Genomic DNA, 60,948 nt, shown 5'->3' on the forward strand with positions numbered 1-60,948 from the left:
AGTATGCTAGCATAGCACTATAAATCGGCATCAGCCCAGACTAGCACAAGCAGCCACACACACATGTACATGCCCGTCGCTATTTAAGTGCAATATTCTTGGACGCGACGTTAAACCCCATTTCACCTCACTTCACCTCTACAACTGCCTTTTTTAAAATATGTATGAGTATTAAGTCAAACCGTTCAGCACGACAGGTGACGACACAGTACAGCAACTCTATAGCGTGACCTTACTTTGCAATTGTGACGTCATAAAGAAACGTCGCCTCTCCTACACGCTGGCTATGCCACTCTTGATAAATATAATTTTTCATTTCGCACGAAACGTGACATTTCGTTCGATAAAGTGATTTAATCTGTAACCACAGGAAATTGCAATTTGTAAAGATTTCATTCTGATTTAGTACATGTCAATAGAGTGTCGCCAAAGTTTCAGCTGAATTACATATATGGGTGTTGATAAATTCTTACGCCATAATATTATTTTTTTATTAATATTAATATAATTAAAATTACTTGTACCGCGCGTAACTCCATGCAACGTATGTTCAAAACACAACAAATAAAACACACGAAGAGGTAAGTATCCAGGAGACGCTTGAACCGGAGTGGGGGGCACGGGTGGCCTAGTCGTCTAAGGCACCGCGATTCGCTGTGCAGAGTTGCGTCCCTTGGGCACGCCAGAAACCTATGATTGTGGGTTCGAATCCCGGTTCGCCCCAATTATGTTTCTAGGTTTGTCAGCACCAAAACCCGTGCTCGTGGTTTTCACCAAACTGGTAAACGTCTGAGACCTGCATCACTTCGGGCTTTCCTCCCCCATTAAGCTGACACGCCGTGATATAACTGGAATACTGTTAAAAGCGGCGTTAAACCCAACTCACTCACTTGAACCGGAGTAATGACTCCTGACAGGGAATTTCAAAGATCGGCAGAAATATGGGCAAATGTACGAGATGAGAATGTCATAAGTTTGGAGAAAGGAATACAGCTTAAATTGAGAGCTTGATCGGAGAGGACGAGCAGCTGGGGCAATACACGTTGCCGAGGTCACACAAGCTGGGAACGGCTCCTCCGTGAATACACTGGTAGGTCAGTGATAATAATTCGGAAGTTATCTGCCTGATGGGTAGCTAGTAACGTGATTTAAGAGGGGTGTAACATGACAATCTTTGGATGACCTGCTTACAATCTTTGTAGCTTTATTCTAGAGGGTTCGTATCTCATAATGAGAACGGCAAATCTGCGTTACCCATTTTCAAACGATTTATGTGGATCTTTTGACGCCGTAATGAGGGTCCAATCATCATAGCTTGTGTTTGGTCAGCATCTAACACGAGCAAATTCTCTACCATCTATTATCTGACCCGTGAAGATCAGGGGTAGAATAGGTCTTCAGCAACCAATGCTTGCCATAAAAGGCGACCATGCTTGTCTTAAGAGCCGACTAACGGGATCGGGTGGTCAGGCTCGCTGACTTGGTTGATGCATGTCATCGAATCCATATTGGGTAGATCGATACTCATGACGTCCATCACTGGATTATCTGGTCCAGACTCGATTTGTTACAGACCGCCGTCATACAGGGGAAATATTGCCGAGTATTAAACAGCAAACAAACATCCATGATCTGACAGTACGAGTGTATTCCTCCATGTTTGTGATGCAGTCTGTTTGGGACTCAGTGTCAAGACCAAAGCTGTCAGCCATTTTGGTGCCATCAACAAAAAGATGATATCCTATGTTTGAGGAGGCAACAATTAATGTTCCCCACTGGTTTGGTAAGAAGGGTAACAATATTGCGGGACACCACAATCCAACAGCTTCAGTTCCGATTCGAGTTTCTCGTGCATATATATTTACAGCGACCAAAAAGATACGAATAGATCCGTTTGATAAAGATACGATCGACTTCTTAGTCTGCAAACGGAGTATTGAATGATCAGTTGTGTCGAACGTCGTGGACAAGTCAAGGAGCTCCACTAAGGAAATATTTCTTTGTCAACATCTGTTCCTAAATCGTTCACAACACGATTAAAAACTATGTTGGGGCGCCACTGTAATTTACCCCACAACTTATATAATTTATGTAGGTGGTCGAAACGTCTATATCAAGCGTCCTTTTAATTCTGATTGCGCAAAACACGATGCTGATGTTTTGCGTTATAATTCCTGCTTCAGAATACTATTAAATATACGAGTGCACTTTTTATATACTCATCGACGAAAGAAACGTGAATACCATACATGTTTGTTAATATAATTATGCAGAACTACTCATATTCAAGAGACCTCAGATTGGTTCGACGCACAAAAGAACATACTGGTATGTTGTGTGTATCGACGCTCATGAACGCATCACATGTGACGTCATAGATCCATGACGCGAGATGCACCGTTTGTCTCGTGTGGGATTAGCGTGTTACGTTTGAAAATCGTGCAGCATATCGTGATAAGAATAAAGACTCTGTGGTAACACTTGACTGATTGCTAGTTTTGATAATACGTGGTACACATTTTAAACATCTCTTCTTAACGTACATACTTCTCTATATGTTTCTATGGTTCGCGTTTCTTTTGGAGGTGAGTATATAAAAAAAAAAACACTTGTCGATAAAACCCTCGACTTGGAACTGCTTAAATCGATTGATATTACAAACACTCTACATATCACATTGAAACACGTTTGAATGCCATGCGCCTTGCATATATATGCTTTCTGAATATAAAACGGCTGAATGTACGACGTCTCTTTATCCTCAAGGCACACAATCGTCTCCATGCACATAAACATTAGCCTTGCACAATTTCACCGACCAGTACTGGATACAATCAGTGGAATACTCCTATCCAAGCGATCTATAATACTGATTTGACCGCGATAACACTGCCTCTTTACAGTGATTGTCAACCTCGTATATCTAGGTATGTAGTTTCTTCCAATCTAACATACATAATGGAACATTTAGCCGCCCCGTGTAAGGCACGGCTCCAAATCGGGCACGGTAGGCCCATGTAACGAACAATGTGCGTGTCAGGCTTCATGACCGTGGTTATGCGCCAATACACAGATATACATTAGTATGTACATTTGGAATTATAATACAACCACCGCTCAGACAAAAGCTATTTAGTGACATAAAGTGAGATTACTTTCACAAACAGTTATGAATCGGAGGAATATACTACATTCATTGTGAAAGGCAGGTTAAAGAAACAGCATTTCTAATGTCGGTTATAGTCACAAATAATGTCCAATAAAACGATCAGCATGTGTTTACTCCTTCAGTTATGGTCACGTCTAGATACAGACCACACGGTGATATCCTCTGCTCTATCGGCCAGGTATAAATCAGGGAGATCAGGGTGTACAATTGTCAGTAATTGATTCCCGATCGGTATCACCAGCACTGTACGTATCAAGTCGTGTGTAGCAGATTTAAGACAAAGGGAGAGTTACCTCCCTTGTCCACTGGGTCACGAGAGAGTGACTCCCCCTTTGTTGCTGGACGTGATTCCCGGGAGATTAGCTATCGCTTAGTCTGCCACAGTATCGATCTTCATGAACGACCGATTGAAACAAATCAAAGGAGTATTAGTTGCAGTTTTGTCACAATGGACATCGATCAGGACTAAGAACGGTTGGCGTGCGGTGCCAGGAAGGGCAGCTAGTCAGGTGTGAGGGAATACCTATAGATTTCTTATTACTCCTGTCTAGGGATAATAGGGGTTGCATACACCGTGTGCTGGAGCTACCGTCACTGACCAGGCGCCATAGTCTACTCGTCCAACACCACAGACCAGGTACGCTTCAGTGAATAGTTAACATTATTTTCATTGTCAACATTGTATTGAAAAAAAAAATTTTATTTTAATTTGTTCGATGTGAAGCTGTACCTTTCGGTTAGAATTTCTCTCATTAAAAACTTTGAGTGTTTTGTTTTTACGTCAACGAATAACATCAAATTACAAATGTTCGGTAATGCTCATGAGGCAATGTACTTGGTTTACGAATGAGTATGGTTTTACGTCGCTTTTAGCAACATTCCAGCAATATCCCCGGCGGGGGACACCAGAAATGGGCTTTACACATTGTACCCATGTCGGGAATCGCACCGGGTCTTCGGCGTGACTAGCGAACGCGTTAACCACTAGGCTACCCGACCACCCCACTATGTTTACGAATGTCAAAATGTGTATTTCTTGTAAATCCATAGCAACGCCATGTCGTCAAGACCCCTGCCAGTTCCAGTGTCAAGGACATCCACGGATGACAAGCTCCTTACACTGCCAAGAGGGACACAAACAGTGCTGGTGAGTCCAACCGAATTATTGAAACGTCTATTTACAAATTGGTATGTACACGATGGAAGGGGGTATGGAATAGGGCTGGGACGGGTAACTCGGGTACTCGGATCGGGTAGGTCCTGTGTAGGACCCGGGTACCCACAGGACTACCCGGACCCGTGGTTAGTCACGTGATATATTGTTTGATGACAAAAACTCACTATAGCTCACTGGTTACACAAGTCGCTAATGTTCGCGTTTCTTTCTGACGATGCACACATTCCTTTTGGCTGGTATATGTTTCAGTAAAGATAAAACTTCAGTCAACTTCAGTGTATTGATCGTTTGATACAAGAATCTAAATAGTTTTGGCCAGGGCTGCAATAAATTCCCAATCAGACATTGTGTTCCCAACTCTTGAGACCTGCAGTGGGTACTCCGGTAGGGCCGGGTAATAGGGGATCGGGTACCCGGGTAGTAAATTTGGACTCGTCCCAGCCCTGGTATGGAAACGTTTTGAGCCTCGCATACTTGTCTATCAAACAACCCTCCACCGCAGCAACGCAGGCGTTTGAAGGTTTTGTTCTCGGGATCATTATGATGGATCCAGGTCGCCTCACCTGTCACTAACTTTAAATGAATATTATTCTGGGTTTCGATTACATCTGGTTAACAGGACATTAGACCACTGTTGACTTTATTTCATCCGATTGCATTCTTTTAACCCATGTAACAGGATATTAGACCTCTGTAGCTTTTATTTCATCCGACTGCATTCTAAGAACCCATGTGACAGGACATTAGACCTCTGTTGCCTTTATTTCATCCGACTGCATTCTAAGAACCCATGTGACAGGACATTAGACCTCTGTAGCCTTTATTTCATCCGACTGCATTCTAAGAACCCATGTGACAGGACATTAGACCTCTGTACTTTTGTTTCATCCGATTGCATTCTAAGAACCCACGTTACAGGACATTAGACCTCTGTAGCTTTTGTTTCATCCGATTGCATTCTAAGAACCCATGTGACAGGACATTAGACCTCTGTAGCTTTTGTTTCATCCGACTGCATTCTAAGAACCCATGTGACAGGACATTAGACCTCTGTAGCTTTTGTTTCATATGATTGCATTCTAAAAACCCATGTGACAGGACATTAGACCTCTGTAGCTTTTGTTTCATCCGATTGCATTCTAAGAACCCATGTGACAGGACATTAGACCTCTGTAGCTTTTGTTTCATATGATTGCATTTTAAGAACCCATGTGACAGGACATTAGACCTCTGTAGCTTTTGTTTCATCCGTTTGCATTCTAAGAACCCACGTGACAGGACATTAGACCTCTGTAGCTTTTGTTTCATCCGATTGCATTCTAAGAACCCACGTGAAAGGACATTAGACCTCTGTAGCTTTTGTTTCATCCGATTGCATTCTAAGAACCCATGTGACAGGACATTAGACCTCTGTAGCTTTTGTTTCATATGATTGCATTCTAAGAACCCATGTGACAGGACATTAGACCTCTGTAGCTTTTGTTTCATCCGACTGCATTCTAAGAACCCACGTGACAGGACATTAGACCTCTGTAGCTTTTATTTCATCCGACTTCATTCTAAGAACCCACGTGACAGGACATTAGACCTCTGTAGCTTTTGTTTCATCCGATTGCATTCTAAGAACCCACGTGACAGGACATTAGACCTCTGTAGCTTTTGTTTCATCCGACTGCATTCTAAGAACCCATGTGACAGGACATTAGACCTCTGTAGCTTTTGTTTCATATGATTGCATTCTAAGAACCCATGTGACAGGACATTAGACCTCTGTAGCTTTTGTTTCATCCGATTGCATTCTAAGAACCCATGTGACAGGACATTAGACCTCTGTAGCTTTTGTTTCATATGATTGCATTCTAAGAACCCATGTGACAGGACATTAGACCTCTGTAGCTTTTGTTTCATCCGTTTGCATTCTAAGAACCCACGTGACAGGACATTAGACCTCTGTAGCTTTTGTTTCATCCGATTGCATTCTAAGAACCCACGTGAAAGGACATTAGACCTCTGTAGCTTTTGTTTCATCCGATTGCATTCTAAGAACCCATGTGACAGGACATTAGACCTCTGTAGCTTTTGTTTCATATGATTGCATTCTAAGAACCCATGTGACAGGACATTAGACCTCTGTAGCTTTTGTTTCATCCGACTGCATTCTAAGAACCCACGTGACAGGACATTAGACCTCTGTAGCTTTTATTTCATCCGACTTCATTCTAAGAACCCATGTGACAAGAACATTTATGTGTTAATGGAGGAGTGTTCTACTGGCCCATAGGTGAAACCTGTGGTCTTTTCTAACTCGTGGTATTACTGAGTCATTCAGAACGGGGGTCATCTTCCACACTCTTTACCCTATCTCTTCTTCAGGGATATGATTGGTCAGTCTCACCTTTAACATGCAGCATGCAGCCGTTTAACAATATTTACTCGTGATTGATCCTCTATGGTTAAAACAATTCTACGCTGCGCGATTGATCCTCTATGGTTAAAACAATTCTATGCTGCGTCTAGATAAGATAAGATAAGACATTATTATCCAAAGGGAAATTCATAATGAAGAGTGCCTGGATCTCACTGGTCCACGCACCTCTGCCAACGATGCTGGAGCGCCTGGATCTCACTGGTCCACACACCTCTGACAACGATGCTGGAGTGCCTGGATCTCACTGGTCCACACACCTCTGCCAACAATGCTGGAGCGCCTGGATCTCACTGGTCCACACACCCCTGCCATCGATGCTAGAGTGTCTGGATCCTACTGGTCCACACACCTCTGCCACCAATGGTAGAGTGCCTGGGTCTCACTTGTCCACACACCCCTGCCAACGATGCTAGAGTCCCTTGATCTCACTGGTGTAGAAGGCTTCATCCTTGTGGTGTAAGAGGTCCTCCACAACAGAATCTACGTAGGAAGAGACGTTAGATGTTTCCACTATTTAGACCGTTAATCTGACAGTGGTGAATCCAAGACGCCTTCAAGTTTACAAATCGCTCCGCAAAGTCAGCTGGGTCTGCTGAAAATTCACACAAGAAATGGTGAACCTGGGGCGTAACTGATCGGGAGTCTGACGATTTGGAACCCATTTGTCATGCCTAGTTATTTCCTCAGAATGGTCTCAACTCTCTCAAGAGAGATGCCCACTGTATTGTATGTAACGTGTGGAGAGTCGTCGATCCTCCATAATCAAAGTAGTTTGTCATTTCCCTTAGTAGTGGTCGTTGAATGTCTTCCTGATCTTCGATCAACTTCGATCATCTTCGATCAGTTCCGAGGTTCTTACCCTCCTACCCTTAAACCACTAAACACTGTCACCTATCAACAGTGGCAAACGAAGGAACACCATCCCTTAAAATAGACCCCCATGTCCTCATGGATGTCTGTTGGCGTTCTCCCTTTCAGTTGGGGGCACGGGCGGCCCAGTCGTCTAAGGCGCCACGACTCGCTGTGCAGAGTTGCGTCCCTTGGGCACGCCAGAAACCTATGATTTTGGGTTCGAATCCCGGTTCGCCCCAATTATGTTTCTAGGTTCGTCAGCACCATACCCGTGCTCGTGGGTTTCACCGAAGTGGTAAACGTCCGAGACCTGCATCACTTCGGGCTTTCCTCTAGCATTAAGCTGACACGCCTTGATATAAGTGGAATACTGTTAAAAGAGGCGTTAAAACCAACTCACTCACTCACTCCTTTTCAGTTGGAGATAAGCAGTGGCCAATATTGTCCATTGTGTCAAGAGAGGACACTTAATAGCTTTGTTACCTGCAGAAATATACAGGTTGTGTATTTAGTTCCATTGTAGTCTGTAAGCATGAGAAGTATTGTACTTTATACATAAAAAAAACTATTAAAGGCGTACTATACACGCTTCGTTGTTGGGCTTAGAACTTTTCAGCCTCACCTCGTATGTCACACGAAAGCATACCAACAACCTAGATATGCAAGGCTCACAGCTTTCTGATATGCCGTCGTAAATCTAAGTGAGTGAGTGAGTGAATATGGTTTTACGCCGCTTTTAGCAATATTCCAGCAATATCACGGCGGGGGACACCAGAAATGGGCTTCACACATTGTACCCGTCCCATGTCTGGAATCGAACCCAGGTCTTCGGCGTGACGCTTTAACCACTAGGCTACCCACCCGCCACCGTACATCTAAGTACATGTCGCATATGGACAAAAACAGATGCAATATTTGGATCATGAAACTACTTGTAGAGCAGGATTGATACATTACCACGTTATAGAATTATACGAATGAATGCGCGAAGGTAATACATTAAACATGTTTATGTAATCCGCCAGTTAATAGCTACAGATATCATCCAGAAGGACAAAGCTACATACATACATGGATATACATACACGCATACACACCCAGAAACCTAAAAACACGGTACTTTTTTAAAAAAGATTTTTCTTTTTTTTTTTTTGGGGGGGGGGGGCTACTGTCCCAAGGTTTTGTTTGTTTGTTTGTTTTTAACGCAGTACTCAGCAATATTCCAGCTATATGACGGCGGTCTGTAAATAATCGAGTCTGGACCAGTCAATCCAGTGATTGATATCATGGACATCGATCCATGCAATTGGGATACGTTGACATGAATCAACCAAGTCAGCGAGCCTGACCACCCGATCCTGTTAGTCGCCTCTTACAAGTATAGTCGCCTTTTACGGCAAGCATGGGTTGCTGAAGACCTATTCTACCCCTGATCTTCACGGGTCCAGTCCTAATTGGAATCCAGACTGCAACGCTGTATTAATAGTCAATCTCAGATTCACCCAGATTAGGTTTTTTTTATCATTTTGTATGTATTTTGGTATTAGGTAATGAGGTATATAGAATACATCATGTTTATTATATACATAATATAATAATACATGATAATCGTGATAATAATGATGATGATAATAATAATAATGGTAATGGTGATAATACTGATAATGATGATAATTATCATGATAATTATGATAATGATGATATATGGTAATGATAAGATCGATAATAATCATAATGATCATACTGATAATGATAATTATGATAATGATGATATATGGTAATGATAATATCTATAATACTGATAATGATGATGATAATTATGACAATGATGATATATGGTAATGATAATAATGATAATGATCATAATGATAATGATAATGACAGCACCGTGCACGTCTTCGTGGGTTTCGCCAAAGTTGTAAATGTCTTCGACGTGCACCGCTTTAAGCTTTCTCCCCATCGCCACGTTGGTCTGGCACGCCATGACATAGCTGAAATACTGTTCAAAGGATAAAACATGACTTGAATTCGCACAGTGTAAAAAGGCTTTCATCACAGCGGTTGAGGTCACCATTGGAGAAGCATTTGTTTACATGTTTATGTAGTTACCAACATAACATCATCAGTACGCCGAACATTAGGTGTCGTAGCATGCCCCTGGTGTTTCAAAGGGAAGTTCACTGTCGTTATGTCCCGTCGCTCTCCGAAATATGCACGGCGAGAAACACCATAACCTGAATGACGACACACAGGTCACGGAGGCCTAGAGAAGCATGTCGACCTGTGTTTGAACACATATCAATAGGATCAAACAGGCTATATACAGTGTCCCTGTCAGTGTTTAATCCAATCGATGAAAAGCTAATTCAGCTATACACACAAAGGATTTGAAAACTAGCAAACAAACAACCCTGTTTTGGTCCCATGTACTCCCCAGACGTGTATGATACCTATACGTCCCCTCCCCTCCCTCCTCCCCAGACGTGTATGTCACCTGTACGTCCCCTCCCCTCCCTCCTCCCCCAGACATGTATGTCACCTGTACGTCCCCTCCCCTCCCTCCTCCCCCAGACATGTATGTCACCTGTACGTCCCCTCCCCTCCCTCCTCCCCCAGACGTGTATGCTACCTGTACGTCCCCTCCCGTCCCTCCTCCCCCAGACATGTATGTCACCTGTACGTCCCCTCACCTCCCTCCTCCCCCAGACATGTATGTCACCTGTACGTCCCCTCCCCTCCCTCCTCCCCCAGACGTGTATGCTACCTGTACGTCCCCTCCCCTCCCTCCTCCCCCAGACATGTATGTCACCTGTACGTCCCCTCACCTCCCTCCTCCCCCAGACATGTATGCTACCTGTTCGTCCCCTCCTCTCCCTCCTCCCCCAGACGTGTTTGTCACCTGTACGTCCTCTCTCCCGTCCCTCCTCCCCCAGACGTGTTTGTCACCTGTACGTCCCCTCCCCTCCCTCCTCCCCCAGACGTGTATGTCACCTGTACGTCCTCTCTCCCGTCCCTCCTCCCCCAGACGTGTTTGTCACCTGTACGTCCCCTCCCCTCCCTCCTCCCCCAGACGTGTATGTCACCTGTACGTCCCCTCCCCTCCCTCCTCCCCAGACGTGTCTGCTACCTGTATGTCCCCTCCCCTCCCTCCTCCCTAGACGTGTATGCTACCTGTACGTCCCCTCCCCTCCCCAGACGTGTCTGCTACCTGTATGTCCCCTCCCCTCCCTCCTCCCCAGACGTGTCTGCTACCTGTATGTCTCCTCCCCTCCCTCATCCCTAGACGTGTATGCTACCTGTACGTCCCCTCCCCTCCCCAGACGTGTATGCTACCTGTACGTTCCCCCCCCCCTCCCCCAGACATGTATGTCACCTGTACGTCCCCTCCCCTCCCTCCTCCCCCAGACATGTATGTCACCTGTACGTCCCCTCACCTCCCTCCTCCCCCAGACATGTATGTCACCTGTACGTCCCCTCCCCTCCCTCCTCCCCCAGACATGTATGTCACCTGTACGTCCCCTCCCCTCCCTCCTCCCCCAGACGTGTATGTCACCTGTACGTCCCCTCCCGTCCCTCCTCCCCCAGACGTGTTTGTCACCTGTACGTCCCCTCCCCTCCCTCCTCCCCCAGACGTGTATGCTACCTGTACGTCCCCTCCTCTCCCTCCTCCCCCAGACGTGTTTGTCACCTATACGTCCTCTCTCCCGTCCCTCCTCCCCCAGACGTGTTTGTCACCTGTACGTCCCCTCCCCTCCCTCCTCCCCCAGACGTGTATGTCACCTGTACGTCCCCTCCCCTCCCTCCTCCCCAGACGTGTCTGCTACCTGTATGTCCCCTCCCCTCCCTCCTCCCTAGACGTGTATGCTACCTGTACGTCCCCTCCCCTCCCCAGACGTGTATGCTACCTGTACGTTCCCCCCCCCCCCCCCTCCCCAGACGTGTTTGTCACCTGTGCGTCCCCTCCTCTCCCTCCTCCCAAGACGTGTATGTCACCTGTGCGTCCCCTCCCCTCCCTCCTCCCAAGACGGGTATGTCACCTGTGCGTCACCCCCCTCACTATTCTCACTCGTCTCGACACCACTAATCCCACCCGCATAGAAGTGTTGACGGATTGATGTCCCCGCTGGAATCAGCGTTACGCTGTGTCGTAATATACACGTTGTCACACCATTATTGCCGTCGTTGTATAACCAGAACGCAGTTAAAAACATTCAAAACTGATTCAACAATTGACGGTCGATTACTCCTGAGTATTGGATGTCGTGACTGCGACGAGTGGAGTAGGGCCATTATTTATTAATGTCAGTACAAGCGGGTAGTCCCTGGCACGCATGCAGCCTACCACAGGAAAAATCCTACCGTCCGCATCACACACTCGATAGATTTGTCCTTTCTACAGATAAGTTAACGTGAATTCATGTCATGGTTAGCCATACTCCAACGATTTTGTCAATGAGACACATTGACATCGGTGTCAGACCTTTGAGTACGATGACATATCCATACAAACAGGTTACGAATGCGACTCGGATATGACTCTGTTATGACTCGGTTATGACTCGGTTGAAACTCAGTTGAATCTCGGTTGAACTCGTTTGAAACTTTGCTGAAGCTCGGTTGAGACTGAATCATTGCTGTCAACCGATACGGTTGATTGTCCTTTTAATAACGTAACGTAGAACAGAGAAGAGTAGCATAGCCCAATGCTTTAGTGGGTCGCGCACGACAATCGGTTGCATATCTTCTCGATTTCTTATATTGATCTTGACAGTAACGTAACGAAGTTGACATTCCCATGCTGACTACGCCAGTCTGTGTAAAGCAATCAGTATTATCAGGTATTCGGTTATTAAGCGCAGCTTTAGCTGCGTGTCTCTCTCCGACGTGAATAGGCCAGCTTAGCTGTTATAATGAGTCAAATGACAGCCGGGGCGCGATTCAACAGGAGGGCCACGGGGACTAACAACGAGTAAATACCTGTGATTTATAATCCTTCGTGGAGGTAGTGTGTTGAATATGCCGGTTGTATCACCCGCAGCTATTACAGTCGTCAATCTTGGCAACAAGCGGACGCACTGTTCCATCGACCTACCAACCTGTGCCGTACCATTCCCTAGTGTCCCCCGTGCCGGTAGCTTGGCATAGGGACGCGTTAACGGGCGTTATAATGCACGTGTAACGCGATCGTCTTCAAGTAGGGTGTCTCGGGGCCACCATGACAGCAGGCTAGTGCGAGCAGGTTACGTGTGTACTCACGCTGTCTCTGAGGGTCTTCCTGTCATTGAGATAGATAGTTAGCGAAGCTTACAATGACATTAGTTAAATGTTCCGCGGGCACGTCGGTCGCTAATCACGTGTGTCTTGAATCCTTGCAGCGACTTCGCACCCCGGATCACTTACCAATGGATCACAACGCAGACCAAGCCCGGCATCAGGCACAGCAGCAACGACATCGGCTTCACGCCACCGTCTACGATGTTCGCAAGGCTTCCATGGACAGTGAGAATCTTCGGCAGTACAGCAGACGGAGGTTTGAGTTCTCAATCAAGAACCTTTCCAACTCCGACACATCTGTCAACATTTTCAGAATCAATGACGTGCCACGCCCAAACACCACCCCACACATTCCCACCCAGACCAACTCCAGTTCTCTGAGGACAGGTCCTACCCAATATGGTAGCGTGTTGTATAACAGGAAGCCCATGATGCTCAGTTCCATCCGGGTTCGACCCCAGTCAGAAGCCGGGAAGTACTCTCACACAAGAGGAAGGACCAACCCTGGCATTGAGCGGGCCCTGCACCAAAGTAACAGTGACTTCTTCGTGAGAACCACGCCAGTTTCTCGCGGTCAGACGCCACGACCTCAGTGCAAGATTTCCCGACAGCCCGGCTCGGATTTCTTTCTGATACCCAATGGCGGCATCACTGAGCCACGTGTTAGAGATTTTCTTCCAGACTATGGTAATGAGATGCTTCATCACGAACACACCCTGGATGGTAGCACGTGCACACGGGTCTCTTCTCGACCGGAGATGTGTTTCATGAGGACTGGGTCAGCGCGGAGAGATGGCTACATGACAGACAACGCTTCCGACACATCCAGCGGATCACGACATCGTCAACACAGATCGGCTTCACTGACAAGCGCCCGTCCAACACCATGGTAAGTCAATTCATCATATTAAAGTTTAGGATCAGAAAACTTTAAAATAAGTTTGCATGTCATATTTCTTAATATTAAGGCGACCCAATGGAAATTGACAGAGGTTGCAGAGTTGCGTCCAATTACTGGAGGTTCTGCAGATCATGAGTTCGAATCCTCGATTACGAACCTTGGATTTCCCCGTGTACTGTCTGTGTTACTGAGGTCCCTTTTCTCATTGTAAGCTGACTCACCGTGATATTACCGAAATATTGTTCATATCGGCGTTTAGTCTCTAACCCCATAATTGTCAGAATTTATGAAAACTCGATACGTGTATTAGTTATAAACAAACTTTGGTGTACGTGTGTGATGAATGTCTGAAATATGGACAAAATCAGTTAAAACCGTTCTTTGGTATTAATCTTACCAAAGAAACGACAGCAAGATGATTATTTTGAAACCCATGCCAAATTATATAAAAATGATATTATCACTATTGATACTACATATATGTACTATCTAGCCATGTCAGCTTCTCAGTTTGCCCTTATGCCACCTTAGAGACGCCCTTACACTCCGTTTTGTCAGTTGTAGAGGAACCTCTATGTCCCTTGATACAGTAGAGACCTTCCCAACAGTTAACGTCCGGACCATGTGCTTACTTGTCTTATATGTGTCTATTGTGGTGGGGAAGTCTTCATAGATATGACAATGATACTCCAGGGTTAAGATTGGTAAATCTGGACATGTATTTCACTGTGCTGCCCCTTCCAGCTCGACGGAGTTTGACAATATGCTGTATCTACTCAATAGGGACTTTGTGTAGAGTGGACACAGAACAGCCCCCACAATCACCTCTCAGGGGAACATCAAACTCTATGTAGGCAAGGCATTGTCCCGCCTAAGACACTCTAGGTACCCACTTATACACCATTGTACACAATAACCCACGCAGCTTGAACAGAATAAGCAATTGGATCTATTATCATGCATCTGTTAACTGATAAAAGGCAGAATAAATGATTTCGGCACAGAACAAAAGATTTGAACATTTGCCAAGACGATACGATAAGCTCTTTATTCAAATCGGAATATGATATCCTAATAGTAGTTATAAATACCCTACTACCCTTAACGTGTATGCCTGTACATTCGACATAGGAACAGCTCTTTCGTACAAATAAGTACCGTGGTCTTAGCAACATCGGTGAAACCTATTTCAAAACTGTAAAATTCCGAATAAATGGAGTAGCTCTGCACCCCCCCCCCCCCCCCCCCCCCCCACACACACACACACACACACACAAAAAGAATAAATAAATAATATGAAAATCAATCAATCAATCAATCAATCAATCAATCAATCAATCAATCAATCAATCAATCAATCAAAAAAAAACAAAAGCAAAGAAAACAAAAACAACAGAAAAAAACAACAACCCCCTCCCCCCCAAAAAAAACCCAACAAAAACAAACAACAAACAAACAAAAACCAAAACAAAAGAAAAAAAGAAAGAAAAAAAAAGGCACCCAACCCTTTGGCCCCGCCCATGACCCCTTTCCCCACCCCCTCCCTGACCTCAGGCTTGTTCATTCAGAAAGTTCGTATTCACAAATAGCTATTTGTACAAATAACTTTTTGACGGTTGTGATATCCCCTACAGCAAAGTGTTGATACAAACACGTTCATGCAATTTGGTTGCATTCTTCCCACTGGAACCGCCTGTACGTGGATGTCTGGATTGGATAAACGATGATTATTGCTCAACCTAATTCTATTTAAGATCATATTACCGTGGGGCTTAAGCACAGCGGGATAATTAGCAGTAATGCAACTTTTGGATGTGTAGCAGGTAACTGCTATATACTTAAAGCTGGGATTACTCTGAACCGATTAGTGTGGGGTAATCTGTTAGTGCGCTCTAATCTGATTATTGTATGCCAGGCTGGCGAGCGGACAATGTTCAACTTAGAGGGGATTACAACTGCGTGTCAAAGCGCGTCGGTAACGTCAGATCTTGTTTTGTTGCAAGTGGTTTCGAATTAAAATCATATTTTTTAAGTTGCATTGTGTTTTTCACACAGGTAGCTATTTTCAGTAGGTTTCCACACAGGTAGCTGATGTCGGGAGGTTTCCACACAGGTAGCTGTTGTCAGTAGGTTTCCGGACAGGTTGCTGTTGTCAGTAGGTTTCCACACAGGTAGCTGTTGTCAGTAGCTTTCCGCACAGGTAGCTGTTGTCAGTAGGTTTCCACACAGGTAGCTGTTGTCAGTAGGTTTCCGGAGAGGTAGCTGTTGTCGGGAGGTTTCCCCACAGGTAGCTGTTTGTCAGTAGGTTTCCACACAGGTAGCTGTTGTCAGTAGGTTTCCGGAGAGGTAGCTGTTTGTCAGTAGGTTTCCGCAGAGGTAGCTGTTGTCAGTAGGTTTCCACACAGGTAGCTGTTGTCAGTAGGTTTCGAAACAGGTAGCTGTTGTCAGTAGGTTTCTGCACAGGTAGCTGTTGTCAGTAGGTTTCCGCACAGGTAGATTTTGTCAGTCGGTTTCCGCACAGGTAGCTCTTGTCAGTAGGTTTCCACACAGGGAGCTGTTGTCAGTAGGTTTCCGCACAGGTAGCTGTTGTCAGTAGGTTTCCACACAGGTAGCTGTTGTCAGTAGGTTTCCACGCATGTAGCTGTTATCAGTAGGTTTCCCAAAAGGTAGCTGTTGTCAGTAGGTTTCCACACAGGTAGCTGTTGTCAGTAGATCTCCGCACAGGGAGCTGTTGTCAGTAGGTTTCCCAACAGGTAGCTGTTGTCAGTAGGTTTCCGCACAGGTAGCTGTTGTCAGTAGGTTTCCACACAGGTAGCTGTTGTCAGTAGGTTTCCACACAGGTTGCTGTTGTCAGCAGGTTTCCACACAGGTAGCTGTTGTCAGTAGGTTTCCACGCATGTAGCTGTTGTCAGCAGGTTTCCACACAGGTTGCTGTTGTCAGCAGGTTTCCACACAGGTAGCTGTTGTCAGCAGGTTTCCACACAGGTTGCTGTTGTCAGCAGGTTTCCACACAGGTAGCTGTTGTCAGTAGGTTTCCACACAGGTAGCTGTTGTCAGTAGGTTTCCGCACAGGTAGCTGTTGTCAGTAGGTTTCCACACAGGTAGCTCTTGTCAGTAGGTTTCCGCACAGGTAGCTGTTGTCAGTAGGTTTCCGCACAGGTAGCTGTTGTCAGCAGGTTTCCGCACAGGTAGCTGTTGTCAGTAGGTTTCCGCACAGGTAGCTGTTGTCAGTAGGTTTCCACACAGGTAGCTGTTGTCAGTAGGTTTCCACACAGGTTGCTGTTGTCAGCAGGTTTCCACACAGGTAGCTGTTATCAGTAGGTTTCCCAAAAGGTAGCTGTTGTCAGTAGGTTTCCACACAGATAGCTCTTGTCAGTAGATCTCCGCACAGGGAGCTGCTGTCAGTAGGTTTCCCAACAGGTAGCTGTTGTCAGTAGGTTTCCGCACAGGTAGCTGTTGTCAGTAGGTTTCCACACAGGTAGCTGTTGTCAGTAGGTTTCCGGAGAGGTTGCTGTTGTCAGTAGGTTTCCACACAGGTAGCTGTTGTCAGTAGGTTTCCACACAGGTAGCTGTTGTCAGTAGGTTTCCGGACAGGTAGCTCTTGTCAGTAGGTTTCCGCAGAGGTAGCTCTTGTCAGTAGGTTTCCGCACAGGTAGCTGTTGTCAGTAGGTTTCCACACAGGTAGCTGTTGTCAGTAGGTTTCCGGACAGGTAGCTCTTGTCAGTAGGTTTCCGCACAGGTAACTGCTGTCAGTAGGTTTCCACACAGGTAGCTGTTGTCAGTAGGTTTCCACACAGGTAGCTTTGTCAGTAGGTTTCCGGACAGGTAGCTCTTGTCAGTAGGTTTCCGCACAGGTAACTGCTGTCAGTAGGTTTCCACACAGGTAGCTGTTGTCAGTAGGTTTCCGCACAGGTAGCTGTTGTCAGTAGATCGCCGCACAGGTAGCTGTTGTCAGTAGGTTTCCACATAGGTAACTGCTGTCAGTAGGTTTCCGGACAGGTAGCTGTTGTCAGTAGGTTTTCACATAGGTAACTGCTGTCAGTAGGTTTCCCAACAGGTAGCTGTTGTCAGTAGGTTTCCGGACAGGTAGCTGTTGTCAGTAGGTTTCCACACAGGTAGCTGTTGACAGTGGGTTTCCGGACAGGTAGCTCTTGTCAGTAGGTTTCCGGACAGGTAACTGCTGTCAGTAGGTTTACACACAGGTAGCTGTTGTCAGTAGGTTTCCACACAGGTAGCTGTTGTCAGTAGGTTTCCGGACAGGTAGCTCTTGTCAGTAGGTTTCCGCAGAGGTAGCTCTTGTCAGTAGGTTTCCGCACAGGTAGCTGTTGTCAGTAGGTTTCCACACAGGTAGCTGTTGTCAGTAGGTTTCCGGACAGGTAGCTCTTGTCAGTAGGTTTCCGCACAGGTAACTGCTGTCAGTAGGTTTCCACACAGGTAGCTGTTGTCAGTAGGTTTCCACACAGGTAGCTGTTGTCAGTAGGTTTCCGGACAGGTAGCTCTTGTCAGTAGGTTTCCGCACAGGTAACTGCTGTCAGTAGGTTTCCACACAGGTAGCTGTTGTCAGTAGGTTTCCGCACAGGTAGCTGTTGTCAGTAGATCGCCGCACAGGTAGCTGTTGTCAGTAGGTTTCCACATAGGTAACTGCTGTCAGTAGGTTTCCGGACAGGTAGCTGTTGTCAGTAGGTTTTCACATAGGTAACTGCTGTCAGTAGGTTTCCCAACAGGTAGCTGTTGTCAGTAGGTTTCCGGACAGGTAGCTGTTGTCAGTAGGTTTCCACACAGGTAGCTGTTGACAGTGGGTTTCCGGACAGGTAGCTCTTGTCAGTAGGTTTCCGCACAGGTAACTGCTGTCAGTAGGTTTCCACACAGGTAGCTGTTGTCAGTAGGTTTCCGCACAGGTAGCTGTTGTCAGTAGATCGCCGCACAGGTAGCTGTTGTCAGTAGGTTTCCACATAGGTAACTGCTGTCAGTAGGTTTCCGGACAGGTAGCTGTTGTCAGTAGGTTTTCACATAGGTAACTGCTGTCAGTAGGTTTCCCAACAGGTAGCTGTTGTCAGTAGGTTTCCGGACAGGTAGCTGTTGTCAGTAGGTTTCCACACAGGTAGCTGTTGACAGTGGGTTTCCGGACAGGTAGCTCTTGTCAGTAGGTTTCCGGACAGGTAACTGCTGTCAGTAGGTTTCCACACAGGTAGCTGTTGTCAGTAGGTTTCCGGACAGGTAGCTCTTGTCAGTAGGTTTCCGCAGAGGTAGCTGTTGTCAGTAGGTTTCCACATAGGTAACTGCTGTCAGTAGGTTTACACACAGGTAGCTGTTGACAGTGGGTTTCCACACAGGTAGCTGTTGTCAGTAGGTTTCCGCAGAGGTAGCTGTTGACAGTGGGTTTCCACACAGATAGCTGTTGTCAGTAGGTTTCCGCAGAGGTAGCTGTTGACAGTGGGTTTCCACACAGATAGCTCTTGTCAGTAGGTTTCCGCAGAGGTAGTTGTTGTCAGTAGGTTTCCACATAGGTAACTGCTGTCAGTAAGTTTCCACACAGGTAGCTGTTGACAGTGGGTTTCCGCATATGCACTTTTTGTTAATGTGATTACTGACACACAGATGGCTTACACTGAATTGTTTGCCACACCTGTTGTCAAGAGTTTCAGTTTATTTTCGTATTGTCAGTAGGCCTCCAACACGTATTCTTCAGTTGGCCGAATTAACGTAGGACTGCTTCTTAGAGATTACGATATGTTTCTCGGATACTATTCCGGCAAAACACACCAGAAAATAAAAAAGCTTGTTGTTGTTTGAAATACATGAAAGCGGGGATATTAATCTATCAGTGATGCCAAACAAATTCTCTAAAAAATATCAATATGATCGACATATTGTCTAGAAGAAAAAACCTCACCGGTCTGACAGAAAGTTTGCCCATAGTCTTGTGTTTGGTATTGTCTGTGTTTGTTTGTGTTTGGTATTGTCTGTGTTTGTTTGTGTTTGGTATTGTCTGTGTTTGTTTGTGTTTGGTATTGTTTGTGTTTGGTATTGTTTGTTGTGTAAGATCCGGCTAGAATTTGGTTTCAGCAACCACTGCTTGTGGTAAGATTCGACTAATAGGATCTGGAGATCAGACTAGATGATCAGGTTGCGTAGATCGGTGCTCATGATGTCAGTCACTGGATTGCCTGGGCTAGACACGATTGGTTACAGACAGACGTTATGTAGCTGGAACATTGCTGAGTGTGGCGTTAGGACAAACAAATAAAAATTTCTTAGGATCTTGACTGTAAACCAAACTGTGTGACCGCGAAGTAAGACGAGGTGTATCGATCCCCTCTGATATATTGAGTGTCTTCCCTCGATCGATGCCCGCTATGTGTGTAAGGGGGTTTGAGGTTTTATGTGGCAAAGTCCGAGGCTTTCATGTGACACCGGAACTGTTGGAGTGCTGCGTATTTGCAAAAGAGGATCATTGCTACTCACAGAATTTAAGTCAATTATTATTAATATTACATTATACGTTAATGTTTCGTCAGTCCACCCCCCCCCCCCCCCCCCCCTCCCCAACCCCCACCCACCATACCCCACCCCACACACAACAAAGAATGTTTATGAGCTCCACCTGGTAACCAGCCACATATGATATCTCCCTTGAGCGCCGAGTGCTGCCACAAATCATAAGTCTGTGTTAAGGCTAGGCAAACAAGTCAACACTATAATGGGTTATATCGTGTCCATTATCATTAATGTGGATGTGTAATACGACCCGGAATCCTGGTTACCTGGTGGGTTGTGTTCGAGTACCTCTGTGATCAACTTGTGTCAATAATGTCAGTCCAATGTTCATTGATATGTGATCAACTTGTGTCAGTGGAAAATACACATTGTTATCAGTGACCTGTGATCAACGTAATCAGTTGATCAACATATTAGCTGTTTGTGATCCGTGCGTTAACCTATGTAAGTTACATACACAAACTTTCAGTGATCTGTGAACTGTGTACCTTTGCCTGTTAGTGATCTGGGTGCTGCCAGTACCCGTTTAATCAACTCATATCAGTAAAACGTGCACCAAAGTGAGTGAGTAATGTTTTACGCCGATGTAGCAATATTACAGCAATATCACGGCGGGGGACACCAGAAATGAGCTTCACACATTGTACTCATGTAGAGAATCGAACCCGGGTCTTCGGCGTGACGAGCGAACACTTTAACCACTAGGCTACTCCACCGCCCCTGTGCACCAAAGATGTCAGTATGTTATTAATATATGCCTTAATAATGAACAACATCAGTCCATACCATGTACCGATCTATAGGACGAGTCAAACATAGTTGACGGAATATAGGACGATTGATCAATGCCAAGAATATTCTGATTAAAGTGTTTTGATGTGGGAATCGAACCAGAGTGACGACTACCTCCATCGCCTTTTCTATTATATATGTACGTGACGTCTTACTTGTTTCTACAATTTGTTTTCCGTATCAATGATGTTAAAGGCCCTTTTGCATCAGTGACAAAAATGATGTCCGATGCAATTCCCTATTTTGACTTGTACCATATGTTCCATGTTTATTCAGGTGTACGATTGACTTGCCTTTACATGTGTTTGTGACGGGTGCCACCGATGGGGCAGGTTACGCTCACCTTTTCGCGAACACCTGGTATCATTACCATTTGATAATGATTCACAAACACATGCTCATGATATAGTCGGAAACGTACAATCGAATCTGCTTTGTGCAGGGATTTCTGTTGGATATGGAAAGGGCTTTGCAATTTCCTTAAATGGTGTGTATGCTTTTATAATAATTTCCCAAATATCTCTGCTTCCATTGCAGCTGCTGGGCAACGTCCAATACAGCACACACCGCAGATGTAGCACGACAAGTTGATTCAAGCCACCGGGTTAACATCACCAGACATGGAACACCCTTGACGTGTAAATGGAGGACCGGAAGTGACTGTTCTTCGTCAGGGTCACTGTCTTTAGATGACTCCTCGATGTCAGAACGACCGAAGTGTTGGGTGGATGATGTCACAATATCAAGCGATGCATCTCAACACTCGCAGGAAGACACTGAGCCTTTTCCTGCAACAGATAACAAGCCAAATACGCAAAAACTCCCTGCCAACCCAACAGAAGCTACTAAAGCCAGTCCCCAGAAGGCTCTGACTTCTCCACCCGAAGGTTCAAAACTTAACCCACAAAAGACATCTCCTAACTTCATTGAGGGTATGAAGAACACACAGAAGACGACTTCTAACCTTGTTGATGGATCCAAACTATTACGAACTGGTTCTGGGTTTATGACGGTGAATGAGAAAGTAGGTTCTGATACCCTGAACCAAGGACCAGGTGAGGGGGAGGGGGATGCTGAGGACGCAGATGAAGACATCAACGACTTGAAGGACATTCCTGAAAATGTGTTTCCTGCTTTTCTGTGTCCGAGCAGTGAAAAGAAATCCAGGCAAACAGCACTCAAATACTGGCTCGCCAACACCTGCTTCTCGTGTGCTGATAGACGTGTACCGCTAGTGTGAACCCTAGGTGATGCTCCGTTATCATGGGAGGCGGTCGGGGAGCCCAGTGGTTAAAGTGTTTGCTCGTAACGCCGAAGGCCCGGGTTCGATTCTCCACATGGGTACAATTTGTGAAGCCCATTTCTGATGTCCCCCGCCGTAATCGTGAAGAGCGTAAAACCATACTCACTCACTCCTTCTTCATCTTGGATCATGACACACATCATAACAAGGTGGAACGTTATGTAATAGCTGTTGAAATATTTGACCTGCGACATATATTAGTGAGGTTAGGTGATGGTAAGTAGGAGGTGAAGTGTTACTGAGGATAAGGAGTAGGGGGTGAAGCGCTTCTGATGATAGGGAGTAGGGGTGAAGTGTTACTGAGGATAGGGATCAGGGAGTGCAGCGCTTCTGATGATAGGGAGTAGGGAGTGAAGCGCTTCTGATGATAGGGAGTAAGGGTGAAGTGTTACTGAGGATAGGGAGTAGGGAGTGAAGCGCTTCTGATGATAGGGAGTAGGGGGGAAGTGTTTCTGATGATAGGGAGTAGGGGTGAAGTGTTACTGAGGATAGGGAGCAGGGAGTGAAGCGCTTCTGATGATAGGGAGTAGGGGGGAAGTGTTTCTGATGATAGGGAGTAGGGGTGAAGTGTTACTGAGGATAGGGAGCAGGGAGTGAAGCGCTTCTGGTGATATGGAGTAGAGAGTGAAGCGCTTCTGATGACAGAGAGTAGGGGTGAAGTGTTACTGAGGATAGGGAGCAGGGAGTGAAGCGCTTCTGATGATAGGGAGTAGGGGGGAAGTGTTTCTGATGATAGGGAGTAGGGGTGAAGTGTTACTGAGGATAGGGAGCAGGGAGTGAAGCGCTTCTGATGATAGGGAGTAGGGAGGAAGTGTTTCTGATGAGAGGGAGTAGGGGTGAAGTGTTACTGAGGATAGGGAGCAGGGAGTGAAGCGCTTCTGGTGATAGGGAGTAGGGGGGAAGTGTTACTGAGGATAGGGAGCAGGGAGTGAAGCGCTTCTGATGATAGGGAGTAGAGAGTGAAGCGCTTCTGATGACAGAGAGTAGGGGTGAAGTATTACTGAGGATAGGGAGCAGGGAGTGAAGTGCTTCTGATGATAGGGAGTAGGGAGTGAAGCGCTTCTGATGATAGGGAGTAGGGAGTGAAGCGCTTCTGGCGATAGGGAGTAGGGGTGAAGTGTTACTGATGATAGGGAGTAGGGAGTGAAGCGCTTTTGATGATAGGGAGTAGGGATAAAGTGTTACTGAGGATAGGGAGTAGGGAGTGAAGCGCTTCTGATGATAGGGAGTAGGGAGTGAAGCGCTTCTGATGATAGGGATTTGTGAGTGAGGTGTGTTTGAAGGTAGGGAGCAGGGGGGAAGTGTTTCTCAGAATACGGAGCAGGGAGTGAAGCGTTTCTGATGATAGGGAGTAGGGGGGAAGTGTTACTGATGATAGGAAGTAGGAAGTGAAGCGCTTCTGATGATAGGGAGTAGGGGGGAAGTGTTTCTGATGATAGGGAGTAGGGGTGAAGTGTTCCTGAGGATAGGGAGTAGGGAGTGAAGTGCTTCTGATAAAAAGGGAGTAGGGGGGAAGTGTTACTGAGGATAGGGAGTAGGGAGTGAAGCGCATCTGATGATAGGGAGTAGGGGTGAAATGTTTCTGATGATAGGGATTTGTGAGTGAGGTGTGTTTGAAGATAGGGAGTAGGGGTGAAGTGTTACTGAGGATAGGGAGTAGGCAGTGAAGCGCTTCTGATGATAGGGAGTAGGGGTAAAGTGTTACTGATGATAGGGAGTAGGGGTGAAGTGTTTCTGAGAATACGGAGTAGGGAGTGAAGCGCTTCTGATTATAGGGAGTAGGGGTAAAGTGTTACTGATGATAGGGAGTAGGGGTGAAGTGTTTCTGAGAATACGGAGTAGGCAGTGAAGCGCTCCTGATTATAGGGAGTAGGGGTAAAGTGTTACTGATGATAGGGAGTAGGGGTGAAGTGTTACTGATGATAGGGATTAGGGGTAAAGTGTTACTGATGATAGGGAGTAGGGGTAAAGTGTCACTGATGATAGGGAGTAGGGGTGAAGTGTTACTGATGATAGGGAGTAGGGGTAAAGTGTTACTGATGATAGGGAGTAGGGGTGAAGTGTTACTGATGATAGGGAGTAGGGAGTGAAGCGCTTCTGATGATAGGGAGTAGGGGTAAAGTGTTACTGATGATAGGGAGTAGGGGTAAAGTGTTACTGATGATAGGGAGTAGGGGTGAAGTGTTTCTGAGAATATGGAGTAGGCAGTGAAGCGCTCCTGATTATAGGGAGTAGGGGTAAAGTGTTACTGATGATAGGGAGTAGGGGTAAAGTGTTTCTGAGAATACGGAGTAGGGAGTGAAGCGCTTCTGAGGATAGGGAGTAGGGAGTGATGCGCTTCTGATGATAGGGATTTGTGACTGAGGTGTGTCTGAAGATAGGGAGTAGGGGTGAAGTTTTTCTGAGAATATGGAGTAGGGAGTGAAGCGCTTCTGATGATAGAGATTCGGGAGTGAAGTGTTTCTGAGGGTAGGGAGTTTGGGACGATGTGGTGGGAGGGGACGGGTGTATGTTGGGGTATATTTCTGATGAAAGGAGAGTTCGGCAAGTCAACCCAGCCAAGATGTGTTATCATCCAGTAAGGTTGCATGAATATATTATTAGTTTTCTTACACACGTTCAGATACATACAACAGGATCGATACTATAGTGTACTGTTTGCTGGTTTGCATTGCGTGTTGACGGCCAGGGTCGACCTTCTCGAACCTATTAATCATTCATTGTCATTCTATACGGTTCTGTGAATGCAAGACAATCCATCGTTAATAAATATTTATTGCATAACGATTTTGCTTGTCTGACAAATGATGTGCACAACCGCTGGAATGTGTATAAAAACTAAGGGTGCTTCAACTGAATGAACCACCATATCAATGTTGTTTGAAGCAAGAGAGTCGTCCTTGCCTCACTGAACCTCATGTTATATTCAGATGGTGAGTAAGTGAGTTGGGTTTAACGGCGCTTCTAACAGTATTCCAGTTATATCGCGGCGTGTCAGCTTAATGTGGGAGGTAAGCCCGAAGTGATGCAGATCTCAGACGTTTACCACTTCGGTAAAACCCACGAGCACGGGTATGGTGCTGACAAACCTAGAAACATAATCGGGGCGAACCGGGATTAGAACCCACAATCATAGGTTTCTGGCCTGCCCAAGGGACGCAACTCTGCACAGCGAATCGCGGCGCCTTAGACGACTGGGCCACCCGTGCCCCCTTCAGATGGAGACACTGATGGAGAAGGTGTTTCGATGGTGATGTATTTGATACGGTTCATGGTTTTGTTTTGGACCGTATGTTTGCAGTGTCTCGGCGGCTGTTTCCATCCTGGTAACGTTTTGATAAACTTTGTAATGTTTTGGTCACATCCAGCTGTCAAGTGTATGCTTTCGTTTGCCTAGGGGTTCATTTGATACTTATTGCGAGCATAGCCTCACAAATCATTTGCAGCATTACAGTTTCGGATTCAAATCTTAAAACTATCTGAAAGCTGACGACCACCACATGTATTTCCCCAAGTCATATGTTTTAAACATGCCGAGAAAATGAAAGTACACGCTCATACTTGATAGCGGCTGAAACAGACAAAATGGTGTTTCGATGGTGATGTATTTGATACGGTTCATGGTTCTGTTTTGGACCGTACGTTTGCAGTGTCTAGGCAACTGTTTTCAGTTTAGTAACGTTTTGATAACTTTGTAATGTTTTGATCACATCCAGCCATCAAGTGTATTCTTTTGCTTTCTTTTGCCCAGGGGTTTATTTGATAATTTTGCGAGCATAGCCTCACAAAGCATTTGCAGGATGACAGTTTCGGATTCAAATCTTGAGTGTGCACTCTTTCTGCATTACTGTGAACGTAAGATTGTATCTACAGGCCGTGTCACACACATAGACCCGTGTAAGAAACTGAAGGTATCGTTAGTCGTGACTGCCAAAAAGCATACAATTATGCACATTCTGGATAGGTTTGTCTTCCAGTAAGATTTGACTTGACATTACAGGGCCATAAGCTATATTGGAAAACATACGTTATGGATAACAACTTCTGGTTTACAGCATCTACTTGTTATCCATAAAGTGTGTTTTCCTATTTACTCCTTGACCATGTTGACTCTAGAATGCCAATCAAACAGTCATCATTGGACATCTTGACCAACAGCTTGACTCGTTGGTTGTTCAAAATAATCAATGTTTCTGTGTGGTATTGTGGAGTGTATTCTATCATTTTTACAAGGCTAATACATAGTCTAGTATTCTATCGAGGTTGCATGATTTCGTATCAGGCCCGTTGGTTCTAAAATAGTTCAAGGCCTCAGTGAATCTTTTCAAAACGTTTTATAGTGACAAGAATGATGTCTGTTCCCGTGTGTTTTTTCAGGTAAACAATTGACCTGCCTTTGCATGTGTTAGTGACGGGTGCCACCGGTGAGGGAGGATACGCTCACCTTTTCTCGAACACATGATGTCAGCACTATTTGATAGTGATTCATAAACACTTGCGCATGATATGGTCGAATTGTACAATCGTTCTGCTTTTGGCAGAAGTTTAAAAAAGGGAAAGAGGTTTGTCGCTTCTATTTATATAACAAGAAAGTGCCTCGTATTCATTAAATGCCCGATGAGTTTCTAAGGTGGTAGAAAAACAAAGCGGTCCTTTCTGACAGAGCTGCAAGCCTCGTCTGGTTAATGCACTTATTCGAGGGAGTGAGGTAAAAGGGGTTTTAACATTGTGTTCAAGATTAGTGCACTTATATAGCGATGTGCATGCATGCTGATTTAGAAATCTAATGACAAGCTATACAACCATATAGGCCTGTAAACCGGTGACTGATGGATCCATCCAGCACGGCACAAGAATTCGATAGTATTACAGAATTTGTGGAGGACTACACTCAAACTCGGGGGCACATGTGGTCAGAAAAAGACAAGGGAAGTAACTGTGTCTGTACGTATGCAGTTTTTCTAAAGATTGAATTAACGTTTTGTTACGAGTTGGGTGCAAAAAAACCTTTAAATGGTCCAATATCGCCCTAAATTCTACTTCTACTATTATTACTACTACCGCTACTACTACTACTACTGCTGCTGCTACTTCTACTACAATTACTATTACTACTACTACAATATAGAAACAAAAAGTTGCATAAATTGAATCTTTATTCATAACTTTGTGCAATGAGTTAAGCACCTTGTAAGTGTGTGTACAATTGCAAAGAGCATGGAAAGAATAACAAATAAGAGTTGATAGATAAAACAAGCAAAAACTAAAAACGTAACAAACAAAACCAGTTGAACAGAAAACATGTTTACAGGGCGTTAGCTTAAAAAGAAGCACAACTACACATGTGTATTTATGTAACCAGCACTCTGAATGTCTCCTCGTGAATTCATCCATGTACTGTACATGCATAACCTGTAGATAACACTTCAGAAGGCATATATACGTGTAGGATAAATGTATGTGAGTTTGATGAGGATAAGGTTTCTAAATCCAATGGAGGAAGTATTATATTTCACCTCCGAACCGAAAATCTGAAACAACATTTATCAACAACTTTATGTAACAAATAACTCTCCACGGACGTTAAATATCTCTTCACGTCTTCCCTGAAAACGAGGTTCTTAAAAGGCATTGTGGTTTATCAGATTCGAAGGTTTCAAGTTCAATCCACGAATGCAGTTATCATTTGGTGTTAAACCATTCTGCACATTTCCTTGTCTACACTGTGTTCCAATGCAAAGTAAATCTCTAGTGAGGGACATTCACATGTTACAAAATCACCAGAAGTTCTAAATACATAATCGCTGGGATATTATATAAAGTCCCATTAAAACATTCTCGTTTGTGAGACTTAACCCGATTGGAGAACAATTGGATGATGTCACAGGAGGTTCACAACAAAAGATAACTTAGCATAGTCATCATAATAAACAAACAATGTATATAAACGATCACGGCCCAGTTCAGGTATTTTCAGAAACTAAACTTTACGTATACCAGATCGCCAATAGATCTAAGTAAGTTTAGTCTCAGATAACCTACAGTTTGACATAGCCAAGGCGTACAACTACAGCGCAAAAGCCCCAATTAAGACTTAATTGGTATGATTGGAGAATGATTATTTCTCCCTGCTCAGCCTCATTATGTGAATGGATAAGATGAATGGAGCAACTTTGAGATTATGTCTTGTTTATAAAAAGTAGGAAGTCAGACAAAGGCCCTAATTTCCCCACTGGAAATGACAAATTTTAAAATAAATATTTTTTATTTTTTTAAAAGCTGTGGGAAATGTTTTTAAGATTTGGACGTACACTAGATCCAGTCCAGAAGCTTGACCGCCTTTTCATCACCAAAAAGAAGATTCATACATATACCACTTCATTCATTTGCAGTGTAACTGAACTCTATCAACTATAGATACATGATATATGATGGATGTACAACTCTCTACTCCAATACCACTGAAATATCCATGCATACAATGTATCTTGCCTCATCGCCTGAATATTCATGCATGTCTTCTCACAACTCCTTGATGTTCATGCATATCTTCCCATATCGTCTGAATGTCAGTACAGATCTTCCCACATCAACTGAATATCATTTTATAGCTTACCATATCTCCTGAATATTCATGCATATCTTCCCATATTGCATAGATATTCCAGCATATATTTCCAGATCAACTGAATATTTATGCATATTTCCCCACATTAAGTGAATACCCAAGCATCAAAATGCATATGTTCACTTCTCAAATAATTGGTATAATATATTTGAATGTAAGAAGTGGGCTGACACATTTCTAAAAAAACTTGGTGTCAAACCAGGGAATATGTATAATACCTGAAAATTTTAGTGATTATGTATACTCCCTGCGAGAATGAAATATTACATATATTCAAAAAATTCCTTGATTTGACATATTCCCTGTAACATAGATATTCAAAGGGTGGCCTTTATATCACATGTTATGTGTAAACTACAAGGGTGACCTACTATTTCATGTTGTGTGTAAACTGCAAGGGTGGCCTTAAGCTTCTATCCCATGTTGTATATCAACCACAAGGGTGGCCTTCTATTTCATGTTGTGCGTAAACTACAAAGCGGCCTTAAGCTTCTATCCCATGTTGTATATAAACCACAAGGATGGCCTTCTATTTCATGTTGTGTGTAAACTACAAAGGCGGCCTTAAGCTTCTATCTTATGTTGTATAAAAACTGCAAAGGTGGCCTTCTATTTCATGCTGTGCGTAAACTACAAAGGCGGCCTTAAGCTTCTATCCCATGTTGTATATCAACCACAAGGGTGGCCTTCTATTTCATGTTGTGTGTAAACTACAAAGGCGGCCTTAAGCTTCTATCCCATGTTCTGTATAAACTACAAGGGTGGCCTTCTATTTCATGTTATGTCTTAACTGCAAGGGCTGCCTTAAGCTTCTATCCCGTGTTGTTTGTAAACCACAAGGGTGGCCTTCTATTTCATGTTGTGTATTTTATACCATTAGTGTGCATACAAAGTTTTTATACACAATGTTATGTATACAAGGATGGCCTCATAAGGTTTAATGAATCATAAGGTGTAAACACGATAATTTTAGAATATAGGCACGCGACAGTCATGTTTATGGTGAAACGTAGACGTCGAATAAACTAAAGCTGACTGGCGGATTTAGCGTTGCTTAATGAATTGAAGTTTAGCCTTTTTCTTTCTGGTAAACCTTAGCAATTTGATCATGAAACTATTTTAAAAACAAAACACATGTATGTTGCCCAGTGCAACATTAAATGTCATAGGAAACATAACTTAATACAACTGGTCTCTGAATGTGGAGGAAAGTATACAGGCCAGTTTCAACCGCCGGAAATCACATTATCTCCCTTATGGCTACTGCTTTATTCGTGCCCTAACTAGATGATTTTCAGGCCGCTTCATCTCATTCAGGTTACCCTTGTTTCAATACATATGTACACAACAAAAAGGATATACCTCAAAAGAAAAAATAGAAATTCGATGTAAAAATGTCTAAAGTGTAACAACTTAAAAACATCTAATATATGTGTTGGTCACACCACTATATCCGACGTTTATTATATCCCCCACATACTGCCATGTGGGGGATCATGTCGGACAGAAATATTCACAGAAACTTTATTTTGCAAAGATGTGTCGTGAAATAAGTGCTACAGCCAAAGAGAAAAGTAAATGCCCACTGCTCAGAGGATTTAAAGAGCGTGTGAAGGTGTGCTAGTGATGTCAAGCGTCCAGTGTCTAGTTTTCCCCAAGGCCCCTGCTAGGATGTTATTTTCAATGTCCACTGTCTGCTATTTTATGCATAGAACATTTTGCGTCAAGATTATCATTTGGTCTCCATGGTCACCCAGATGTGTGAAGAAAACGCAAGAGTAAATGCAGCGTGCGATGATGACCACGGCCCGACAGATGTGAGTTGAGGTCATACATGCAGAGATTACATCTAAAAGTCATGTTGACATCGCAGCCTGCTGGATGTGCATATGTGCGTAGAGGCTGAGATTCATGTTGTCATCGATACCTGTTAGAGGTGTAGGCGTGCGTAGAGGCTAATATTCAAGTTATCACGTTAGCCTGCTGGATGTGCATATTGACATAGAGGCTGAGGTTCATCTTGTCACCCATGCCTGTTAGATGTGTACGCATGCGTAGAGGCAAATATTCCTGTTATCACGTTAGTCTGCTGGACATGCATATTGACATAGAGGCTGAGATTCATCTTGTCACCCATGCCTGTTAGATGTGTACGCATGCGTAGAGGCAAATATTCATGTTATCACGTTAGCCTGCTGGACATGCATATTGACATAGAGGCTCAGATTCATGTTGTCACCGAGGCCTGTTGGATGTGTACGCATGCTTTGCGGTTAATATTCAAGTTATCACGTTAGCCTGCTGGACAAGGTGTGCTGGATGTTGGATCCGATAATGACGCAGGTGTGGATGATGTTGGATCTGACGACGAAGCAGTTGTAGTAAATATTTGATCCGATGATGTAGCAGCTAGGTGTGGTTGATGTTGGATCCGATGATGAATCAGGTGTAGAAGATGTTGGATGCGATAATGAAACAGGTGTTGTTGATGTTGGATTCGATAATAAAGCAGGTGTGCTTGATGTGGGAAACGATGACATAGAAGGTGGGGTTGATATTAGATCCGATGGTGAAGCAGGTGCAGTTGATGTTAGATCCGACTTTGAAGAAGGTGTAATTAGTGTTGAATCCGAGGATGAAGCATGTGTAGCTGATTTAAGGTCCGATGAAACAGTTGTTGTAGATGTTGGCTCCGATGAAGCTGTTGTAGTTGAAGTTGGATCCGATGATAAAGCAGGTGTGGTTGATGTTGGATCTGATGACGAAGCAGGTGTAGTTGATGTTGGATCCCATAATAAAGAAGGTGTGGTTGATGTTGGATCTGATGATGACGCAGATGTAGTTGATTGTAAAAACTCCAAGGGTTGCCTTCTATTTCATGTTGTGTGTAAACTCCAAGGGCGGCCTTAAGCTTCTATCCCATGTTGTATATAAACTACAAGGGTGGCCTTCTGTTTCATGTTGTGTGTAAACAGCAAGGGTGGGCTTCTATTTCACGTTGTGTGTAAACGACAAGGGCTGCCTCAAGCTTCTGTCCCATGTTGTATACATGGGATCTCATGACGAAGCAGGTGTAGTAGATGTTGGATCCGAGGGTGAATCTGGTGTAGTTGATGTTTGATCCCATAATAAAGAAGGTGTGGTTGATGTTGGATCTGATGATGACGCAGGTGTAGTAGATGTTGGATCCGATGATGAACCAGGTGTAGTAGATGTTGGATCCGATGATGAACCAGGTGTAGTAGATGTTGGATCCGATAATGAACCAGGTGTAGTTGATTTTGGATCCGATGATGAGCCAGGTGTAGTAGATGTTGGATCCTATGATGAACTAGGTGTAGCAGATGTTGGATCCGATGGTAAAGCAGCTGTAGTTGATATTATTTCCGATGATGAAGCAGTGGCGGTATTTGACGTGTAGGTTACAGTTAGTAGATCTGACAGCGAAGCAGGTGAAGATGATATCTAACGGAAAGGACTCTGTTGCAGATGTTATTGTATTTGACGGGGAGGTCTCTGTTACAGATGTTATTGTATTTGACGGGGAGGTCTCTGTTGCAGATGTTATTGTATTTGACGGGGAGGTCTCTGTTACAAATGTTATTGTATTTGACGGGGAGGTCTCTGTTACAGATGTTATTGTATTTGACGGGGAGGTCTCTGTTACAGATGTTATTGTATTTGACGGGGAAGTCTCTGTTACAGATGTTATTGTATTTGACGGGGAAGTCTCTGTTACAGATGTTATTGTATTTGACAGGGAAGTCTCTGTTACAGATGTTATTGTATTTGACAGGGAAGTCTCTGTTACAGATGTTATTGTATTTGACGGGGAGGTCTCTGTTACAGATGTTATTGTATTTGACGGGGAGGTCTCTGTTACAGATGTTATTGTATTTGACGGGGAAGTCTCTGTTACAGATGTTATTGTATTTGACAGGGAAGTCTCTGTTACAGATGTTATTGTATTTGACGGGGAGGCATCTGTAACAGATGTTATTGTATTTGACGGGGAGGTCTCTGTTACAGATGTTATTGTATTTGACGGGGAAGTCTCTGTTACAGATGTTATTGTATTTGACAGGGAAGTCTCTGTTACAAATGTTATTGTATTTGACGGGGAGGTCTCTGTTACAAATGTTATTGTATTTGACGGGGAGGTCTCTGTTACAGATGTTATTGTATTTGACAGGGAAGTCTCTGTTACAGATGTTATTGTATTTGACGGGGAGGTCTCTGTTACAAATGTTATTGTATTTGACGGGGAAGTCTCTGTTACGGATGTTATTGTATTTGACGGGGAAGTCTCTGTTACAGATGTTATTGTATTTGACAGGGAAGTCTCTGTTACAGATGTTATTGTATTTGACAGGGAAGTCTCTGTTACAGATGTAATTGTATTTGACGGGGAAGTCTCTGTTACAGATGTTATTGTATTTGACGGGGAAGTCTCTGTTACAGATGTTATTGTATTTGACAGGGAAGTCTCTGTTACAGATGTTATTGTATTTGACGGGGATGTCTCTGTTACGGATGTTATTTTATTTGATGGAGAGGTCTCTGTTACAGATGTTATTGTCTATTATCCCTATTTAACATAGATAGAATGTAACATAGATAGAAGACCGAAAATAACAGCGAAACAATTAACTGATGATATTTAAATGTGTTGAAAGGTTATATAGGTTTGTTGCAGGGAACCGAGGAATATATCGACCCATCCGACATCGACTTCCACCGGGTCAAATAGTGATAAATTAAAGAAGGTTTTTGTCGGGATCATGAAGTTCGACAAGGGAAGCTTTCAATGTATAAACAAAGACACTAACGCCTTTATTTAGATTAGATTACTCACTATAACCAGTATAAGAATCATCCATCATATACCTACTCATGATAATGATAATTATCATAATCATCATCCTGACAAATGAAAGCTACTCCGAAGTTTACAAACTTTGCGAGATAATCACAAATGATAAATACACGCATGTTTTCATCACTTGAGACAGGGAGGGAAATGTTGTCAGCAATGTGTATACTGGTGTAGCACCTGAATGAGGCGTTGCATCGCAGAATGGGGACGTTGGTGTAGACGTCAGTGATGTCGATGGAGTTGACCTTGGAGTAATGTTGTCAGCGATTGTAGTTGTGGTTGTTGTGTCAGTAGTTCTCTGTGCAGAACCTGAAATGAGCGATATTGGTATTGAAATCAATAAGTCGTAACATGATGCTTGGCCACAGCAGAGGATGTTGCAGGCGATGGGTGAAATTTGTTTGCTGTTTAACGCCGCTCTCAGCAATATTCAAGCTATATGACGACGGCCTGTAAATAATCGAGTCTGGACCAGACAATCCTATGATTGATATCATGAGCATCGTTTCACGCAATTGGGATACGATGGCATGCATCAATCAAGTCAGCGAGTCTGTAACCTGATCCCGTTAGTCGCCTCTTAAGACAAGTATAGTCACCTTTTACGGCAAGTATGGATCGCTGAAGTAGAGCGGTGGCTGGGTCAGTATGGAGACTCTATGGGAAGGAAAGATATTCCTTTTTCACCCATTTGATGACAAAAATAAAAAAATAATATGTTCAATATATATACGCAACAAAAAAAGTAGGTATACACCACATTAAAGTGTTATTTGTATTGTTCCATACAACTGAAGGACGTGCTTTGTACCAGTGGGCCTGATGTAGAATCTGGAACACATAGGTCAAGGACACTATGCTTCCATCCCATCCGGGTTCACGATCACCCGGTTTCAGAAATCATGCAGAAGAGAATACGTGCCCACGAGAGGGAAAGGCATACAGTCACTTATCATTCTGTATGAGATGTAACCTACGTCACTGACTAGGCAACACTAACAGGTGGGATGTTCCAGTCATGCATGAGGACCTGTTCCATTAGTGAGAGTCAAAAAATGGCTGAGGTTGTCTTTTCACATGCCTCAGTTCATCACGGATGTGTTTGATGTTACAAAGACCTGCCCAGCGCAGACTATTGGCTGTCTGTGTCGGAAATTACCCGCTCGAGCAGTATAGGCACCGTTAGTCTAGCGAAAGGCTACTTCCGGTACCAGCATTTCCGGTGACAAACCTATATACTCATGAACTGGTTTTGCTTTCGAAATGCGCGACCGCCAAAGCTTATTTTGCTAGACGGGACGAGACCACACATGGTTGTCACCGCTGTTGACAGCCATCATTGTTGGCTAATTTCGGAATGATAACATCGGTGATTTGTCATTCCTACAAAGTTTATCGGTTCCTGACAACTGACAATCAGTGCAGTACTATCCTTTAGACGTATATTTTATTCGCAGTGTTTTATTAATACGCCTTACGGAGGATGTAATGCGTGTTTCTGTGATTATTTATGAAGATGCAACTACTGATAGGTAGGCCAAATTACCATTGTACATGAGTAAACATTGTAAACGTGAAATTTGTTTTATTGAATTGTATTTATGGACTCTGTATTTGTGAAACTTAAAATCAAATATGTATTTTCGGGTCATATTTACTGTCAAACTCCTTTAATTTAAGTAATTCATTTTCAAATTATTTTTCATATATACGATGTTTGATTAAACAATGACATTTTAATCGTTGACAGGTTTCAGATATAAGGCAATCTATGGTGGAAAGATCTATTGATGCCCGAACTCAACAGGACCGTCAGCTATCAATCCGCACCCTGAAAATGATACCATCGCATGTACCCATTCTTACCTCACTCCTGAGTTCGACACAATCGGGATATCCCTATTCATCATAAAAAAACCGTTTCAAGACCGAAAATAACAGCGAAACAGTTAACTGATAATATTTAAGTGTGTGCAAAGATTATATAAGTTTTTTGCAGGGATCCGGTAAATATATCGACTCATCCGACTTCGACTTCAACCGGGTCAAATAGTGATAAATTAAAGAAGGTTTTTGTCGGGATCATGAAGTTCGACAAGGGAAGCTTTCAATGTATAAACAAAGACACTAACGCCTTTATTTAGATGAGATTACTCACTATAACCAGTATAAGAATCACCCATCATATACCTACTCATAATAATGATAATTATCATAATAATTATCATAACAAATGAAGGCTACTCCAATTTTGCAAACTTTGCGAGATAATCACATGCGATAAATACACGCATGTTTTCATCACTTCAGAAAGGGAGGGAAATATTGTCAGCAATGTGTATACTGGTGTAGCACCTGAATGAGGCGTTGTATCGGAGATCGGGGACGTTGATGTAGACGTCAGTGATGTCGAAGAAGTTGACTCCCTTGGAGTAATGTTGTCAGCGATTGTTGTTGGGGTTGTTGTGTCAGTAGTTCTCTGGGCAGAACCTGAAATGAGCGATATCGTAAAAGGATGCTTGGCAGAGGATGTTGCAGGGGTGGGCTTGGCGATGGGTGAAGTTTGTTGGTTTGTTTGTTTGTTGTTTAACGCCGCTCTCAGCAATATTCAAGCTATATGACGGCGGTCTGTACATAATCGAGTCTGGACCAGACAATCCAATGATTGACATCATGAGCATCGTTCCACGCAATTGGGATACGATGACATGCATCAACCAAGTCAGCGAGCCTGACCACCCGATCCCGTTAGTCGCCTCTTACGACACACAAAGTCACCCTTTACGGCAAGTATGGGTCGGTGAAGTAGAGCGGTGGCTTTGTCAGTATGGAGTCTATGGGAAGGAAAGATATTCATCTTTCACCCATGTGATGACAAAAATTAAAAAAATATGTTTAATGTATATACGCAACCAAAAAAGTAGGTATACACCACATTAAAGTGTTATTATGTATTGTTCCATACAACTGAAGCACGTGCTTTGTACCAGTGGGCCGGATGTAGAATCTGGAACACATAGGTTAAGGACACTATGCTTCCATCCGGGTTCACGATTATCTGGTTTCACAAAACATGCAGTAAAGAAATACGTGCCCACGAGAAGGAAAGGCATACAGTCACTTTACATTCTGTATGAGTGAGTGAGTGAGTTGGGTTTAACGCCGCTTTTAAGAGTATTCCAGTTATATCGCGGCGTGTCAGCTTAAAATGTGGGAGGAAAGCCCGAAGTGATGCAGGTCTCAGACGTATACCACTTCGATGAAACCCACGAGCACGGGATTGGTGCTGACAAATCCTTGAAACATAATCGGGGCGAACCGGGATTCGAACCCACAATCATATGTGTCTGGCGTGCCCAAGGGAGGCAACTCTGCACATCGAATCGCGGCGCCTTAGACGACTGGGCCACCCGTGCCCCCAACATTCACCTGACTCCTGAGTTCGACACAATCGGGATATCCCCATTCATCATAAAAAAAACGTTTCAAGACCGAAAATAACAGCGAAATCATTAACTGATAATATTTAAATGTGTTCAAAGATTATATAAATGTGTTGCAGGGATCCGGTAAATATATCGACTCATCCGACATCGACTTCAGCCGGGTCAAATAGTGATAAAAGTGAAAAGGGTTTTGTCGGGATCATGAAGTTCGACAAGGCAAGCTTTCAATGTATGTACAAAACACTATAACGCCTTAATTTACATGGGATTACTCAATATAATAAGTAAAGGAATCACCCATCATATGCCTACTCATAATAATGATAATTATCATAATAATTATAATAAATGAAGGCTATTCCAATTTTACAAACTTTGCGAGATAATCACATACGATAAATACACGCATGTTTTCATCACTTCAGAAAGGGAGGGAAATGTTGTCAGTAATGTGTATACTGGTGTAGCACCTGAATGAGGCGTTGTATCGGAGATCGGGGACGTTGATGTAGACGTCAGTGATGTCGAAGAAGTTGACTCCCTTGGAGTAATGTTGTCAGCGATTGTTGTTGGGGTTGTTGTGTCAGTAGTTCTCTGGGCAGAACCTGAAATGAGCGATATCGTAACGTAAAATTAAATATGTATTGTTGGGTCATATTTACTGTCAAACACCTTCAAATTATTTTTCTTATATTTGTCAGTTAGAAGTAGAAAGTTATTTTTCAAATGTATTCTTTTTGAAGGAGACAGTTGGGTTTTGTGCATTGTAAATAGATGTGTCTGACAGTGAAAATGGCATAGAAAAGAAAAGTGATAACTCGGTCGGCGATTGAGAAAACAAATGAATCATAAATACTTTGAATGAGACACTTTGGTAAAATTAATTCTGAAAAGTTGAATTATCAAAGGCAAAGCAAATATATCACACAAGTCATCAAAGGTCGCAAACGTGTAATGTGGACAATGAAATATAAATCGTCTTAAACTAGATGGTGGACCTTGAGTTAACGAGGTTTGACTAAACAATGACATTTCAATCGTTGACAGGTTTGAGATATTAAGTAATCTATGGTGGGCTATTGATGCCCGAACTCAACAGGACGGCATAAATAGCATGTGCATAAATTGTTGTGTAACTAACATATTTAGTTTCTACATCAAATATGAATAGATATAACAATGCAGATGTATTTCCTCTGCACTTTTAGACTTGCGCTAAAATTTAACTCTCATCCACATCTCTAGGATGACCGTATGGAAGTTCACTGTTTCATTGGTAATCTGTTGGTAATCTGTTGTATTGTCTGGGATTTTTTTTACAGATGAACTGAAAATATATTATCATACATTCAATGTGAATTTATGATAAGTTATCCAATGTCAATTCAATATCACTGGTTAATACCAGAAATCTTCAAACACATTTCTATTGTGTAGCATTATTCACACGTAAAAAACAATAAATAAGCTTTAGATTAGTGTAAAAGATACTGACTTGTGGTGTCAGGGAGGTGCACGGGAAGGATGTCGGAGTTAACTCGAAAGATAAATTTGCCAGCAACGCCAACGTTAGACAGTTTAGTAATGTTGATGAGTTCATCAGACTTGGATCCCGGCAGCAGGTACGACTTCATCCCATCACCAGCTAAGAAGCCGCTCTGGAACACACAATTAGCAGATATGTAGTCAGATATGTCTACAGCCAGGTCAGATACACATTGTTAACGTCGCACAGTCAGCGACGTGTACAGCCATCTGAGATACACATTGTGAACGTCACAAGTCAGATAAATAAGCAGCCAGCTTAGATACACAATGTGAACGTCACAAGTCAGATAGATATATAGCCAGCTTAGATACACAATGTGAACGTCACAAGTAAGATAGATATATAGCCAGCTTAGATACACAATGTGAACGTCACAAGTAAGATAGATATATAGCCAGCTTAGATACACAATGTGAACGTCACAAGTCAGATAAATATACAGCCAGCTTAGATACACAATGTGAACGTCACAAGTCAGATAAATATACAGCCAGCTTAGATACACAATGTGAACGTCACAAGTCAGATAAATATACAGCCAGCTAAGATACACAATGTGAACGTCACAATTCAGAGAAATATACAGCCAGCTTAGATACACAATGTGAACGTCACAATTCAGACAAATAAACAGCCAGCTTAGATACACAATGTGAACGTCACAAGTCAGATAAACATACAGCCAGCTTAGATAGACAATGTGAACCTCACAAGTCAGATAAATATACAGCCAGCTCAGATACACAAAGCATTTAGTTGTATTTAAATTATTATGACACCCTGAATACAATCCGACCTCGGCAATGTCGGATAACTCCATTTTTTGTACAATGGGGTTAAGTTTGGTGTTCGCAAAATTTTCAAGTCGATTAGCTGCACAATTTCTCCAAACACGGGTTGTCGTAGCTTTCCCACTTTTGGAAGCGATCGTTCGACCATTGCGTTTATCTACGTTGCCCAGCTACATCTATGGAGAACAACTCACGAGACACTTCCCTCTCAAAAATAACGTCGTACAATTTACGACGTCATCAGGTTGGGAGCGCACGTTCTTCATTGTACTTCGTAGTTCTTTACATCCCGCCATGACATAGCTTCACTGTTGCTGACTGAGTAATTCAGGAACAGAAACCAAACCTACAACCCAACCCACCCCACCCCTACCCACCCCACCCCACCCCACCCCCCAAGCCCCAAGCCCCAAGCCCCAAGCCCCAAGCCCTCATTGTTCTTTGAGGTACTTTACATCCCGCCATGATATAGCTTCACTATTGCTGACTGAGTAATTCAGCAACAGAAACCAAACCTACCCCCCCCCCCCCCCCCCCCGCCCCCCCAAGCCCCAAGCCCCCGTTGTTCTTTGAGGTTCTTTACATCCCGCAATGATATACATGTACCTTCACTATTGCTGAATGCGTAATTCAGGAAGAGAAACTAAACCTACACCCCACCCCACCCCACCCCAACCAAGTCCCAAGCCCCAAGCCCCAAGCCCCAAGCCCCAAGCCCCAAGCTCCAGCCCCCAGCAGGGAGACAGTGCCAATGGTCTCACATGTTGCGCCCGGGTCATCCGCCTGACGTTTTGACTGTGCTGTTTGTTCCCCAGAACAGCGTCTGGTGACAAGAGTCAACCAATCGTCTCTGGACACTCCAAGTTGCTGTGCAGAGGAGCGTCAGTTCGTCGAGCGAGGATCCTCTAGTCTTGGATTCGAACCCCAGATTCACCCATATAGTGAACATTGTCATCACTATACCCATGCTTGGGGGCTTCAGCAAATGTGTAAACTGTTCCATCACTAGATTCGGGTTTTCCTCCCATTTTAACCTGACAGGCCGTGATATAGCTCAATCTGTTCACAGCAGTGTCGAACCGAACTCACTCACTTACAAGATAATCGACCATATTCATAACTGAACCTCGACATGCGTTTTATGCATTACTATTGTATCAACTATATATCTCATACTCTTTCAAACAGAACCAACTTACCTGTGTACGAACGGAGGGTTCTGTGCCTTGATATAGAGCCAGAAAGTCAGAATTATCATACACCCATTCTATCCTTTCATAGAACAGTATCACGACTGACGCCGTGCCATCAGTTGCCATGGTGATCTGGAATGTGTCGACCTAAAGGAACATGAAAAGAAATGCGTAAACAAAATTGACTTATCAACTATTATAGCTAAAATGGATAGACTTATCATTAAACCGCTCGCATGTTAACAGAAATCAGCGGGCCACTGTAACTTGATAATGCCCTCACATTGCTTTACGACGGGCCATTATCACGCCCGTTGTTAGGTGACGCCATAGGGTAGGGATAGGTGACGTCACGTTCAATAGTGACGTCATCTGGTTTGTTCTATGACGTTTCCATATTTGTAAAATTGGGTGAGTGACATTCATATTTATTGCAGTAAATAATTCAAAGCCGATATTGTTGTTTCTTGTTATTTTATAACAAATTCCATCCATTTAGCTATAATAACGGTAACGCTCTTTTTCAGGGCATTATCATTTGCAGAAGCCCGAGGTCTTTTCAACTTCCCTCCTTCGTCGGCCAGTTAATGGAAGACCTCGGGCTTCTGCAAATGATAATGCCCTGAAAAATAGCGTTACCCTTATATTATCATCGGCCCGTTTTTGTATTCGATGTTAACCAGTTACACCGGTCGTCTTTATTTTGAGTTACTCGTTGAACCTCCCCCATAGGCTGCGCACAAATCTTGACTACAGTCGTCACCCTTATAAGTGTTCTTTATTCAGACGCCATCGTGGGCTGTCAGTGTGCAATATTGCGAGACCCAGGAGGGGCTATGGTGATAAGTGAAAAGTCTACATACTGTTCATTAAAACATCGGGATGGTCCAGACACAGTGCAGAGTTACGTCCCTTAGACCTATGACCGTTGGTTCCAATCCCGGCTCGCCCTGACTATGTTTAAAGGTTTGTCGGCACCATACCGTGGGTTTCACGAGGTACCTGCGTCTACGAACCGCATGACTTCGCACCATCCTCTAACATCAAACTCACACGCCGCTAAAACTGTCATAGTGTTCATGTCGGCGTCAAACCTAACACACTCACACTCCTGGGCAACTTGCCTTGTTGTCTTCTGACTTAAATGTAGCAACATCGGCCCACGTCGCCAACAGTACCCAGGACGGCGTATAGTCTGCTGGGAACTCCTGGTATCGCCTGACGTCTTCGGCGATAGTTTGACGTAATGCTGAAGACGTACTGAGGACGTACCAGACGGTTCCACTTACGGTTACATCAATGTCAGTGCACAGGCCACACACTGCTGGAGTATTTCCGGGATCAGAGGTTGTGTCTTGAAATGTTCCAGCCTTAATGAATGTCACAGAACCATCATTGTTCACCTGGAATGGAAAATTTTCTCGTAAATGGACACATTGACAAAAATGACATTAGTCCATTATATTCCTACAGAAGGGAATTTCTCTTACCTGTTCCAATGACGCTGCAATATATACACCGACATTGTTAAAATCAAACTTGACAAAGCTTTGATTTAATACCATGAATTTGTGTATATGACACAACAAACACTGATAAATAATTGTTTGTTTTTTCATCCCGTTTGGCAGCGATAACCTTTAAGAAATGGGTTTTCATCTACGGCGCTGTATCTTTATTCAGGAACACCCATAAACCTATTGACGGGGACACATAAAGAAATAGGGCTGACTCTTGTTTTGTTCAGCTTGACAGGAGAGAGAATACCGGCACACTATATTATGGCGGACCAATGATCGCAAACTCTATGTCTAGATTCTCTTTACAGATTACAACATACTTGAATACAATATGGATAAACCTGCAATTTACAGAGGCTAGACTTTCTCTACGACAGAAGGACGCAACAAGGATATATGAACACAAGGCTAGACTTTCACTACAACAGAAGGACGCAACACGGATATATGAACACAAGGCAAGACTTTCACTACAACAGATGGATGCAACACGGATATATGAACACAAGGCTAGATTTTCACTACAACAGAGGGACGCAACACGGATATATGAACACAAGGCTAGACTTTCACTATAACAGAAGGACGCAACACGGATATATGAACACAAGGCTAGACTTTCACTACAACAGAAGGACGCAACACGGATATATGAACACAAGGCAAGACTTTCACTACAACAGATGGATGCAACACGGATATATGAACACAAGGCTAGATTTTCACGACCACAGATGGATGCAACACGGATATATGAACACAAGGCAATGCTTTCACTACAACAGATGGATGCAACATGGATATATGAACACAAGGCTAGACTTTCACTACCACAGATGGACGCAACACGGATATATGAACACAAGGCTAGACTTTCACTACAACAGAAGGACGCAACAAGGATATATGAATACAAGGCTAGACTTTCACTACCACAGATAGATGCAACACGGATATATGAACACACGGCAAGACTTTCACTACGGCAGATAGATGCAACATGGATATATGAACACAAGACTAGACTTTCTCTTCGACAGATAGATGCAACATGGATATATGAACACAAGACTAGACTTTCTCTTCGACAGATAGATGCAATACGAATAAATGAAGATAAAGCGACAAAACCCTTTCCATATCCAATAGAAATATCTGCAAAATGCAGAGTCGATTGTACGATTCCAACTTTATCATGAGCATGTGTTTATGAATCACTATCAAATAGTAATGATACCATGTGGTCGCGAAATGTGAGCGAATCCTGCCCTACCTGGGCATCCGTCACAAATACATGCAAAGGCAAGTCAAAGGTTCATCTGGAAAAAAAACCAAAGCTAGTCTGTCTCTACGACAATTGGATGCAACACGGATATATGAACACAAGCTAGACCTTTTCTACGGCTAGAAGAACCAGGAAAAGATGATATCATATGACTTTTTACAATTTTTAACTTGAAATGTTCGAACAGAAAGGGGTGTCATCGTCAGATCGTCTCGTTGTCACAGACATATCTAGTTATATCTAGTAATATATCATGTTCTACATTTTGATAACTTCGTAGAGATTTTTAAACCTTTACATTACTTTTACTTATCCTCAGGCAAACACGAACTATTTGTCCACACCAAGACGTTGATTTAGTTAAACCTAACGATCTATGGAATCTCACTGGAGAGTTTACCCTTCTTAGCAAGTCCCAGGAATAACTCCTGTGCTGGTTCCATGTTCGGGACATTGTCGTAAGGAGGTATATAGTAAGTGAAATGATAAAAGCTTTAAATATGTTTGAGAAAGCGAAACAACAAACAGTTTTGAGCGATTTAGTCGTGACAGTGACCTTTGACCTACTCGAGAGATATATGCCAAAGTAACTCTCTTGGTCCAGGAGGGATAAGTCCATTTCATAATATCGTCTGGTATCAATAACGTATTCAAGACATTACCTCAAGATTGACCTGAACTTGTGACCTAACTGTAGCTTTGACATAAATGACATTTGATGTGGTACAATTTTTAAGATACGTGCAAACTTGAAGTTCCATGCATGTAGATATGACCAAGCCTGAGACAGTTGCAATAATATAATTATGTTGTACGAAAACGTTAACGCTGACCTTGACCTAATCTAACCGACCATGACGAATCGTGACCAATTATTTTCTCCCACAGGAGCTGAATAGCCAGTTTAAGAAATGCATAAATGCGTGTTGAGAAGCTGCAACCACAAACATTTTAGTAAGCCTTCTCTATCTCGTGACCTAGATGTTGTCATGCCATTTGCCAAACTATTTCACAAGACCACTTGGAAGATTGACACCTATAATCTTTGCAATTTAGGAGAAAAATCACCGGCAGCTGCGCGCAGTAAAATTCCAAACGACAAATAGAAATAAAGTAATATATGTTGTGTATGTTGTCATATGCATAAGACCCGTGAAGATCCGGGGTAGAATAGGTCTTCAGCAACCAATGCTTTCCGTAAAAGGCGACTGTGCTTCTCGGGATCGGGTGGTCAGGCTCGCTGACTTGGTTGATGCATGTCATCTATCTATTGCGTGGATCGATGCTCATGATATCAATCACTGGATTGCCTGGTCCAGACTCGATTATTAACAGACCGCCGTCATATAGCTGGAATATTGCTATGTGCGGCGTTAAACAACAAACAAACAAACAAATCACATGCATAAAATAAAAAATGCATAAATATATATAGAGATAAAGGTTTGGAAAGAAAGATTAAACAATACAAGGTAGATGCTACACTTCCACTGGCAGAATGTTTATCTGTTTTCGATATTCTTTCACACACATCCTTTAGGCAAGGGCGTTAACTGACTATAAAATCCACTTTCCACTCTAACCTAACTAGACTGGAATTTCCAGGCTCGATCGTAGCGCCACCAGTGGCTATTACGAGTTATATCCCTTTTATGTCCCTCTATTGACCAATCAGATTCCACCTCTCATATCACTTGCATTTGCTTCAAACAAAATGGCTGCGCCCATTCAAGATGATCTGATCGATAATCAAGATCTATATTGTAATAAAACGGGTCTAACACCGCGACGTTCATCAACTCACATGAGCACCTTCATTAAAAACATAAAAAAATATTTGCAAAATAACTGTCGACGCCCAGTTGACGGGACAAATGCTTTGCAAATACTGCAGTCGACCGAAATATGCATGTTGTTTACGAACCAAAAATATCTAGTTTGTTATACGATTTTGATTGGACTATGCACTGACTCGTTAGTGCAGCCAAAATGTAACTCCGGAATTCCAACCTAGTTTGGCAAGGGTGGAAAATGGACTTTTATAGTCCTTGCCTCGGGAAGATGCCATCCGAAGACGATATTGAGGTTATCACGGTAACTGGAGTTTAGAACTAAAGACAATATAGTTCATTTCCCGACACGTGCAAGTTCGTAGCAGATTGTCATGTTAATCCAACTACAAGCTTCAAAAACTGACACATGGCATAGTGCATTCTTTGTAACAACAAAAACCCTGGCGTAGCTTATGTGATGGAAAATACTAAAAAATAAAGAACCCCCCAAGGATAAAGTATGCGGTGTGCTGGATTGTCTCGAAAACATCCTCCCCGCTCGATGTACTGGGACAACGACAGCATGGAGCTATGTGACGTGGATACCCCTTTTTTACGTCACTCGTACACGCAAACTGAAGCCAGAATGGCACACGGGGATTTCTTTCTTTGACTAAAACGAAAACAATTGGTCGCTGGGACTTAAAGACAAGTATTGTACTTTTCTTTAAAAACAACAGCACATGACGACCTTGAAATCGATCCTTAAGTGCCACCACGACAACTCGTTCAGTGCTACTAAGGGATAAGATGCCAAAACATATCCTACTTCTTGAGCCTTTATGCTCAACCTACTCAGTATTGTCTACAAGAAAACGTTATAATCAAAGTGTTATGAGTACACAAAGGATGAAATTAAGGCCAATATCTATCGATAATATCCGATATTTGTCCCTGCATTTTAGCGAAGCTGTATATATGGCAGTGAAGCATGTTGGGAAATGTTTTCTTGGTTTAAGAATAGGCTATCATAATCCATACACATATATAAACAAAGCTTGTGATCACAATACCAAAGTAGATTTAATGCATCAACTGTTCAAGACATCTCTCTCAGATGATCATAAATTGACAAAGTACGTTGGAATAAAAGCCTTACATAAAATAGTCAAACTCATTACTGGCCAGTTACTCTTCTGTTGCTTTTTGCAGAGATCACGCAGAGAGCATTACAAGAAAGCAAATCGTATTTTTAAATTACGTATGGAATACAAAGGTAAATGGTGAAAGATAAATCATGACAAATTATTTAGGAACAGAAAAACGTTTTGAGATTCCTGTTTATAAGTGACTGTTCATTGTATAGCTTACATATACGTGCATGTGATATGAGCTCTTTAGTAAACTTATATACTTCAGTCTAGTACACAGCAACACTTTGACACTTGGCTGTCGATCCTGTAGGTCCAGCCTCAGTAGGCGACATGATGGTTGTAACAACTTGATAGTTGATTGACAGTAAGATCAGGCTATATATCTCTGCTTGTATGCATATAGATTACGAAAGAGGAGACTAACGGGATCGGGTAGTCGGGTTCGCTGACTTTGTTGATGCATGTCATCGTATCCCAATTGCGTAGATCGATGCTGATAATGTCAATCACTGGATAGCTGGATATTGCTGGGTGTGGTGTTAAACAACAAATAAACAAACAACAAACAAAAGCAAACAGACTGATTCTAGTTGTGTAGAAATGGATTAATTTTTATTTCAGGCTAATCATTACACTCATTGTTGAACACATGACTGCTTCTTAGGGGTAATGAGTAATTATATTCATGTGCGGAGGATGTATACAGGATGAATAAAATATTTATGCGTGCAGCTGAATTTAATTTTGATATACTGTACTTCCATTTCAACAATTCTATATTCACTTCATTTCATGGTTACATTGATCTGATCTTTGGAACAGAATAATCTGTACCACTCAATTGATTTAATCATATGTTTGATTGTCAATTTAACATATCTTAAGTCACCGATATTATATCTAAGAAATTAAGTGTACTGACGGTTAGTTAGCTCTGAAATATTTCTTCCACGTAGTTTTAGCTGTTGAAATATATCGCATAATACACAGCTGTTAACGAGTATCTTAGACATCGTATCTTTGAAAATCAATACGTTTTTCGGCACAAATATACATTTCAAACATGGTAAGGGTCATGTGGTTTGTAAATTCATTTCTTACCCGTCTACATTGAACCAATGCATATTTACACAATATTATCCAGTCACAGATTACTTTTTACAAACGAGGAACGAGTGATAGTAAAATACACATAATCAGGTTTAACAACAATTCTTTCAGTTTACTATTACATAAAAACATGTACAACTGGTATACTTTCATTAGCCCCTCTTTTTATATTATCCTAGTGGAGACTGTTAACGTATGTTAAAATGACAATTTTAATTACATGGGGTTTCCATATCAGATATGTTTGATATTATTCACGTTATCATCGTCAGCTTCTGTTGAAGGCAATAAATGTATTTTCTCAGACTACCAGTTGTCGTACTTTCATTTTTTTGTGGGTTAGATCGCTGACTTTGTGTGCTGGCGATTAGGTGCCTCATTCTGGCAAGTGTGGGATCGAATCCCGTACGGGACTCAACCCAAAAATGTACGAGAATCTGTACTTTACTAAAAAAAAGTGTTATCCCAAAAATAGCATTTGTTAAATTTGACCACTTTCTGAATGGCATTATGTATTCATACTTTCTCAGTGTGTAATATGACATGCAAAATGAATTCTTTGACAATGTTATCATAAAGAAAGTAATTTATTATAGAAGGGCGGTGAGTAAGCAGCTTGAGGAGATAAACAAATCACTACCACACCCAACTGTGGGGGGCTCTGACTTCATTCTCGGTCGCGGTATGATTGTCATTTTCAGTGTTGATTATGTTGATATATTGATCTTCTCAATACAATTTACTTCATGCATGTATGTTTTGTTGTTTTTGAGGAAGAGTGATTTCAAACTCTGGTAAAGTTTCTTTTTGACGTCAGTTTATTCATTCATTGCACATGCACCTTGTGACATGTTTTCGAACGCTCACACACCATATAATAAGTATTATGCTGAATCCAGGGATGCGATGTAAAGAATCAACAATGTATGGCTGCATACAATTATACACCCCATGTGCTCATGACTATTTATTAAAAATGTAAAAGACACAATAAAGAGCTTAGACAAATATTGCGCAACATAGGACTGACTCACCTGAATCAATATATGCACTTTACTGCACTCCTTATGTCATTTTTTTAGATATTTTCGCGACTTTGATAAAGGTGAGATAATTTACATTTAAACGTCCTACAGTCGGTAACCTCCCAAAACCCCTACATCCCATTTCCCCTACAGCTTAAGACAACAAAGTTCACGGTCCATGGCACTGCTAATCCCTAGTCTGTTACCTATTTCATACAATGGAACAACCCAAGAAACACGAATAGATTGAGATAAATATTTAATTACGATTACGATATTATTCAAAATTCATAATACATTATAATAAAATGTTCATTTTTCAAAATTCATAATACATTATAATAAAATGTTCATTTTTCAAAATTCATAATACATTATAATAAATTTCATCTCAAATGTTCAATTCACTCTTTATCCCAGCCTGAGGAGATAGCCAACCGCATGAAGAAACTGCATTGGGGATTTCTCCTCTCTATTCAACTCGTCCTTCAGGCGGCAGAGACGGTTCTCCACCTCTCTGTACACTCTCTTCCTGCCTCTTGGAGCTGCTCCAAAGTCGAGCTGTAAAATCTTAGCTCGTTCTGCCTGTTCCACCTTCCTGACTACCTCCACAAATCGGTAGATGTTGGGATGTCGGTGAGGGAGACCTCGGTTGAGTCGGTTATGAAAGCCTTCCAGGTTGTTGTTCATCCTGGGACCTGTTGTACCGTGATGGTTCCACAATGGTAGGGGGAATCGTGCTCCGTGGACGACCCAGGTAGTGACGATGTAGTCGTTGAAGGCGACAGCTCTTGGTACATCTGGTGTGTTGTCCATTGCGTCAACCCACGTGTCCTGGATCTTGTTCTGGGGGAGTAGGGGTAGGCCAGCTGCTCTTCTTATCCACTTGCAGACTTCAGGATCTTCTCGATACGTGACAGCTAGTCCCAGATCCTGGACCTTCCTCCATATCGCCTGGCAGTAATGGAAGAAACACCCCTTCACATCGGCAGTAGGAAACACGACTTGGACAGCTCGAATAGCAGCCATCTAAAAGTCTGTCTGGATGCATGACGGGGAAAGTGGTCTGTTTAGTCTCTGTTGAACTTCATCCTTGAGTAGCCCGAAGAGTCTTGAGTAGGTGTCTGTCTGACGGTCGATGAGTAAGGCGAAGATGAGGGGATAGGTCGTGGCTCCGAGTCTTGCATGGATGATGTACACTTGATTCCACAGTCCAGGGCAGGCAGTGAACGTCCCATCCATGTATAGAATCTCAGATGACTGCAAGGCCTCGAGACTCTCTAGACTGCCAAACGCCAGAATCTTGTCATCATCACCGTCAGCAAAAAGGAAGAACGGTCGTCCATCTGCTGTCTGCGTCCAGGAATCCTGAAGATCCACCTCCGATCTTGTCTGTGGCAAAACAGGAATCGTCTCCTGTCTGTGCCGGTACAACGCGCTGCTCATGGTGGGGAAGGATGGCATCATTCCTGTCTCGTCGTTGTTCAAGTTGGAGAGTTCGTCGTTGTAGAGGGTGTGCATCGGGGTTGACTCTTCTCTCGCTCTCTTCCCCAGGGTGCTCATAAACCGGACCTTCTGGCTATCCTCAGGGGCATGGTTATGCTCTGTAGCTTTCCTCATCACGGTTCCTACTGTCGTGAGTCTTCCTCTACATGTGGACTTGACACACTTCCAGTGTACGCAAGTCAGTCTCTCGACGTTCTTAGTGTGAAGATAACCATCAAATCCCCTAAAGCTCTACCCCTTTCATTTCTACTACCTCTACTCCAGACCTTAATCTCTCCTTTAGGTGAGTTCATAATGCCAGACAGGTAAATGCCGCGTGTTGTTTTAACTTATTGTAGGGGAACTGGGTTGTAGGGGAAATGGGATGTAGGGGTTTTGGGAGATAACCCTACAGTCATGACCAAGAAGCAATTAAGTCTTCATATCTTGTCATAAGTCCGAAGACCGCCTCCGTGGTCTAGAGGTAGAGCGTCCGCCCGGAGAGCGGAAGGTCCGGGGTTCGATCCCCGACCACGTCCCTATATAAGTGCAATAATCTTGGACGCGACGTTAAACCCCATTTCACCTCACCTCACCTCATTTGTTCGATAAACATTATATATTCCGTTTCTAAAAGCCCTGATGGGGAACTATATTATCCTTTGGGGTTATTAAAATGCAAAAAATTAAAAACTATGCAGATGTACCATCTCAAATAAGTTCCGCACTGTCATCTGGAGACCTTATATAAAATATAGCACAGCTTGATATTGTTTAGACCAAACCGCCTATATGTATCGCAGCACGAGGATATGGTATCACAGCATCTACATCAAACGATGTATTCGAATTAATGGAACATGTGTACCAAATCTTCACGGAAGTCCATATAGTATACAGAATGGTTTATCGGCGCAATCTTTGAGATTGATATGTGATGACGTTCGTGTGTATATGTATATACAGTGTGATACACATTGGTGCATTTATATGATCAATGTGTGCATATGTAATACAATCTGGTGTATGGTATAAGCTGTTACAAGTTTATGGTAAAGTAGTGTTTATGTGTGGTAGAAGCTTGTTTATGTGTGGTTGAAGCTTGTTTATGTATGAGAGAAGCTTGTTTATGTGTGACAGAGGCTTGGTTATGTGTGATAGAAGTTGGTTTAAGTGTGATAGAAGATGGTTTACGTGCGATAGAAGCTTGTTTAAGTGTGAACGAAGCTTGTTTATGTGTGGTAGAAGCTTGTTTATGTGTGATAGAAGCTGCTTGTTTATGTGCGGTAGAGTCTGATTTGTGTTTGAACGAAGTTTGTTTATGTGTGGTAGAACCTGAATTAGGTGTGGCAGAAGCTCGTTTATTTGTGGTTGAAGCTGGCTTATGTGTGAAAGAAGCTTGTTAATGTGTGACAGCAGCTTCTTTATGTGTGGTAGAATCTGATTTTCTGTGTGAGAGAAGCATGTTTATGTGTGGTCGAAGCTTGTTTATGTTTGATTGAAGCTGCTTGTTTATGTGTGGTATATGCTTCTTTAGGTGTGGTAGAGTCTGATTTATGTGTGAATGAAGCTTGTTTATGTGTGACAGGAGCCTCTTTATGTGTGACAGGAGCTTCTTTATGTGTGGTAAAATCTGATTTATCTTTGAACGAAGCTTGTTTATGTGAGGTAGAAGCTTGTTTATGTGTGAACGAAGCTTGTTTATGTGTGGTAGAAGCTTGTTTATGTGTGACAGAAGCTTTTTTATGTGTGGTATAATCTGATTTTCTATGTGAAATAATCTAGTTTATGTCTTGTCGAAGCTTGTTTATGTGTGAAAGAAGCTGATTTATGCATGGTAGAAGCTGATTAATATATCGTAGATAATTATATGTCATGGAAGTTCGCATAACATATCATTCGGGAGGTGTTAAACATTACATACACATTGGTGCGTTTATATGATCCATGTGGGCATATGTAATATATTCTGGTGCATGTTAGAAGTTGTGACAAAATTATGTAATACAATCTGGTACAGTAGAGGTTTATGTGTGGTAGAATCTGGTTTATGTGTGGTAGAAGCTGATTTATGTATGGTAGAAGCTGCTTTATGTGTGGTAGAAGCTGGTTAATGTGGTTTATGTGTGGTGGAAGTTGGTTTGTGTGTGATAGAAGCTGGTTTATGTATGATAGAAGCTGGTTTATGTGTCGTAGAACCTGATTTATGTATGGAAGAAGCTGGTTTGTTTGTGGTAGAAGCTGGTTTATGTGTGGTAGAAGCTGGCTTATGAGTGGAAGAACCTGATTTATGTCTGGAAGAAGCTGGGTTTTTTTAGGTAGAAGCTGTTTTATGCTTGGAAGAAGCTGGTTTATGTGTGATTGAAGCTGGTTTATGTGTGGTAGAAGCTGGTTAATGTGGTTTATGTGTGGTGGAAGCTGGTTTATGTGTGATAGAAGCTGGTTTATGTGTGATAGAAGCTCGTTTATGTGTGGTAGAACCTGATTTATGTATGGTAGAAGCTGGTTTGGTTGAAGTAGAAGCTGGTTTATGTCTAATAGAAGCTTGTTTATGTGTGGTAGAAGCTTGGTTATGTGTGGTAGAATCTGATTTTCTATGAGCAAGAATCTAGTTTATGTGTGAACGAAGCTTGTTTATGTAGGTAGAAGCTGGTTCATGTGTGACAGAAGCTGCTTGTTTACATGTGGTATATGCTTGTTTATGTGTGATAGAGCCTCATTTATGTGTGAACAAAGCTTGTTTATGTGTCACAGAAGCTTGTTTATGTGTGACAGAAGGTTTTGTATGTGTGGTAGAAGCTTGTTAATGTGTGACAGAAGCTTGTTTATGTGTGGTAGAAGCTTGTTTATGTGTGAAAGAAGCTGAGTCATGCATGGTAGAAGCTGATTATTATATCGTAGATATGTATATGTCATGGAAGTTCGCATAACATATCATTCGGGAGGTGGTAAATATTAAATACACATTGGTGCGTTTATATGATCCATGTGGGCATATGTAATGTATTCTGGTGCATGTTAGAAGTTGTTACAAATTATGTTATACAATCTGGTACAGTAGAGGTTTATGTGTGGTAGAATCTGGTTTATGTGTGGTAGAATCTGGTTTATGTGTGGTAGAAGCTGATTTATGTATGGTAGAAGCTGCTTTATGTGTGGTAGAAGCTGGTTAATGTGGTTTATGTGTAGTGGAAGCTGGTTTGTGTGTGATAGAAGCTGGTTTATGTGTGTAGAACCTGTTTTATGTATGGTAGAAGCTGGTTTATGTGTGGTAGAAGCTGGTTAATGTGGTAAATGTGTGGTGGAAGCTGGTTTGTGTGTGATAGAAGCTGGTTTATGTGTGATAGAAGCTGGTTTATGTGTGGTAGAACCTGATTTTATGGTAGAAGCTAGTTTGTTTGTGGTAGGAGCTGGTTAATGTCTGATAGAAACTTGTTTATGTGTGGTAGAAGCTTGTTTATTTGTGGTAGAGCCTGATGTATGTGTGATAGAAGCTGGTTTATTTGTGGTAGAAGTTTGTTCATGTGTGGTTGAAGCTGGTGCATGTGTGATAGAAGCTTGTTTATGTGTGATAGAAGCTGCGAAGTTATGTGTGATAGAAGCTAGTTTTGGTGTGATAGAAGCTTGTTCATGCGTGATAGAAGCTGTTTGTTTATGTGTGACAGAAGCTAGGTATGTGCTTGTTGGCGGAGGTAAATATTATATGCACATGGATGCGTTTATAGGATCAGTGTGTACATATGTAATAAAGTCTGGTATGGCCGTGGTTTATGTGTGGCAGAAACTGGTGTATGTGTGATACAAGCATGTTTGTTTGTGAAAGAAGCTGATTTTTGTGTGGTAGAAGCTGGTTTATGTGTGGTAGAAGTTGATTAATATGTCGTAGAAGCTGGTTTATATGTAATGGAAGTTCGCATAACATATAATTCGGGCGGTGGTAAATCTTATGTACACATTGGTGTGTTTATATGATCAATGTGTTCATATGTAATAAATTCTGGTGTATGGTAGAAACTGACAAATTTATGCAATACAGTCTGGTAAAGTAGTGGTTTGTGTGTGGTAGAAACTGGTTTATGTGTGGTGGAAGTTGGATTTTGGGTGATAGAAGCTTGTTTGAGCGTAATAGAAGCGTGTTTCAGTGTGGTAGAACCAATTTTATGTGTTAACAAAGTTTGTTTATGTGTGAACGATGCTTGTTTATGTCTGAACGATGCTTGTTTATGTGTGGGAACAGCTTGTTTATGTGTGGTAGAAGCTTGTTTATGTGTGGTTGAAGCTTGTTTATGTGTGGTAGAAGCTGGTTAATATGTGACAGAAGCTGGTTTATGTGTGGTAGAAGCTGGTTAATGTGTGATAGAAGCTTTCTTAAGTGCGATCGAACCTTGTTTATGTGTGAAAGAAGCTTGTTTATGTGTGGTAGAAGCTTGTTTATGTGTGGTAGAGCCTGATGTATGTGTGATAGAAGCTGGTTTATTTTTGGTTGAAGCTGGTTCAAGTGTGTTAGAAGGTTATTTATGTGTAATCGAACCTTGTTTATGGGTGAACGAAGGTTGGTTATGTGTGAGAGAAGCTGGTTTATTTGTGGTAGAAGCTTGTTTATGTGTGATAGAAGCTTGTTATGTGTGGTTAAAGCTGGTTTATGTGTGACAGAAGCTTGTTATGTGCGTTTGATGTAGATTTATGTGTGGTAGAACCTGATTTATTTGTGATAGGAGCTTGTTTATTTGTAGTAGGAGCTTGTTTATTTTAGGAAGATGCTTGTAGTTTTGTGATAGAAGCTGCTTGTTTATGTGTGGAATACGCGTGTTTATGTGTGGCAGAACCTGATTTATGTGTGAACGAAGCTTGTGTATGTGTGGCAAAACCTGATGTATGTGTGGTAGAAGCTTGTGTTTGTATGGTAGAAGCTTGTTATGTGTGGCAGAACCTGATGTATGTGTGGTAGAAGCTTGTGTATGTGTGGTAGAAGCGGGTATATGTGTGACAGAAGCTTGTTTATGTGTGGTAGAAGCTGGTTTAGGTGTTGTAGAACCTGATGTATCTGTAGTAGAAGCTTGTTTATTTGTGGTAGAAGCTGGTTTATTTGTGATAGAAGCTTGTTTATGTGTGATAGAAGCTTGTTTATGCGTGATCGAAACTGATTTATGTGTGATAGAAGCTTGTTTATGTTTGGTAGAAACTGGTTTTGAGTGACAAATGCTTGGTTATGTGTGGTAGAACCTGATGATAGAGTGGTAGAAGCTTGTTTATGTGTGGTAGAGCCTGATGTATGTGTGATAGAAGCTGGTTTATTTTTGGTTGAAGCTGGTTCATGTTGTGTTAGAAGGTTATTTATGTGTAATCGAACCTTGTTTATGGGTGAACGAAGGTTGGTTATGTGTGAGAGAAGCTGGTTTATTTGTGGTAGAAGCTTGTTTATGTGTGATAGAAGCTTGTTATGTGTGGTTAAAGCTGGTTTATGTGTGACAGAAGCTTGTTATGTGCGTTTGATGTAGATTTATGTGTGGTAGAACCTGATTTATTTGTGATAGGAGCTTGTTTATTTGCAGTAGGAGCTTGTTTATTTTAGGAAGATGCTTGTAGTTGAGTGATAGAAGCTGCTTGTTAATGTGTGGAATACGCTTGTTTATGTGTGGCAGAACCTGATTTATGTGTGAACGAAGCTTGTTTATGTGTGGCAGAACCTGATGTATGTGTGGTAGAAGCTTGTGTATGTGTGGTAGAAGCTTGTTATGTGTGGCAGAACCTGATGTATGTGTGGTAGAAGCTTGTGTTTGTGTGGTAGAAGCGGGTATATGTGTGACAGAAGCTTGTTTATGTGTGGTAGAAGGTGGTTTATGTGTTGTAGAACCTGATGTATGTGTAGTAGAAGCTTGTTTATTTGTGGTAGAAGCTTGTTTATGTGTGGTTGCAGCTGGTTTATGTGTGGTAGAAGCTGATGTATTTGTGGTAGAAGCTGGTTTATTTGTGTTAGAACCTTGTTTATGTGTGGTTGAAGGAGGTTTATGTGTGATAGAAGCTTTTTTATGTGTGATAGAAGCTTGTTTATGTGTGGTAGAAGCTGGTTTATGTGTGGTAGAAGCTGATGTATTTGTGGTGGAAGCTGGTTTATTTGTGTTAGAACCTTGTTTATGTGTGGTTGAAGGAGGTTTATGTGTGATAGAAGCTTTTTTATGTGTGATAGAAGCTTGTTTTTGCGTGATCGAACCTGATTTATGTGTGACAGAAGCTTGTTTATGTGTGGTAGAAACTGGTTTTTGAGTGACAAATGCTTGGTTATGTGTGGTAGAACCTGATGATAGAGTGGTAGAAGCTTGTTTATGCGTGATCGAACCTGATTTATGTGTGACAAAAGCTTGTGTTAGTGTGACAGAATCTGATTTACGTGTAGTAGACGCTGGTTAATATGTCGTAGAATCTGGTTTATTTGTAATAGAATTTCGCATAACATATAATTCGGGCGTTGGTAAACATTTAATTGAATCTCGTGTGTAGAAAAGAGGGGCGTTAATCGAAATAATGTCTTCTTGTGTGACACAAATAGGGGAGTGGACGTTTTTGAGTCGCGCATATATCAGTCAGGCTGATATGATCGGATACAAGGCGTTGCCTTGACAGTTGCAATGTGTTTCTCTACGTGTGTCTGTGATAGCATCTAAAGGCTCTTAACGTTAAGAATAGTCACCCACTGGCGTCACAAAGATGAGGGACAGGTATTGTCCAAACGAAATACTTCATGAATATTATAAATATATGATGATGCACGCAACGATGGTCACAACCATCTGAATAAAACAACGTTAATTTGAACTTTGGAATCGTTAGTCAAATGTTTAGGAGTTATAAATATGTTTAAGAACAAAAGCTGTCTGATAGATTTAAGTAAATATATTTAATGCCTATATACCTTACTTCCATCACATGTATAAATCAGTTTTACATATGTGACAATTTACCACTGACTAAACAAGGAAATAATATTATTGCATACACAGTAATTTTATTTTCGCATGCTATATACTTTGATGTGATAACGAATACCAATTTCGTTACACCAGAACCTTTATTGAAACGCAAAAGCTTGTTATCGTGTTCTGCAGTACGATTGCGAGTAATCCGCGGATATTCCGCGGATAAGTTGCAAATAATTTGCGAATAATTTGCGAATTATTTTCCCGAATAAATCGCGAATATTTTGCTTATAATTTGCGAATGATTTGCGAATAATGTTAATTGACACCAATAAGGAGTTGTTGGGACTATCACGCCGTCAACGCGTGGCGGGCCATTGCATTACGCTCCATACATGTACAATGTATTCTATGATATTACACTGTGAATGGATTGCAGGTACATGTAATGTTTGATAAATACATGTAAACAACATTTTGTAAAATATGTACATGTTCGTGGTTAGAATACACAAACAATGAACATGTATGGAGGTACGTCCTGATTAGTGTGGCCATACAGTTAACGTTGATAACAATATGACGTGCACTGCATGTACTCCTACAAAGTGATTATTATATTATATACGCATTTGCATTATACGCACACACTTTCATTCCCATGTTATCTATATTAAAACCACTTATTAACTATGGATCTTTCTGTGTGTAAGTGCTAGGTGTCACTGTGACATAACAGTAGACCATGATCGTTCAAGCAAGTTCTACACGAACTGTACAGGTTTTAACAATCAGACAGACGTCATTAAGACAGCTAATTGTCTTGTATTAGTTTGTTATTAATGAGTTATGTACATCAAATGTCGTCAGTGCATCCAAGCTGTTTTCTACACCTTGACACACCCTTTCTACTGGATGTTTTGTTATCCAAACAAACAATATGATTGATGACTTAGCTGACTGTATCATGATATGTTTTGAGTATGCAAATACATCTTTCAAGATTTTCCGTATTTTGCCCTGTGCGGTGTGATACCAGGGTCAGGTTATCATACTCAGTCGCTCATATCCATGACATATTTCACATATTGTCTATTAAGTTGTATACAAGGGTCAGATAAATAATGTTTACGATTTTCATTAGGATATCAAACAGCGGAGCATATGATTAGTTCAATGTGTCAAAAACAACACAATTTACATGTATAATGTGAACAACTCTCAAGCGAAAATAATTGTATACTGATTAAAGTTAAATATGTAAGCAAATAGTGTTAGTTAATGAAAATCAAATGATCAGGTTTGATTTTTCTGACGTTCGGTATTTACATATTGTGTATACGAGATATACATATAGAAATTACACTCCAGTGACAAAACTAACTTTCTGAATCGCCCCATTTATATTCCGAGTTGGGATGAGCCTTTGAACTTGTTTTGTGATTCAGTTATCATCGCCTCCCTTATGTGAATATTTGATTTCCATCAATGTTCATTTTGCTGGAGAAATTGTGCACTAATCATATGTAACCGAGTCACAGACACAGGTGATAACAAACTCAAACAACATGAACACTGTGGTTCTGAAAGCCCTTGAAGAGAACAAATTAATGCGTCTCACAATATGACTATTGCCACAGCAAAGGAACCGTTTTGAAATACTTACAAAAGCAGTGTTGTAGTTTGTTCCATAAAATCGGAAAGGCGGCTGTAGGCTGAGGGAGGGGCCAGAACCATCGTCCAGCCCGGGGGTGGCAATGTGACCCTCGGTATCACCGTACGGAAGCAGCGAGCACTGGACCGACCACACACAAGTGGCCAGCAGCCATACGGGCCAGAGGACTTGACGACTCATTTCCAGATCAGTGCAGTGTGGACCCTCTGCAACATACCATCAGTGGGATCAGTTCCACATCCTACACGTACATCAGCAGCAGATATACCCTCCTTACTCCAGACACACCAGCCTCCAGAAACATAGTGCGTTATATTCTGATAATATCCACACGTTTAAGGAAACCAAACGTTCGTGTATACGCGAACATTGCATACCTATTTGCCAAATATATTTTCACGTGTTTCCCAGTCACACATGAAAGCAAATACAATTTAATTTCCAAAATATTATCGCATTGAAGCAAGACTAGGACTTCGGACACGATGATAGAACCCAGTTACATCTTACCTTAAAATATTTAGTTGCTAAATGATCCAGTTGGATAAACAATGAGAACCAGGCGACGCCCTTACCTTGATGATTCCCGTGACAAGATATGATTTAACTCTATCCCTTTATACAACAATAATACGAAAGATTCACCAAGAGAAATACAATAGATGTAAGTTTCACTTGTCGTTTTTATCTCATTCACAAACTACAGGTAGTTCAATTCAGAAAATCCAAACTGATTCGGGAACATATCACAGGTAAGCCGAACAGGCAAGGAGACAGAATACCTGCAGATACCCTGAATATATACCTACATGACTGATGTGACGCTATCGACAGAATGGGTTGTACCTCTTGTTCGTGGGTCATCCCACTGCCGAGACTCATACTCTCTATGGCTGGCGATGATGGCGGTCTCCTCCCCAGAACATCGCACTCGTCATGGAGCGGGTGGCAGAAGCAGGGTGTTTGGTGATTGATGGGCCACTGAGATGAGATCATTGCACGACTCACATGCTTATCTTAAACCCTCCAGATCGTACCCGGTGATTACACTGTACATACCTGAGCAGCTCATCTTTCGTGTCATTGGAGCCACACAGGAGTGTAACGTGCTTGTCTGAGAAATAATACATTTTCAAGATGAGTTATGTGTTATGTTTTTGCGAAGATATATTTGCATTTTAGTGCTATCGTAAAGAATACTTTCCATTTTCAGTAAACGTTTATCTTAAGCATCTTTTAATCTGGTTAAAGTAGCGAATAAAGATCCACATGCCGTCTATTTAAATGGGAAACTTGGCTTACAATGCACAAAGCTAACAGTGGCTATAATTTTCTTATGAGCAATAGGATTTTATGTTTATCATTTAGCCCCCTGAAGAGATCGTAATTGAAAGGAAAACATCTACCCGGTGAAATATTGTGTTACAGTCACAGAAACTTGCATCAATAGCTTTAAGTTCCAAATTGTTATCTCTACTCTTATTTACATATTGTCATTTATACCACCCAGGTATGTGTTTCAGGCAACATGTAAAGTGATGTGCAAAATTGAGGTAGATGTTTCAGTTAACATGTAAAGTGATGTACAAAATTCAAGGAAATGCCCCAGGCAACATGTAAAGTGATGTACAATGCTCAGGCATGTGCCCCAGGCAACATGTAAAGTGATGTACAATGTTCGGGTATGTGTCTCAGGGAACATGTAAAGTGATGTACAATGTTCAGACATGTGCCTCAGGCAACATGTAAAGTGATGTACAATGTTCAGACATGTGCCTCAGGCAACATGTAAAGTGATGTACAATGTTCAGGCATATGTCTCAGGGAACATGTAAAGTGATGTACAATGTTCAGGCAAGTGCCTCAGGCAACATGTAAAGTGATGTACAATGTTCAGACATGTGCCTCAGGCAACATGTAAAGTGATGTACAATGTTCAGGCATATGTCTCAGGGAACATGTGAAGTGATGTACAATGTTCAGGCAAGTGATGTACAATGTTCAGGTAAGTGCCGAAGACAACATGTAAAGTGATGTACAATGTTCAGGCATGTGTCTCAGGCAACATGTAAAGTGATGTACAATGTTCAGGCATGTGTCTCAGGCAACATGTAAAGCGATGTACAATATT

At 42.3% G+C, this 60,948-nt stretch overlaps 2 protein-coding genes across 4 annotated transcripts; one reads left to right on the plus strand and one right to left on the minus strand.

Annotated features, from left to right (window-relative positions):
* Nucleotides 1-3,283: 3,283 nt before the first annotated feature.
* LOC124142182 lies at nucleotides 3,284-25,178 on the plus strand. Of its 2 annotated transcripts, XM_046510483.2 has the most exons (4): nucleotides 3,284-3,806; nucleotides 4,220-4,316; nucleotides 13,002-13,789; nucleotides 21,629-25,178. In XM_046510483.2, the coding sequence occupies exons 2-4, from the start codon at nucleotides 4,227-4,229 to the stop codon at nucleotides 22,329-22,331; spliced, it is 1,581 nt and encodes a 526-aa protein (XP_046366439.2). In that variant the 5' UTR covers nucleotides 3,284-3,806; nucleotides 4,220-4,226; the 3' UTR covers nucleotides 22,332-25,178. The 2 variants fall into 2 exon arrangements, with proteins under 2 accessions (XP_046366439.2, XP_046366440.2); XM_046510484.2 differs by lacking the exons at nucleotides 3,284-3,806; nucleotides 4,220-4,316 and adding an exon at nucleotides 12,495-12,595.
* A 7,861-nt stretch (nucleotides 25,179-33,039) lies between these two features.
* On the minus strand, nucleotides 33,040-59,716 carry LOC124128991 (sushi, nidogen and EGF-like domain-containing protein 1). Of its 2 annotated transcripts, none has more exons than XM_048400052.1 (8): nucleotides 59,627-59,716; nucleotides 58,809-59,023; nucleotides 42,002-42,280; nucleotides 40,884-41,024; nucleotides 38,840-39,002; nucleotides 37,815-37,949; nucleotides 36,254-36,388; nucleotides 33,040-34,207 (listed from the first exon to the last, which is right to left on the minus strand). In XM_048400052.1, exons 2-8 carry the CDS (start codon nucleotides 58,995-58,997, stop codon nucleotides 33,972-33,974), a joined length of 1,278 nt encoding a protein of 425 aa, XP_048256009.1. In that variant the 5' UTR covers nucleotides 58,998-59,023; nucleotides 59,627-59,716; the 3' UTR covers nucleotides 33,040-33,971. The 2 variants fall into 2 exon arrangements, with proteins under 2 accessions (XP_048256009.1, XP_048256008.1); XM_048400051.1 differs by lacking the exon at nucleotides 59,627-59,716 and adding an exon at nucleotides 59,328-59,606 and having other exon boundaries at nucleotides 33,041-34,207.
* Between the last annotated feature and the right edge of the window lie 1,232 nt (nucleotides 59,717-60,948).

The sequence above is a fragment of the Haliotis rufescens genome, unplaced genomic scaffold (genome assembly GCF_023055435.1).
Source record: "Haliotis rufescens isolate VD_foot unplaced genomic scaffold, xgHalRufe1.0.p SCAF_2, whole genome shotgun sequence".
Classification (NCBI taxonomy): Eukaryota; Metazoa; Mollusca; class Gastropoda; order Lepetellida; family Haliotidae; genus Haliotis; species Haliotis rufescens.

Excerpts from the sequence above, each read along its gene's own strand:
- LOC124142182 (XM_046510483.2), top strand. The coding sequence starts at position 4,227 with ATGTCGTCAAGACCCCTGCCAGTTCCAGTGTCAAGGACATCCACGGAT. Across the intron at positions 4,317-13,001 it reads GAGGGACACAAACAGTGCTG|CGACTTCGCACCCCGGATCA; the intron begins GTGAGTCCAACC and ends GAATCCTTGCAG. Across the intron at positions 13,790-21,628 it reads AGCGCCCGTCCAACACCATG|CTGCTGGGCAACGTCCAATA; the intron begins GTAAGTCAATTC and ends CTTCCATTGCAG.
- LOC124128991 (XM_048400052.1), bottom strand. The coding sequence starts at position 58,997 with ATGAGTCGTCAAGTCCTCTGGCCCGTATGGCTGCTGGCCACTTGTGTG. Across the intron at positions 36,389-37,814 it reads CGATACAACGCCTCATTCAG|GTTCTGCCCAGAGAACTACT; the intron begins GTGCTACACCAG and ends CGCTCATTTCAG. Across the intron at positions 34,208-36,253 it reads CGATACAACGCCTCATTCAG|GTTCTGCACAGAGAACTACT; the intron begins GTGCTACACCAG and ends CGCTCATTTCAG.